Genomic DNA, 72,089 nt, shown 5'->3' on the forward strand with positions numbered 1-72,089 from the left:
ACCAGAATTGGTATTAGTTGGCTGAGGTCACCATTACAGACTGGGTGGCTTAAATAGAAGAAATTGATTTTCTCATAGTTCCAGAGGCTGCAAGTTAAAATAAGTTGTGGCAGGTTGGTTTCTTTTAAGGCTTCTCTCTTTGGCTTATAAATGGGCACCTTCTCTCTATGTCTTCATATGGTCATTCTTCTGCCTCTGTTGCCTGTATCTTGAACTCCTCTTTATATAAGGACAGCAGTCCTATTGGATTATGGCCCACTCATATAACCTCCTCTAACTCTTTACCATTTCCAAATATAGTCACATTCTGATATACTAGGGATTATGGCTTCAACATATAAATTTTGGGGGAATATAATTCAGTCCATTATTACCAGTAACTACAACAATAATCTTGATAAACATTTGCTATTACATAATAAGGATCCTCTTTCCTACAGTTTCAAACAAGATTTACCTCACTTACCTATAAACGTTCAGAAATATTTCAAAGAAATATTCAAAGAAATATTTCTTCAACACACATTAGACTTTTCATACTTATTTATTTTTTAACATTTTCTCCTCCAAGTCCATTGGCCAGATCAAAATTGTGCCTACATTTTGTTTTATCTTACCATAGTACCTCACTTCCAGGTATCAAAACAGATGCTAAACGCTATTGCAACAAAATTAATTGTTCTAATATTTATCAGTTTCTAAAACAATAATATTTTATTACCTCATGCATTTTCTTACAGTCAGATCTGAGAGAAGCTTTTCTGGGTGTTTCTGGCTCAGGATTCTCACAAGGTTGCAGTCAAGCTGTTGACCGGGATGAAGTTATCTCCAGGTTTGACTTTAACAGCACATTCCTCTCCCAAACTTAATCAGACAGTTGCTGGCAGATCTCTGTTTGGGGGAAACTCATCAATGATAATAAGTATTTTAATAAAAATAATTGTAGATAATGTTGATCGAGCATATCATCAAGTGCTTGTGTACTGTCTAATTTTATACTCACAACCTTACCATGTTAATATTATTTCATGCCCATTTTATAGCTAACACTATAAAACGAAGAGATTGTGCATGGTCCCACAAGCAATGGTAAGAACTGATACTTGACAGCAAATAGTTTTAATCGTGGAAAACTTAAAAATTACTTAGAGTACTTCTCTATCCAAAATACCTTGGTGATTCCCACTTTGACTGGGGGGGGGGAGATATAAAGACAAAAGAAGGATAAAGCAACCCCACATAAATTAGGAATATATACAGCAAAATCACTCTAAACCTAATATAATATTCTTGTTAGAAGAATGAGAGATGACCGTGAAAAAAAAAAAAAGATACCATAGAAGAGAATAAAGCTAATAAATTTTTTCTACAACCTATACATCATGATTATATGTTATACATTATCTACAATACACAGTATCCTTGACATTACATATTTCCATAAACATGGTTGTACTCATGTGGTTATTACTTTTTATTAATGTGTACTTATAGAATCTATATGAACTTGTGCCATCTATTCCTACCTAGCAATCGTATTAAAGCATTTTACTCTCTAGAAGACTGGAAATATTGGAAAAAAGAAAAATTAAGCCAAACATTTAAATGCTGAAATTAATGAAAGATTGCTGAGAGAGGATGTATGAGTGTATATATGATAGATAAAAGTGGAAATAAAAGATAAAAGTATTAAAATTATAAGAAATGTTGGCATTGCTCTAGTCCAACCACTTACATAGAATATGAGCTTATTTTTCTCCATAATTATACCATTTTAATGTTAAAATACCTTTGTTCTAAATTATCCTCTTCTGTACATATTATAAAGTTCTCACTTCTTGGAAATCATTAGTTTGACTTATAAATAAACATTTAAAGAATTATTACAAACATATTATAGAGACATCCTATACACCCCATTCCCCTATCATTAACATCTTTAATTAGTAGGATATATTTGTCAAAATTAATGAAGCTTTGTATATATTTTATGTCCAAATGATTGTTTCCCATTTGAAGTTTCTAAGGTACTATGATTTAGCACCTGTTAAAAGGTCCATTTGAGGTGTGACTGAATATGAAATGGGACACGTTTTGCTTTACCATCGATCTGAAGCCCTTCTAAGGGTCAAATGTTTTGGAGGATGTTCTAAATCCTGGTGAAGGTCACAGGGTTTGAATAGGCAGGAAGCCCAGGCAAACATTATTAAAATGCCAGTTATTTCGCTCCCTGAACTAGAAAGCGTGGGATAAAAAAATCAGAGATGCCCAGGTAATTCTATTTCATTTATCTTTTCCATCCTCTTTCTTTGATTTATTAGTCAGTCTTTCTTAGAAACTGCGTCTGCTATTATGTTAACAGTTAGCTTGTTAACTCGGCAATTAAGGGTAGAAAGATATCTCACCTAGTGCTGTCTTACTTTGGACGGTTTCTTGTTGATTTTTTTCCTCCTCTCCCCTACAGCATTTGGCACCAGCTTCTCTGCCCCTTTTCAGATTTGTCATTGTTTTGTGTGTGATTTTTAAATAAACCCTCCCCCCCTCAATTTTTTTTTAGTCTTTTCTTCCTTCTGCCTCTTTATCTAATTAATGTTGTCTGGCATCTCTTTGCATTTCCTTTTTTTTTTTTTTCAGTTTTCTCCCTTTGCGATTCACTTCGAGCACGAAATGTTTCCATCCACCTGAAATTCACAGAAGCTGGAGTAGGAGAAGATTACCTTGTTACTCTTCTTTTCAAGGCCACTACTTCGTCCCTCTTTTAACTTGTTCTAATAGGTCCAACTTTATTTCAAATACTCTGAATATTTCTCTGAAGAGTGTATCAGCCACCTTCTGCCTTCAACTGAATTTTTTCTTTAACACAAAGAGCCAAAGGGCTTTGATTGTCAAGATGCTGTCTGTGCAGATATTCCCTTTTTAAAAAAGTAAAAAATATTCTGGGACCCTCCTTGAAGTTCAACAGAACTTTAAGTTTGAAAAGTGAACCTTGTAGCATCTCCATGGGGAGGGTGTTCCCTTACCCAGGATATCCCCCCAATACACACACACACACACACACACACACACACACACACACACAGCAAGGACAATTCATGTTTGTTTCAGAGTTTGTTTCAAGTCAGATGAACGTGAAGCCGGACATACTTTGCGGCCAGGCCTTGCCATATCTACCCCAGGACCCCCTCAGTAACATCCCTCCTACCCCTTGACCCTGAAAGCTCCCCCCCATCCATACCATTAGAAAATGGCTGGGTTTTCTAACACAACTGGGCTGTCTTCCGGCGGATGGGAGGAGAGGCAAGGTGACCCAGGCCATGGGACAGTTTTCATGTCCCTATTTTTGAAACCAGTTCCCTTCTAGTGTCTGGAGATAGGACTGAATGCTACTTGAAGATCTGTGGACATTTCGTGGCCAAGCTGTAAATAATATATTCCCCCCCCCCTTTTTTTTTAAGATTTAAATAAGTCCTTTACTCCTTAATGCCACTGACCTCAAATTTCCAAAGTTGCTATTTTTCAGGGTTTTCAAGGAAATTACCTCAGAAATAAGAGTCATGTATACCTTTATCATTCTTTTCTAACTATTGATAAGTCCCCTCATCTTTGACTGCTTTTAAAGATTCTATTGAGAAAGCTTCTTAGCTTTATTTGGCTTCATCTTTTTTTTTTTTTTAATGTTCTTTTAATTATATTATGTTAGTCACCATACAGTACATCCCTGGTTTCTGATGTAAAGTTCGATGATTCATTAGTTGCATATAACACCCAGTGCACCATGCAATACGTGCCCTCCTCACTATCCATCACTAGTCTATCCCATTCCCCCACCCCCCACCCCTCTGAAGCCCTCAGTTTGTTTCTCAGAGTCAATAGTCTCTCATGCTTCTTTCCCCCTTCTGATTACCCCCCCGTTTCTTTATCTGGAACATAAGAACTAAGAAGATCGGTAGGGGAAGAAAGGAATATATTCCCTTTTTACTCTGGGGTTGTTCTGCCTGCTCTTTGGCCTCCTCCTGTTGAGGTCTGCTAAACCAAAGACAGAGCCAGGAGTTCTGTATTCGTCAGCTTCTAGAACCTGCCATACAGCGGGAGGGTAGGTGAAGTGACAATCAGCTACACCTTTTCATTAAGACTAAGCTAAGAATGAAGAGGCTGTGCTCACGTCCCTAACTTCATCAGGAATGGAAGGGAATCTCTGCTGTTGTTTTTGTTTTGTTTCTGTTTTCAATTTGTGAGAGAGAGAGAGAAAGAGAAAGAAACACAAGAAGGGGGAGCAGAGGGAGAAGCAGGCTCCCCGCTGAGCAAGGAGCCTGACATGGGACTCATTCCCAGCTGGGATCATGACCCGAGCCAAAGGCAGACACTCAACTGAGTCACCCAGGCATCCCAGGAATGGAAGGGATTCTTAAGCACAGAGGGAAGTTATTCTCCAAAAGACTCAGGGTCCCTGGGATTTTTTTCTTACTCTTCTGAATTCAGGGCCTACAATTCCTGTTCCATTCTTAAGGTATGTGAGATTTCCTGAAGGTTGGGTTGGAAATGCTGGGCCCTTTGATGCCCATGTAAACCATACCCTACTCCACCCGAAGCTGTGTCATGTTCAAGAGCATGAGGGAGCAAGGCATGGGGATGGATTGGTCCAGGTCCCGGGGCTTGGTCTTTACGCCATTTTCTCATTGCTTAAACCTACAAATGTTTGTAAAGTAGAGTGTTTGTGCATATGTTTTTATAATAGCAGTATTATAATAACCACATTTAAAAATGAGAAATCTTCACGATAGAATGAAGGGACTCAGGATGATGGTGGGTGTGCAGGGCCACCATCAAAGTCCTTCCCTAAACCTGTTACCTTCAAGAAGCCGGAGCTGGTTCTCAATAGAGCTGAAGCAGAACTCTTGTTTTCTTTACCCAAGTTCCTGGAATTCCCTGAACTTTCCCCAAAACACATCACAGACAGAAGATACTGTCCTCTATTTAGAAGAAACAGATTTGTGAATAAATATTGCTGGTTAGGAGAAACAGAGACCATCCTTCAGAGGGTGTGGAAATGTGACACCTAGTTCGTTTTCTCTCATTGCATTTGTTTAAGACAAATTTTACTGGGAGTAGGGGATGGAGGAGAATTTTCTGGCTGATCTGAGGAAACACACCCCCAGAGAAAGAGGCTGGGGCTCTGGCGAGCATGGCCTAATGGCCCAGGAATCCTTGGTCTAGGCTCTCTGGGGACATAGGTTCCTGGGGAGCACAAAATAGAGGGTTGCTTCAAACATAGTATTTCGTCCTGGAATCACACAGTTGTTTGGGGGTTTCTGCCTCTGTCTGTGACCTGCATGTTAATGCTTAGAGTTGTATGTTATTAATTAAAGTCAATTCGTTATTCAGTTTCCCCAGCATACCATCTATGATACCAGATTACACTTAGTGATCAAGTCTCTTAAATTTCTGCTTCATTGTGACCATTTCTCAGGCTTTTCCTGCTTTTTTATGCCCTTGACAATTTTGAGGATTGCTGGTCAGGTATGTTGGCATTTTATAGCATGTCTCTCAATTTTAATTTGTCTGATATTTTTCTCATGGTTAAATTTTAGTAGTATATTTGAGGAAGGAAGAATACAAAGTAAAAGGAACCCTTGAGTCCTATTGGTGGGAATGCAAATTGGTGCAGCCACTGTGGAAAACAGTGTGGAGGGTCCTCAAAAAATTAACAGTAGAATTACCACATGATCCAGTAATTCCACTACTGGGTATCTACCCAAAGAAAATGAAAACACTAATTCAAAAAGATATATGTACTCTTATGTTTGTTATAGCATTATTTATAATATCCGAGATATGGAAGCAACCCAAGTTTCAGCCGTAGATGAATAAATAAAGAAGATGTATACACACACACACACACACACACAAACACACAAACACACACATCAACGCAATGGAGTATTACTCTGCCATAAAAAAAATGAAATCTTGCCATTTGCAACAATATGGATGAAGCTAGATAGTATAATGCTAAGTAAAATAAGTCAATTACAAAAAGACAAATATCATATGATTTCACTCATATGTGGAATTTAAGAAAAAAAGCAAACGAACAAAGAAGAAAAGAGACAAACAAAGGAAAAAAAAATAAAAAAACCCAGACTCTCAAATACAAAGAACAAACTGGTGTTTGCCAGAGGGGTTGTGAACGGGGGATGGGGTAAAATAGATAAAAGATCAACACTTATCTTGATGAACACCGAGAAATGTATAGAATTGTTGAATCATTGTACTGTACACCTGAAACAAATATAACACTGTATGTTAATTATACTTGGATAAAGAAAGAAAAAAAGAGAGAGAGATATGGGCAAGGATGAATAAAGAGCTGAAGTGCCACTCTGAACACATCATAACAAAGGCACGTACTGTCATTATTATGGCTTGTCACTGTCGATGTTAACATTAATCACCTAGCTTGGGGTCTTATTGTTTCTCCACCGTAAAGATACCTTTTTCCCCCTCCCTCACCACACCATATTCTTTGAAAGAAAGTCTACGCACAACCCGCACTTAGAGAATTGTTTTCTACCTCCTTACGGGCAGAGTATTTACAGAAATTATTTGGAATTTATCTACATGGAAGAGTTCTCCCCTATTTATCTATTCAATCATTTACTTATATCAATAAAGACTCATGGATATTTCTTTTATACTTTAGGTGATAATCTAATACTGTATTAACCACATCTTTCATTTCATGTATTCTGATGTTTTAACATCGGGGCCTTGCTGACCCTGGAGAGATTGTCCCTCCAAGAGTTAGCCAGTTCCTAGCTGTGGTAAATAACTCACCCCTAAGAGTGCCTAACAAATGCATACCAACCATTCCAGCCCCTGCTCTTGTGACTATATTCTTTACCGGGCTCTTAAATACTAGGCCACCATCCACCCGCCCTAAACCTCCCGGAGAATTAGGGCCAGTTCCTATGTTCTGGAGCCTGCTGAAATCATTCAACTAGCCTGTGACCCTGAATCTCCTTTTCCTTCCTGAAGAAGCCACAGTAAAGACTCCTGATTACAATTTCCACAGTGGCCTCTATGTCCTGACCAACTCGGGTGCTTCCCATGACATGACAGGAGCCTTTATCTCAGGATCTGTGAGTATCTGTGTGTGTGTTTGTAATTCTTGTATCTCTATGATCAATCAACCCTTTAATCAATATATAATGATTTTCTTTCTCTAAAAATTTTGATATAAAGTCTATTGTTTTTCTGATTCTAGGATAGCCACCAACTTTTTTGGTTACGAATTGTAGAGAATATCTCTTCTCCATCCTTTCATTTAACTTATTTGTGCGTTTGGATCTAAAATGACTCTTGTAGACAGCATATGGACAGATCATATTTTTTATCCATTCTTCCAGTCTCTGCCTTTCAACTGGTAAGTTTAATTCATTTACAATGAAGTTTAATTCATTGATAAGTTATACTGTTTACTGGTAAGAAAGGACTAACTTCCTTCTTTTATGGCTTACTGTATTTTTACTAGTGCATTGTTTTGCTTACCTTCACATTTCTTTTCTGCCTATTTTAAAGTTATTTTCTTAGTTATTATCCTGGGGATTATAATTAACATCCTAAATTTCTAACTAATTAAGATGATATGATACCAACTTCTCTTCAATAGCATGCAAAACTGCCCCTACGCAGGTCCATCCTTCCCTTTTGATCAGACATTGTCACCAGAGCTTCCTCTACCTGTTAAAGCATAGTCTCCTTTAGTTCTCCGAACATATTGGTAATACCGGCTCTGATGCATTTGTCAGTTAAGCCCAGTATCCTGGTGCTCTTACAGCCTGTTTCTGTTTCCTGTTTTGTCTTCTTTTGTTTTGTTTCCCTGTACATGAGACATACTATCTTGTTTCTTTACATGTTTCACCTGTATTTTGTGATTGAAAACTGGACATTTTACATTTAACAAATCTGGGTAGTGACTCATCTCCCTCCTCACCAGGACTTGTTTTAAATGTTGTCTGTTTATTTATTTGTTTAGTGAGGTTAATTAGTTTGTTTGTTTAGTGACTTAGCGAGGCTATTTTAGTGAAGGTATTTCCCTACGGTGAGGCTAATATTGCCTCTTAGAGGGCATAGTCTTGGGGATGCTCAGTGTTATCTTAGGATGCCAGCAGTTTTAGAAGGGCTCTCTCCTTAGCTATCTCCTTCCTTGATGGCTCTTTGGCTATCTCCTTCCTTGATCTCTCTGCTAAGTTGTCTGCCTAATTTGCTTTCCACCCAGCTCGTAGGGTCTAATTGCGGCTCTTTGGCTATCTCCTTCCTTGATGGCTCTTTGGCTATCTCCTTCCTTGATGGCTCTTTGGCTATCTCCTTCCTTGATGGCTCTTTGGCTATCTCCTTCCTTGATCTCTCTGCTAAGTTGTCTGCCTAATTTGCTTTCCACCCAGCTCGTAGGGTCTAATTGCGTGCTGATTGCTCTATTGTTTTAACAATGCTCTGTAACATAAATTTCTATAGAGCCTGATCCAATTAAATGGGAGCAGGGGTCTTTTTTGAGGGCAGTCTTTGAGGTTTCTATTAACCTCTGAAGTCTCAGTTTTCTTTCCCATGTTCACTCTGGTGAAAAAATTGGACTATGTTTCAGCTCATTGCTCTTTAACAAGGGAACCATTGTTTGAAAGAGTGTCCTTAACCTTGAACTTTCCTACACTATTTTTTTTTTTTAATCAGTTCTGAAGTCAGAGAGCTTTGGGTTCTTTCTGTTCCTATGGACTGCCTCACCCTAAGAAAAAACAAAACTCTGAGCCACTGCACAGGACGCTGGGTATGGAGGAGGCTTCTGGGATTCTCAGCTTCCCTCTTTCTTTGGAGAACCTCAGCCTTATTAGCAAGCTGATGTGAGGGAGTTTGGGCCCCAGAACTTTCTGCCTGTCACACCTGAGGTGTATTTATATCTTATGCGGGGACTGGGTGGAGGAAGAGAGTACCCAAACTTTTGTCACACTCATCAGTAATTTAACCTCTTCAAGTTTGAACTGAAAAGTGTTGGGGTTAATGTAGAGCATGAAATCAGCCATAATAGCTGGCTCGCTACAATGTAACACGGAGGCCGCTGAGGGCAGGGAAGTTTCGAAGAAGAGTGTCGGCCTTTGGAACGCCGCAGTGGGTTGCCTTCCGGAAACTTTCCTAGCCCAAACAGTCACCCTGTGATCTAAGAGATATAAGCATTGTCCCTTAGGCTATGTTTAGCAGAACTCCTAGAATAGGCCCCAATTAGCCTATTGCATCTTCCCTGTAAACAGATCCTCCACGTTTTCACTAACGCCCCTGGTCACACATCACGTGCTTGAGGAACAGTGGTGAAGGATTTCTGATTATCTTGAAAGAGCAATAAAAGCGGGAGCAAAGAAGAGCAAAGAGTCTTCGTCCGTGAGCATTGACCCTCTTGCCTTCTCTCTTTCACGGCAAAGTTTGGAATCATCTTTTATCCATTGGCACAGGGATTGCTGACCATTCCCGGCAGGAAGAAAATAGAAATGCTCTTATCTTGCCTCTTCCTTGTAATGAAATAATGTATTTTTGTTTGGGAGGTAAGTAAAGAGGGATCCTCATTTTATTGGTTACATCCGACCAGAGTGAAGCTGCTCTGTTTGTTTGTTTTTTTAAACCAGGTGGGAGGCAGAGGGAGAGGGGGGAGAGAATCTCAAGCGGACCTCATGCCCAGCAGAAAGCCTAATACAGGGCTCAATCTCACAACCCTCAGATCATGACTTGAGCCAAAATCATGAGTCAGATGCTTAACTGACTTAGCCACCCAGGTGCCCCCAGAGTAAAGCTTTTTTTATGCTGAGGTGTGGGTGGGGAAGGGAGAGGCAGAGAACTGGTTATAGCTAGAACACCACTGACTTGAACTGTTCTTACCAAGTTTTAGTAGATTTTCTTGAATAAATATTTATTTGATCTATACCCTTAGTATAGTTTCTAGAGACTTTACAAAGATGTTTCTCTATTAATTAGTTACCCTGTTTCACTGGCAGTGGGCACATGGAATTTTCAGACTACATCCCAGAAGTGGAACCACAACCATGGTTCTTAACTGTAGAAAGACGAAAGAAAATTTCTTTGCTTATAGCAGATATTTCCTTTCATGGTAAGGAGATGCTTTAGCGTAGCATTCCCCCAGGGGGGGGAAGTGTGAATGGTAACAGAAAATGTGGCACCCATGCCTTGCCTCTGTTTTTCTCTGGAGGAAAGTACTTGCAGAAAACACATTTTCTTCTTCACATACTTGCCATATGTCTTCTGCTCAACTGAGTTAGTTACAAAACCTCAAGATCCCCAAGTGTAAAGTATTGGGTTATAAATTCGAAGAAATAAGAAAAGTAAAATTTTAGGACAGAAAAATCATACTGATTGAAGCTTCTGCCTCTGCTAGAGTGAGTGGATTTGAACTTGGCATACACGTAAAGAATGCTACAAGACCCAGGTCATAGCCTTGCTCATTTTTGTTCGTTTGCATTCAGTGGTTTGCAGGTAAATTTTGTAGCCTCTTGACCTTCGGTAACAATGGAGGGCAGCATGGGCTAAACAGAAGCACAGGCCCCAAAGGATGTGTTAGGGTGCCTTGGGATGTGAAAATTCAAGCTTAACATTGAACTGTGTGGTTAATTGCAACTGAGTTCTACACGTACTTCAGAAGAAAAGTGATGTTCTAAGTTCCAGTTTTTGGTTGCAAAAATGGACTAGCATTGCAAAGCAGAAAGAGTTACTCACAGATTTTGAATATACAGGAAGGAAAAAGAGGAATTTACATATCATTTTGTGCCCACAGCTAAGACCACTTCCCAAATCCAACTATGGCAGAAATGTCACAAAAGCTGCTCTCTGAGAGGAAAAAATAAGACAAGATGATTCCTCTCCCCTTTAGTTAGAGTAATCCATCATGCCAAATCACATGGGTTTTTTATGGGGTTTCTCTCAACTGAATCAAAGTTCAGTGGTCAAAGATTTTGGATAACTGCCTGGAATTGTGGCTCCCGGGTGAGAAAACAAATCAGGAATGCTTTCCTCTTTCTCTCCTCTTTTTCTCAAATAACACTGAGTTTCTGCTATTGTCTGTCAGCACTACCTGCTGGAACATAGTACAAAAGTTTTTCTGGGGGGCGCCTGCGTGGCACAGCGGTTAAGCGTCTGCCTTCGGCTCAGGGAGTGATCCCGGCGTTATGGGATCGAGCCCCATGTCAGGCTCCTCCGCTATGAGCCTGCTTCTTCCTCTCCTACTCCCCCTGCTTGTGTTCCCTCTCTCGCTGGCTGTCTCTATCTCTGTCAAATAAATAAATAAAATCTTTTAAAAAAAAAAAGTTTTTCTGGGAAAACTGCTCAACAGTCTGAGGATTGGCCTGTATTTTTAATTTGGAGGATATGGAGCTAGTTTAAAGAAAATTTTCTGTGGTCTACGACCTCTGGTATCTTTAAAGACAAAGTCATGAGAAACTTGGCATGGAACTAATTCAACTCAGGGGTCCTGAGACAACCAGATCATCAGTGAGAAAAATACAAAGCTACATTGATTGGTTGCAATGAGATTTAATATTTGCCTTTAAATTTTCCTTAAGAATTTGAATAGTGTGGTAATATTCATATTCAAATGAGTGCATTTTATTATGTAAGTGTCTTTGTTATATCATTGATCTTGGAAAACCCTTGATAAGCCATAGATATAACTTGGATGGTTATAATAAGGGATGGGAAATATGATTGGCATATTCAAGATTTTATAGAGAAAAGTCTCATCAAAAGCTTTAATAAAAATACATATTCCTCAGCTCTAAAATTAAAAAAAAAGAATTATATTCAAGTTTTAAATCACCCATTTGTAGGTTAAATAGTTTCTCTAAATAATGAATATTTTGAAGAAGTACAATTTCATATTATTTAAAGAAAATATAGTCCAGTGAGCTCTGGCAAGAAAAATAATTTACCTGTGAAAATACTCCTATTTCACGATAAAATACTATGCTAAGTATTTAATGCCAACGCCAAGACATTTTAAGCAAATTGTTATTTGGCAGCACCTGGTTATTCTAATCATTATAGAATTGGGTATTAGAAATATCTGATTTCATTTACTTACGTGTTAAAATATTGAACTTTTTGTATTAGAATCAGAAAGTTACGCGGGTAAAGTAAAAAATATGTCACCAAAATGGCTTTATATTTAAATTTTAATACAGATATGTCTGAAAAAATGATAAACTGTCGTTCAGTCAATCAGTTTTTTTTTTTTTTTTAGGATTTTATTTATTTATTTGAGAGAATGAGTGTGAGAGAGAGAGAGAGAGCGTGAGCACACAAGCTGGGGGCAAGGGCAGAGAGAGAGGGAGAAGCAGACTCCCCTCTGAGCAGGGAGCCAATGTGGGACTTGATACCGGGACCCTGAGATCATGACCTGAGCTGAAGGCAGATGCTTAACTGACTGAGCCACCACCCCCACAATCAGGTATTTATGAGGGGCTATATCATCATACCTGCAATGTGATTGTGTGGCTGATTGAATTAATATGAACTAAAAAATGTATCCCCAAATTATGTGTATATCTGTGTTCATGAATATTTATAAATATATACATATATATGAATGCATATAATTATGTTTATATATGTGTGTATTCAGCTCTGAGAAGAGAAGAAAATAAAGATCTAGGAATAAGTGAAAGGAATTGAATGATGAAGGAACATTGTAAAATACTAATCCTAAATTTGTCCTAATCTATTTGCACTATATTCAGAAAAATGTCAAGAAGAATTCATTACAAAAACAATTAAAATTACATGCATTATTTATCTTTGTGGTATCAAGTGTTGTATAATACCAAATTAAACTGTATGAAACATTTTCAACAATAAAATTAAAACTTAGAGTCTAATTAATATGCAACCTCATTGCTTCTGATCTAAGAAGGAAAAAGTGAATGAGATACAGTGTTCTATAATAATGTAGCACATAGTATGACTACTAGAGAATATCAGAATAAAGACATCATCTCCTTATGAACTAATTATAATTTCCGTTAATATTAGCATCACACAAGAGAAAAAAAGACAAACTTAAAATTGAATCATACATATTAAAAACTATCAACTTTGAAGTTTTACAGTTTAATATTCATTATCAACAAGGCCAAAAGTGTGTAAATAACATTGTTTAAACAGAAGAGAGACAAAGCCTGAAAGCAGCTGTATAATTAATAAAAAATAAATCAAATATAACAAATATAATCAAATATAATAAAACTCATGATTTTAGTGGAACTTTGTAACAAACAACTTAATTTCCATAACTGGATTTTTATTGGTGGCTGTTATGTGTAAGAAGTTGGTCAATATCAAATTAGGAAAGAAAATTGTGACTTTTCTCTGATAGCTCAATTTCAAAATACGAATATCATATTTTCAAAGACTGTAAGGCAATGCCTCTTAACCAGCCTTTGTTTTAGAATTATCTTGGGGGTTTTGAAAAATACACACGCTGAGCTGCACCTTAACCTAATAAATCAGATTATCCAGGGTGATAAACTCCATTCTTTTTTTTTTTCTATTTATTTTTTATTATTTTTTTGCTCCCTATTATTATTTTTTTAAAATTTTTTTATTATATTATGTTAGTCACCATACAGTACATCCCTGGTTTCTGATGTAAAGTTCGATGATTCATTAGCTGCACCATTATAACACCCAGTGCACCATGCAATACGTGCCCCCCTTACTACCCATCACCAGTCTATTGATAAACTCCATTCTCAATATTCAAGAAGTCTACCACTCTTTTTTGATTAGGTCTGAATTGAGAACCACCATTCCAAAGATCATTTTTTATTTCCAAGAGGACGTACAAAGCTATCAAGTGAACAAGCCGCTTCTATAGTTAAAAAAATAATCAGAATGTTTACTTTGTGGTTGATGATTTGGATAGCTTTCACCAAAATATTTGGATTATTTTGCTTTTGTGTACTTGAATGATTTCCTCCATGGAGCTAACTTTCCACATACATAATCATTTAAAAATTATGAACATTACAAATTAAGGCATTTTTTTTCATTTTAATTTAATTTAATTTTTTCATCATAAAGTACTCTTTAATCCTCATCTCCTATTTCCCTCATCCTCCCACCCCCTCCTTTGGTGACCATCGGTTTGTTCTCTGTAGTTAGGAGTCCATTTCTTGGTTTGTCTCTCTCTCTCTCTCTCTCTCTCTCTCTCTGATTGTTTTGTTCTTAAATTCCACATATGAATGAGATCCTATGGTATTTGTCTTTCTCTGACTTATTTTGCTTAGCATTATATTCTCTAGATCCATCCATGTTGTTGCAAATGGCAAGATTTCATTCTTTTTTATGGCTGAATAATATTCCATTGCATATATACCACTTCTTCTTCATCCATTCATCAATCATTGGGCACTTGGGCTGCTTCCATAGTTTGGCTATTATAAATAATACTGCTATAAACATAAGGGTGCATGTATCCCTTTGAATGAGTGTTTTTGTACGTTAGGGGTAAATACCCAGTAGTGTGATTCCTGGGTTATAAGATAGTTCTATGTTTTAATTTTTTGAGGAACTTCCATCCTGTTTTCCACAGCGGCTGTACCAATTTTCATTCTTGCCAACAGTGCAAAGGATTCCTTTTTATTCATATCCTCGTCAAATTAAGGTAAGTTAGATTGAAGAAAAAAATTAGATTCATTTAATCGAAGTCTTTATATCCAGGTCAGCATCTGTAGTTCTGCTTTTCCACCAATTATAGAAAATGTTTCATGGTAGTCTTTGTTGAACTCTAAAACTTTCCTTGACACAGTACACTAGGCAACCATTAAGAATATATTGGCATTGACAACTGAGATGGAAATGCCATGTCATCCTAGCTCTATAATTTTCGTCCTCACCCACAGAATGAATTGTGGTGGCGGTATGTTAGTCTCTGAACTATGCTGTCAGAGAAATGTACAATAAAATAATAGTGACTACAGTGCTATCTTTTCCAGGCTCTAAGTGTTTTACCTTCACTTTCTCAATTCATCTTCATAGCACCACTGCAAGCCATTTATCATCATCATCATTATGGAGATAGTAAAACCGAAGCTCAGAGGTGTAAAATAAACAGCTCAAGGTCATTCAATTAGTAAGTGGCAGAAAGGTGATTCAAACCAGAGCCTTTTCTTAAAGTCAGTGATATCCTTCATATAGTTCTAACTTTATGATATAATATAGATTACAGAATGTGAGATTAGCATTTTTAAAGATGTCTGTGAAAATATCTCCAAGGAACAGTGAATATTACACAAAATGTGATTCTACAAAAATGAATATCCTCCTTGAATAGGAAGAAATAGAGCATCTCAAACTCCTGAGAGATTGACAGCTTGTCAGTTACTATCACAAGATATCACACTTCTCTCTACAGAATTTATAAAAATGGTTTTTCATTGGTACTGTGGAGTGGAATCATAGAGCTCTGGCCTTGTCTTTGCCATATGAGTTGCCTATAAACTGATGGATTGATTTTAATTTGACCTTGGCAGCTTTTTGTTACCCTCTGAGATATTAGTCTTGCTCTGTTCCAGACCTTTTCCTTGAACTATGCCTTTGGACACTACCCTTCTTTTAAAGATTTGTCCCTGGGGCCCTAGGCAGGCTGTCAGTCATAACTTTGTTGGCCATGACCGATGTGGTGTGTCAAACCCTTTAGTAATGTTGCCAGTTCTATTTTCTCAGAAAAGATGCCTCTGTTATCTGAAAGAATAATCTGTACTTTAAGTACTTAATTTGATAAAAGGAACCCACTTAATACAAATAAAGCTTTTAGTGCTTAAAATAATAATTACATTCTAGTCTTTTTTTATATAGAAAAACTAGATTTTTGCATATGTGATTAAACATTCTATGTCATTCATCTAAGTATTGTTATATTTACAGTTATTCAGAAATGGATGGTATTTCAGAACTATTAACCATAATCAAACAAACCAATGGTCAAGGAATTAAGAGAGATACTCTTAATTTTTAAGAGATATATTCTCAATTTCATGAAATCTGATGCTATAATATGTTCTGTCTTACTATTCTCACCATTATTTCTATTAACAGTAACATTAAATATTTATATATCTATATAGTAAATTTGATCATTATAATAAAATCCCCATTTCATTTTTCTTTCTGATATTTCTTCTGCTACATCTCTTTCTCCTTCTCTTACTTGCTTCATCATTTCGACAAACTCTATTCAGCTTATAATCCAAAGAAAAACGATTGCTCTAATAGGTATACCAAGAAAATACAGAGGTTTATATTTTTTTCAATAGAAAAAAATATATACTATGGCATTTTGGCTGGTTTTTTGGCAAAGAATATTGTTATGTATGTTGGGAATAAACGAGGTTAAAAGAATTCAACATGTTTTTCTTTCTTGTAAGTATTTTAAGCCGTTGTATTTTTGGTCATTATTTTATAACTTTTTATTATATAAACAATGCCTTTAAACAATTACTGGACACAAAATTATGAAGTGAATATGGAATTAATCTTAGATGATGAATGGATATGATTGTTAAGGTAACTGTATGATTGTAGCAGTTGTTTCACTCTTCATAGATCAAAATTTTTGAATATTATAGTACATTAGTTTTCTCATTAGTTTCCAGCAACTCAGAAAAAACTTACCCTCCATTTTACTTTATTCAAATTACACAACCCCAGTCAAATTCTAGAAAACACGATGTCACTGACAAGTACATATCTCTAATAAATTAATAATTAGTATTAGAGATTATGCAGATGCAGTTATTTTTCCATAATCCAATATTAATATAGTACATAGTTAACTATTCATAAAATAGGAGAGATTGAGATAATATTAGAACAATAGGATCTACACTTCCTCATTGGACAGATTAACTTATACATAATATATTTGTTTCACCATCCTATTTAAAGTTAGCATTGAAACAGAAAAGCTTTTCAATATTTTATACCAAAGGAAGACATCATAATATTTCTATCAGGAGTATATGCACAGCTAGGAAACATGAAGTTTCATATATTTATTCCTAGTGAAATGGACTTGGATTTCTAGCAAGACTTGACACTTCACACAATGAAATAGTAAGTTCATCCTTAGAAAAGAATATAACATTAAAAATGGAGAGATTATTAGAAACAGTGGAGTATAGAAAATATATTTTCTGTCATAAAGATCTTGACAGTAAATGTTGAAGCAGTAGAAATCATAAATAATACTGGTTTTTATGTTACACATCTTGAGAATTTTTTATAGAGCTCAACTGGATTATAATAAGATAACAATAAAACTCTCCCTAAGATACTATATATGTTGTAACTTTTATTTTGTGTGAATAGTAAAACAACTCTTTCTCTGCACACAGTCACACACACGCACATACACACAGACACAGAAGTGCATTTTTGCCAAGCGGGTTTACATTTCACCTATTTTCTTTCCACATTTTGCCAACTCAGAAAGTTTTAAGTGTAATACCCCATCTTTAAGACAGGGAAAATCAGGATAAAAGTACTGGACAAGTTCACTGCCCTTAACTGTAGATCATCACAAATACTATAAAGCATTTCAATTACTTGACATTATAAAGCTGTATATATTTAAATGCTTAAACTATGGGACTTAAAAAAATAAAGAATACAAAATAATACAAAACAGAAATCTACTTTGCTAAATTACTATTGCTGTTTTCAAATTATGGAAAACACCTATGCCTGATCAAAAATTATTTTCCTTTTTAAATTCTGGAATTCTTTTGAGATAATTGTATCTCCTATTTCATGAGAGATCAAGAAATCCAGAGCTACATTTATTCCATTGAATTTTAGGCTATAGTGGTGCACCTATTATTTAATTCATTCATTTAATTCATTAGTTCAAGAAACATATTTCTTCACAGTGGTTAAAACATGGAATATAAGGGGCGCCTGGGTGGCGCAGCGGTTAAGCGTCTGCCTTCGGCTCAGGGCGTGATCCTGGCGTTATGGGATCGAGCCCCACATCAGGCTCCTCCGCTATGAGCCTGCTTCTTCCTCTCCCACTCCCCCTGCTTGTGTTCCCTCTCTCGCTGGCTGTCTCTATCTCTGTCAAATAAATAAATAAAACCTTAAAAAAAAACATGGAATATAAAAAGTCTACTTTATGTCAATTGTTTTATATAAACACGCCCTTCTTGAAATTACATAGAAAGCTTTTAAATTAGAATCATTTTTAAATAAAAAGTAAAGATCCCCACACTTTTTAATAACAAGGATTTTAAACATTCAAGAAATACTCATTAATCACCTACATTTTTGAAGTCATCCTTCTAGAATTTGGTTTTATAGACATGAGCAAAACAACATTCCTGTACCAACAGAAGTTCTATTGTAGGGGATGGCAAGTACCAAAAAAAAAGAGAGAGAGTTTAAAAGGCAGGTGGAAATACATGAATGATGCCAAATAAACATGGAAGAGAATGGTGAAGAGGAAATGTTATTTTCTATAACTTGGTACAAGAGGGCCTCTGCGTGAAAATGTGACATTTAAAGACAGATAGAAGGGAGCAAAGGAGCCAACCGTGTGACTTTCTGGGCAAAGGGTGTCTTAGCCAGGAAATGATGAGGCTCAAATGCCCTGGGGCCAGCAGAGGCATGCTTGATGCCTTGGGTCCATAGTGAGGAGACTAGTGTGATTGGGACAAGAGGAAGAAAGTTCACAGATGACGTCAGAGATTCGGCAGGCAGGCTGGGCAGCATAGGCATCATTATTCTGCGTGCCATGAGGAGCCATGCAGGGTTCGGAGCCGCAGGGTGATAACACTGACTCAGATTTTTAAAGGGTTATCATGGTTTCTGCAAAAAGAGAAAACCTGTAAGTGTAGATTCAGGAAACACGTCAGAAGACTCTTTTTTTGAGTCCAGCTTAGGGGTATGCGGGATCTATCTGGACTTGGAGCTGTGGAGACTGTGACAATGTTTGTATTCAGTGTCTATGCTGAAAAGATTTGGTAATGTGTTGATTAAACAGTGTGAGGGAGGAAAAGCAGTCAGAAATGACTTCAAGGTCAAAATAACCTAAACATTATCTCCCCTCCTACTAGGAAGTTGCTATTAAGGTTGAGAATTACCTATCCTGTCATGATGAGATCTATTGACACACGGGCTGAGTATGTTCTGTTGTATTTTTCAAAGGTAATTGATACCAGATAATTCAGTAGTCATCACTGATAGACTAACAGAAGCATGTGACAATTCTTTATTATTTCAGTGTTTGTGTTAAAAATTTTGAATACCAGTCAACCTGATTTTAGAAAACACAAATGGACTCTGGAAACATTCCTTTATTATTTAAATGGTAACTTACTCTAAAGTTGCTTCTTGAGCTCAGGAAATGTTTGATCAACATGAATCCTGGGAGCTAGAAAATCTTGAACAATATTTTTTGCATGTATATAAATATGTATTTTAGTGTTGAATGCCTAGTGTTCACAAATTCTAGATTTACTGAGGATCTACCATGTGAAAAGCTCTGTGATTAGCAGTGCCATTCCAGTGGAGAAGGAAGAGAAATAATATCTGCCCTGAGGATAAAGAGATTATATAGGTATAGAAAATAAAAGATAAACATTTTAATAATATAATACAATTATATATTATGAATATTGATCAACAAATATAATTTTAAAAATTAGCTAAATGCTGACAGTGGTAGATAGTCTATTGAAAGCAGAGCCTTTTTTCCCCACTGCCATTTCCTCAGCACATAGAGCAGTATCTGATACTCTAAATACCTCAGTAATTATTTGTATAATTAATTAATAATGACATAAGAACATAAAATTAGAGTTTCTTATGTAGTCATGGATGGCTTTCTGGAATCATTGGATTGGACCAAATTTTAAAAAATCTGTCCAAAACATTGTCCCTATAGGACACACGTCCATACTTAAACAAGTAATAATACAAGTGGAACACATTTTATTTGGAAGTTGTATAGAGAATAATAAAAATGATGAGGAAGAGGAGGAGCATGGTCTGAACTGTGACTTTAAGGAATTAAAATATAGCTGAGGAAGGCCCAAACCACAAGAATAACTTGGTGCACGGTATTCTAGGTTCCTTAGAGCAAAGCTGCAACCACGGCAGTCACCTTATTTATTACTTACAAAACTGTGACCTTATTTATTACTTACAAAACTGTGACCTTATTTATTACTTACAAAACTGTGACCTTATTTATTACTTACAAAACTTTCTCTTTCACATGACTGAGCACTCGGTGGAGTGATTAAGCAGAACTTCTCATTGAAAATTTGATACTAAATGACCCTTGACAAAGAAGTAAAAGTTCTTAATAGGGCTGAATGAAAAATGAATTCCAGGGAAACAGGTGCAAAGAAGTAAGAATGTGAAGATATTACTAGAAAACAGTGAGCAATTCATTTTGAGGGAAGTCCGATATCTCCTGGAACATATGAGAAATAAGAACAGAAAGGATCATTGAGGCTACACTTCAGAGAACTTTCAGTGTCTAACAAAGGAGGTTATGCCTTGAATCATAAGCAGGGGTCACAAACTGAAGGGTTTCAAAAAGTGAGAGATGTGAGCAAGGTTGCATTTCTGAAAGTGAGTCTGTTTTGGATGGTTTTGATTGATTATAAAGGCAGATCCTCAAATGCTAGAACAGCAGGGGCCACTGCTCAAATCCATTGCCAATTCATAAAGACCTGAAAGGGTATGGATGGGGGTAGATAAAAGAGAAATTATGATGGTTTAAATTGAAGAGACAAAAAAAAATCCCACAACTGTTAAAGATGACATCGAAGTTTAAGAGTGTTGGTAAAAAATATTGAATAAATATATGAATAAAATAACTGAATAAATATGAATCAAAGTAAGAAAATGAGGACTTCTCAGAGTATCTGTGTCATCTTTCCAATGGAATATGGCTAATTGCCTAAAAGGAAATACATAGAAAGTTTTACTTGGTTTATAAGACTATATCCTTTTGTTAGACCAAGATAGTTTTTAGCAACAAGAATACATTTGAAATGTAGATCATTTTACTCCTCACTCACTTTGGAAATCTAAAGGTCGTATACAATTACCTTTAGAATAACAACCCAAATACTTGGCTGGAGAGATTAATGACAGACCTCCCCAACAATCAAATGGTACAATGGGGAAATAATCATAAGGTCTCAGATGGTCATTAACTTAGTTTGAGAGGAGGTGGCATTAGCCAAGAACCAAAATGTTGGAAGTCAGAGAAATAGAATAGGTACATAAATCCGGGTAGGGAAGAACATATCAAGGACTGACCCCAATTAGCTACATGGCATCCACAGATGTAACAGATTATAACATAGAAGAGGATGAATACGTGCAAGGAGTTAAAAGGTATACAACTTCACTGAAAAAGGATGTTGGGGTGGGGGGAAGTAGAAGGTAGAATGGTTAAAAATAAGTAAAATCTGATTCACAGATTTTCATGCCCTTTGATGGTTTTATAGTTACATAAAGAAGACAAAGTAATAAAATATGCACTGTTTGATACTTTCGACTGACTGCTTGTGTTAAATAGCATGGAGGAAATGATACATACTTCATAGCACCTTGGTGCTGACCCACGTTTGATTCTCATTCACCAAAAACATATCCAACATTTTCCACTTTCCTAGGAAGTTTGTTTAGTTGTTCATTTATAATAAGAGCAACTATCAAAAAGAAAGTGAACCTTATCAGATTTTTATCTGATTTCTAAAACCAGGTCGTTTATGTCTAGAAGTGCTTACTCAAGCCTTTGTCACGGATCACACTGTGTGTTGTGCCTTCCTTGGCAAAAATATAGTACTGAAATTTTGAAATGTAGTAATGAGATTCTGAGGGACATGTGGTAGATCTGATGAAGCAGGTTGGGGGCCAGATTATGGAAAGCCTTGGAGCATAAAGTATTTGGAGTGTTATTCTAATTGTAAACCATTCTTAGATTTCTAAAGTGATTGAGGAATAAAATGATTTGCTTTTCAAATTTATTCTTGTTGCTAAAAACTATCCTGGTCTAACAAAAGTATATCGTCTTCTAAACCGAGTAGAACTTTCTGTGTATTCTCTTTATGGCAATTAACCAGATAACAACACGGTTTCATAGGACTGTCTTATTCTTGTTTTAGATTCATAGTACACTTGTTACAAGGATATACACTCGCACAACATAGTTCTCAATGAATTGGTTGAATGACTTGTAGAGTGATTAAATGAATGAGTGATTTCCAATATCACTTTCTTATGAATTTTGTTGGATCAAAGTTGAAGGCTATAATTAATAACAATATCCTCTGAAATGTTATCAGAATTAAAACAATGCTATCATAAATTGTTATTTCAAATGCGCTTTCAAAAAAACGTGTTTAGCTAGATTCCTAAAACACTCTTGCTGGGAAGGAAGAGTAAATTTCACTGCTCCCAGTTTATAGGGAGGGTAATTAACCCCCCTTGGAAAAGTTCCATGACAGTGTCAGAAGCTGAAATCTGGACAGGCCTAACCACATAGAGCACTTCTTCGCTTCCAATTTAGCTATTATTCACTGAACCATGATTATCCCATGCAATGGAAACATTGAGCTGGACAATACTCTTAAATTTGACTTATTCTGAAAGGCATTTACTTAGACTGCAAATCCTTGAATACAAAGGGGAACTTGAATAACAGACTGGAAGACTGCAAATTGCCTGATAGTTCTGGGGTTGACAGTGATTTGGTTGGCTTTCAGCAGACATTTTTCTTTAAGTCTTACTTCACTGAGCAAGACAATATATGATGATGCTGTTTCACTGACCTTAACCTGCTTCCTGCCATGGGTTTAAATTAGCCAGGATTTTGTCAAAATAGTGCAAATCTCTATGGTATAAGGGCTGAAAAGAATATCCGTACAAAAAATACTAACAATTTGAAGGAAGTTGGCTAAGAAAAGTCCCATGTTTTCAACTTTACTACTTAAAAAGAAGAACAGAAGTGTTTGGGGATATCTTTTGTCCTCACGTGAATAAAGAAATCAAATTAACATGTAAATTTTAATCAGCAAATGGTTATACCACTCTAAGTCCTGTTTAACATGTCATTTTTATGCCAAATTTCAGCTTAAGTATTATGTAGAGATATACTAGTGGTCTAAAATTTACCTTTCAATCACTGGATTTTATTGGATTTAGGAGAGGGCCTGTAGTTCCGCATTTGCAATTATGAGACAGTGCAGAGGGAACAGTCTGTATTGGGGAGGAAGGCATAAAATTCTGCTTTTCATTCTGAAGGTTGTAACTATGTTAATCTCTCACTGTTTCTGTTTCTCTGTCTCTGTGACTTCCTGTCTCTTTCTGTGTCTTTCTCTTAAATTCTCTATTCCCGTTAATTTTGAGTTACCTATAGATAAGTACCCCTTCTAGGAGCACATCTGTAAATACAACATATTTGTCATTTAAAGAAACACATTTTCAAAAAAACACGTAACTATTGTAATGTGTTACTTTGGACTCAGTATATAGAAAATTTTTCTCAGTTAAAAATTGGAGCCATTTTCAAAATTAGACTTCAAACATAGAGTTTATAAATTCCAAGAAACAGCATTTAAGATGAAATTTATTTACAATGAAACCCATTTTATTAAAGATTTGCTATGAGGTTGTCTATTGAAACGTGTATGTAAAAATAAATAAATAAATAAATAAATAAATAAATAAATAAATAATAAGTAAATAAAACTGATACTGTTTCATGGCACGGGGGTGGGGGGGGGTGGAGAAAATAGTCATGTGTACCTAGCCTGGTGATCTAATTGCCCTTATAATGTGACGTTAAAACGTTTAAACCCAACACATATGTGCACTGGTTCAATTTTGATTTGCCTCGTGTGCATTTCCTTGTATGTGGGTGGAAGCCACAGACACATCCTGTTTTTGTTGCCACAGGATATTTTCTCTGGCTAATCCTTGTTGCAAATTGATGTCTTACAAGCACTGCAGTTAGTGTTGAGATCCCACGCCCCTGCTCTGCAACACATGCCATGGTATCTTGAACACTATTGTTATTTATGGAGACGCATTTCAGTTCAGTATTAGAATATGTGGGTCCTACGCATGCTACGGAATTTTTAGACTGCGGATTAACCCCACAGTGGATAAAATTGTTAAAAAGGCTTTCATTCTTTTTCTTATAGTTTAAAATTTCTATAAAATAAAGCAATCATTTAAGATTTTATTTTATTATTATTTTTTAAGATTTTATTTATTTATTTGGGAGAGCGCACGGGCTCTGGCAAAGCCATGGGGGCGGGGAAAGGCAGAGGGCCAGGGAGAAGCAGAGCCCCACTGAGCTCGAAGCCCCACTCTGCTAGATCCCAGACTCTGAGATCATGACCTGAGCCGAAGGCAAACACTTCATCAACTAAGCCACCCAGGCCCCTAAGATTTTAAATAAATTGACAATAGCAGAGGCTTATGTATAGTCTTGAGAATTTACCATAATTTTACATGCAGTTTGTAGGGAAAACATCAGGATTAAGCTCTTTGGGCTTACCTCAAAAAACATTCTCTCAACTCAGTTAAAAAGATACAATTAATGTTTCATCGTTACTTCTTAGTTTGATTATGTGCCTGACTTTCACTGAGATTAAGTTCAAATGAGGTAAAATTTCAAACTGAAACTCCTTAAAGAAAAATCCTGCTTGATTTTAATCTTAAATCTTGTGGTATTTCCCAGATTTACAAAACCAGTATTATTCTTTGACTATCTTCAGTAAATATGAGAACCATCCATAAATGTAATGACAGAGAAAGAGATAATTTGATATCATTTATAGATTCCTTGTTTTTCTATAATTATTTATCTTCTCTATCCCATTATACCCTTTTTAAGATAGATACATGCACCCAGTTTGGAAGGGGGATATCTATAGATATCACATATCATCCCATTAAACAAATTCATATGATATTTAAATATGTAAATACAAAACCAGTATGCTAATACCAGTTATGTCCTTACTTTGTGATTTTTATCAAGCCATCCATTGAATACCTAAAATGTTAGGTAGGCCTTTATGAAAATAATTATTATATAGAGTTTCTGTGTGATATGCAAAGTTGCCTCATATTTATATTGTATTTTATTTATACAATATATCTATCTTATTTTTTTTTAAGATTTTATTTATTTATTTGACAGAGAGAGAGACAGCCAGTGAGAGAGGGAACACAAACAGGGGGAGTGAGAGAGGAAGAAGCAGGCTCCCAGTGGAAGAGCCTGACATGGGACTCGATCCCAGGATTCCGGGATCACGCCCTGAGCCGAAGGCAGACACCCAACAACCCAGCCACCCAAGCGCCCCTACAATATATCTATCTTAACTAGTTTTCTATAAACCATGCTCCTAAAAGGCATTGCCTCATTAAATCACTCTACTAGACATTGGAGGTGATTACTAAATATAAATAGTTTGAGTACTGTGTCGTAGTAACAAAAAAAAGCTCTTTTTGGTACCTTTGTACTGTCTACCATATACTCTTACTCCCATCTATATTACTTGAATGATTATAATGATTATATTCATTATGTTACTTTCTAAAGGTATCCATCCATGTGTTCCCATTTAATATACAACAAATGTAATATTTATCTTGAATGTACTTATCAAAATGTTCTCATCTAATGCTCCTTACTGGTAAAAGTGTTAAGAATGCTGTTGATACAGTATAAAAAGTAAAAGGTGGACAAGCGTGGTGGAGTTTTTTGCAAGGAGGAAGAGGATCTAGAAGGCAACATGATGGTGAAGAGGAAAAAGTTACACCCTACTTGGCCGACCACAGGCCTCTTCCATAAAATGTAATCTTAGTTTGAGGTCAACAGCTCTTGACAATAATCTCTGGTCTAACTTCTCAACCTCGTGTCTTTTCAATGTTATCTCTGTACCCAACATACATTTAATTCCAACTGAATACTATTATTGAAATTCCCATGCCTTTTAAAGCATCCTTGACATTCCCAAAGGCCCTTCCATCCATAGGTTATATTGTTTTCCTCTCCAGCCAGTGAATTTCCAGTTATTCTTTAAGATCCAATTCAAAGGCTGACTCTGTGACATCCTTCTGTATTTTTCCAAGCAGAATCACCAGCCCCTCCTTCTGATCTCTCTTAGTATAATTTATGGAAAATAGTAAAACACTTAATCCCACTGAATTGTAGCTACTGTCTCGTTTTACCAACCAAAACAAGAGCAATTTGGAGTGTGATATTAAATTGAATAACAACCACAGGGGAAGAAAAAAAAAAAACAAAACTCTGGGCATTGTACAACCTTACTTTTAACCAATCAGAGGCAAAGCGTATTTGTAAAAAAAAAAAAAAGAAGAAAAAAAAATTGGTAGGACTTTCCTCTAATACTAATTTTTATCTTACGATTATTTTACAACCTTTTGATAGACAGAGGATTATGTACAAATTGCATTCCTTCTGACTCCCTCTTTTGATGTCATTAGCAACATATTAACTAACTATAATGTTTATGAGTGCCCAGAAGTTTTCAGAAAAGGAGTCTGAAATTTAGTTTCCCGATTACCTGGATTGGAATGTTAAATTAAATGCATTATAATTTTGTGTTGAGTTGTGTATGTGTGTGTGTGGAGGGGTGGATCGAAAGGGTTTGGAGACCATATGTTGATATTCTTTAGATATGTAAGAAACATGCCAGTTTTGTTTCCTATTCCTTTCTAAATGTTTTTAGAGGTTGCCCTGTACACTGGTTGACAGAATCTCGCAATGTTGATGTTTAAGGGCTGTTGATTGCTGGCAGCAAAGAATTCCAACTGTGCTGGCACCCGAGATAGCTTCTCCACATTTTCTTCCAGGATCATCACCTTTGTTCTAAATAGCTCCCTCATAGTGTGAACAGAAGTCATATGTTTTAGATTTTCTGCCTTGGCACCCAAGAAATCAGTATGATTGAGTAAACATATTAAGCTTCCCCTGCATTTCCAGCCTGAACAGATGTTAAGTACAAGCTGATCCACCTACATTCAACCCGAGAGACTCTACATCCACAGACTGTTTCATTTTCCTCTTTCAATTTATATAGAGGCATAGATTCTTGCTGGCGTGTATAAATGTGCCATTTAAGGCAATCAAAAATGGCTCCACATCTCACTTGATTTCCACAATTGTTGCCGTAACGATGGACTACTGAGGAGAGAAACTTAATTTCCCTGGCAGATCTTCCCACGTTGAAGCAACATGTTCATGGAAAGCCAATATGCAGTCATTATAGCACAATTCCTCACAATTTCACAATTCACTAACAGTATGCATTTTCACAATGTAAAGCTGATTTTTCTATAACCAAATAAAACATGAAAAGAGGGCTGGAAGCAATGGGCAATCTAGATCATTAGATGATTGATGTAAAATTAGAGAACATTTGGATTGGAATAGATTGCAAACATCAGTGAGCTCAGAAAACTTGTAAGCTCTATATTTTGAGGAAATATTTTGTTGATGCTCTTGCAGCTTTGGTAGCAACCTACCAATTAAAAAAAAAAAGACTCAAAATAATTTACCTTCTAGTTACTTCTGTTACTATTTGCAATTATTTCACATCACACATTCTTTTCTCCAAAGTTCTCAGCTTGTTCACCAGAACAGAATTTTCAGCTCTAATTCCATGCCTCCATTCATAGTGTTTATCTCACCTACCAGACAAATAATTGGAACCAAGTAATCACAAGCCTAGAATTTTGTATTTGTCATGGTTAGTATTTTAGTGTTGTGAGAATTGTCTAATGAGGGGTTCCTGGATGGCTCAGTAGGTTATGCCTCTGCCTTCAGCTTATGGTCCCAGGGTCCTGAGATCCAGACCCACGTAGGGCTCCCTCCTCAGAAAGGTCTGCTTCTCCCTTTCCCGCTGCTCCTCACCCTCACTTGTGCTGTCAGTCTGTCTCTCTCTCTCTCAAATAAATGAATAAAATCTTTAGAAGAAGAAAAAATTGTCTAATGAAGAGTTATAGTATTTGAATGATAGTCCCTGTGAATAAGTGAAAATATACACAAGTGATACACCAAGTCTATACCATTGTAACTTACAATGTTTTCTATTTCCAAATATTATGATTTTCTTTTAGTAGTAGTGAAAGATAGCATTTATTGAGCACTTAACTCTACATAAACCCTATGAACAACTCTTTAGCTCTCCCAGTTGACGGTGTAAGTACTGTAAACTACATTGTCTCTGAAGCACAGTTGTCTTCAAATGCTCTGTTCTTTATAGCATGGGAAGGTTTAAAAAACGAGGTGAGAGGGAAGGAGAGATATCAGAGTAAAAGTGAGAATAATGCAGTCTTATAAATCATGTAATAATACAGATGGTATTATGGCAGCCTAGGAAAGGGACTGGTGGGCCAGAAGAACCTTTCCATTTAAGTGGCATTAAAACATTGACTGAGTTTTTTAAATGGTATGGTTTTATTAGCCCCCCAGAAAAGGGAAATCTAAACTGAGAGAAGGAAATAGTTGTAAAATTTGACAAAATTATGAAACAAATGATCTGTTCCATTTTAAGGAATATGAAAAAAAGATAATCAGAAAAAAAGTAATAAAATTATTTTTATTGTGGGTGGTTGCTGACTTACAAACTAATTATAAGCGAGTATTAACAAATGTTAGACATATACTGGATGAATTTTCAATGTTTTGGCATATATATGAGACCCTAAGTACTTATTGTCTTTGTGCATTTCCTACTACCACATCATGTGAAGAAATCACTGAATAATGGCAACAGGAATTGAGATGATACTTGATAATGATGCTAGGAAGGAACACAGCCTTGCATTATTGGCCAGGAGACCAGAAAACATTTGTTCTTTCACTAAATAACTAATGCAACATTTTTCTTAATTATTCATTCCTATTTAGTATTCTAAAAATTCATATGATTTTATTAATCCAGAAGATTGAATTGGGTTAAAGGTATTTGTGGGTATTAGACTATTGTAGAAAAATATTTGCTCTAGTCTATGATTCATGAGATGGGCATTACAGATTCAAGATTGATGACATGGACATTGCAATTCAGAGGAGAGGCTTGTGGGTGGTTAACAGAGAAAAAGAATCCTCCCATGGTGTAAAGGCACAGGGAATAAGTGAATATTTCACCTGGATGGTAGATGTAGGAGGGTTACTAATAGTCGGCAGTTGTAGTCAATACCTCTCCATTGTGGTAGCCTTCTTGCGATGCGGCAGGGCCATGCAACAAGTTATAACCAAAGGCCTTTGAGTAGAATAGATGTGTGTTGCTTTGCCGAACACTCCAGCAATCACTTCCTTTGCTAGAAAAACCATAAGACCTTGTGTGGAGATGGTACAATCACGGAAAAAAATGACCTCAATCACTGAAGTATTTCACGGCGCCCAAATATATTGGAGAATATGGATCTTAGGTGATTTTGTAAGAGCAAGAAATAAATGTTTGATGTTTTAAGCCACTTCAATATTAGAGTCAATTGTTACATCTGCAAAGCCTACCTTATCCTGAACAATGCAGTTTATCAGAAAGTAGGAAAAATAGGGAAATAAAACAGTTCTTGTACCATAGGAAATGGCTGTGAAGCAGAACATTATCTAAAACATTCCATCCTTTATATTAGCGAAAATTTGTTGTATTTGCCAATGTTTAGATGCAATGGTGTATCTACATGGATTCAGCTGGGTTAACCAGTACATATTCATTTTCGGTAGATGTATTTTAAGTAATAAGCCCAGCAATGTCATTAAATGAATGGACAAAATGAGCAATGGAACATTTTATACTTCTTATTGAAAAATGAACAAATATTATTTCACTAATGAAGCTACCATTATAATATGACATTAAGACTGAAGAGGTTCTTTTCTACCATTTAAAGGACAAATTCTAGAAAAGACAAGTTCTGTAAACAAAACACTATTGCCATGGCAACACATACTTCAGCTTTTAACCTTTCATCACACAGAAAGGATTTTAAAACATTTTTATATTTTCATAGATTGTAATAACAATACTGACCTCTGAAGTTGGCATTTTCTGGAAGCTAGTAATTGGCAAAGCCTCGGGCCCTCAACTCTTTGACCAATCTACTAGAGAGCTGTACCTAGGTTTCTCATTACTTATAAAAATTCATTTTCTAAGCTCAGAAACTTAAAGACAAAATCAGTCCTACCTGCATTATTTGAATAATGCATATTTTAAAACAAATATTTTACTTAAGTGTCAAATATACCTCTCCTTGAAACAAACAGTTTTTATATGGGCATATGCTACATGTCTGTGTAGGTGTGCACACATGTATATGACTGTATATGTGTGTAGGTAAGTTTCTTATTTTTTAAATTAAAATTACTGTTAAGTCAGAAAGCCCATGATTTGGTATAAAGAGTATCAATGAGATTATATTAGTTGTCTACTGCAATAATAATAAGAGCACAAACTTCTCAGCCAAAATAAGGCAGATTTGTTATTTCCTATTTTCTCTGGGCAGGAGCCTGGGCAGGAGTTAGCTGAGTTTTCCGCATCAGGATCTTACAAGGCTGAAATCAAGGTGTTGGCCAGGACTCTGGTTTCATCTGAAGCTCAACTGGGGCATGTGTCCTTGCCCAAGCTCAAGGGATCCTTGACAGTGTTTAGTGAGTACCTGAAAGCCTACTGGAGTCAAGACCTCAGTTTCCTGTTGACTGTCTGTGGTGACTGCCCTGTTTCTTGGTGTGTGGCCTTTCCATGTGGCAGCTCACAACATGGAAATTTGTTTCTTCAAAGCCAGTAAAGAGTTTCCTAGTAGAGATGGGTTTCAATCTCATGTAATGTCATCCTACACACGTATGCAGTCCCATAGTCATTCATTACTTAATGGTGTGCTTAAGGGAGAGCACAAAGGCGTTATCACCAGAAGGTGGGGACTGTGAGAGCCACACTAAAGTCTTAGACCACAGAGATTTTCACCTTAGCCCACATGATTAGAAGTTATATGAAGACAGTTTTGTGTATTTCACACACACAAAATTTTTTTCTTTGCTTATTTAGCAACATAAATGTAATTATGTTGCTAAATGTAACATAAATATAATTACATGGTAATTAAAACTTTTACAAAATTGTGTCACAATTACTGACTATGTGTTCCTTTTCTTGAAGAAGGATTTATAAAAAGTTCATACACGTTTATAACATATGTATATGTCCAAAATAACTCTATTTTATTAATTCTTACCTTAGGCTAGCTACATTGTTGAGGCAGTGTTGCATAAGGAAAGGAATATGCATAGCAATGACCAAAAAGATCTAGGTTCAGGCCTAGACCAATATTTGATGATGAGTGTAACTCTTTCTAAATATTTAATATGCCAGACTATCAGTTTTACTATCTATATTTTTTGTTTGTTTATTTAGCTACATAAATATAATTAACTGGTATGTGGCAATTAAAAATTTAACAAAATTATGTCACAGTTACTGACTATGTGTTTCTTACTATGTGTTCCTTATTAGTAATACCTGCTTGGTAAATACAAGGTTTGAAAAGTGCCTACTATATAATAGTATATAATATAGTATCTTCTTAAATGATTGATATAATTATCAAAATCAGACCTATTTATACATTCAAGAAGACAAAATTGTCTTCATATAACTTCTAATCATGTGGGCTAAGGTGAAAATCTCTGTGGTCTAAGACTTTAGTGTGGCTCTCACAGTCCCCACCTTCTGGTGATAACGCCTTTGTGCTCTCCCTTAAGCACACCATTAAGTAATGAATGACTATGGGACTATGCATACGTGTGTAGGATGACATTACATGAAATCTGAAAAAATAAATACATACCTACCTACATACATACATACCAAGCTCTTATATACAGAGAACAAATGGATGGTTGCCAGAGGTGGGAGTAGGGGATGGTAGAAATGGGTGAACTCTTCTTGTTTTTATTTAGTTTAAATAAACTGAATTTTAAAAATCTACATGGTATTATATTTCCATCTATTCATTTAAAATGCCAGGTCAGGAGCACCTGGGTGACTCAGTCAGTTAAGCATCTGACTTTGGCTCAGGTCATGATCTTGGGATCCTGGGATTGAGCCCCATGTTAGGCTTCATGCTCAGCAAGGAGTCTGCTTGTCCCCCTGCCCCACCCCCCACTCATGCACGCTCTCTCTCTCAAATAAATACATAAATACAATTTTTACACACATGTATTTAATCATTCAATTTCTTGTATTTTTTCAATTAATTTTTAAAATACCCAGCATATCTATGTGCTTGGCATTATTCTAAGTAGTGTTACAGTAGTGAAAAAAACAAAAATTCATGTCTTCACAGAGCTTATGGTCTAAATTGGGGTGCAGCGGCTAGAGAAATCATGAAGAAAACCATACAAAATATTGGAGATAGTGAATGATGTGGAGAAAAATAAAGCAAGGAGAGAATGCACAATCATTTTTCATTTATTGATCATTTACCCGCACTGGGCATTAGAGACTCTCAAGAAAAATAATAGTACCAAACATTTCCCCTGAAGATACACTGTACCTCAAGATAGTTTCAGTGGTGTTACGGAAGCATAGAAGAGATCCTAAACAATTTTCACAAGCAGCCCAGGAAAAGAAAAATTGTTTTCTGGTTAGACAACATAGAACCTTAGTTCAATAGATTGACACATTTAAACATTATCACACATTTCTACATACATACAAATGGAGATTTTGCTCCCAAATTATATACAAATATCATTTAAATTACCTTGACTTCCAAAAAAAGGATACATGAAAAAGTAGAATGACATTTCTCCTTTTTTTTTTTATATTGCTGAATACATCCCAAAGCATTGATGAGATTTACTATTTCCTTTGTCTTATGCAGATATGGCCTATTGTGTCTAGCCTTATTCTGGGTTTACCCGTAGTGCAGAATTAAAGAGATGCTGACCAGGATGTGGTAGTCAGCAGTGACTATTTACATTCCACTATGATGTGATGTCCACCGTTACATTTTGCAAATTCTTTCTAATTTCAAGGATCTCAATTCAATGAGTGTTAGTGACTCCTGGGGAAGAAAAAAAATGGGCGGCCTTTTTGGAGAACAGTTTGAAAATATGTTTTGTATTTCGAATGTGATTTTTCTTGGTTTATTAATACCTTTTCCAAATTTACCTCAGGAAATAAATTAGAATGAAATAATTATCATAGAGATTTTTTTTATGATAGCGAAAAGTTCAAATAATCTGAATTCTCCCAAATGAGTGTTGGTTATATAAATTGCCTGGGTAGCCCAGTTGGTTAAGTGTCTGCCTTTAGCTCAGATCATGATCCCAGGGTGCTGGGATCAAGCCCCATGTCGGGCTCCCTCTCAGCGGGGAATCTGTTTCTCCCTCTCCCTCTACCCCTCTCCCTTACTCATGCTCTCTCTCTTTCTTGCTCAAATAAATAAATACCGTCTTTAAAAAAAAATCTTTAAACTGTGGTACAATCTTTAATACTGACTTAGCATCTAAAAAGTGTATTAAAAGTGACAATGTCCATTATAGCAATGGTATGGGAATAGGTTTGTAACTGTTAAGTTGAAAAGTTGGATAAATGCTAGAACGAACAGTGTTATATAAATTTAAATTACATATAAACTATAACTATTAAGTAGATAAGAAAGTGTATATGGGTAAATGTTAATTTAAGATGATAGATTGTAGGCTATTTTTAAATACTTTAATTGGCCATTTCTGTTTTTTTTCTGAGTGGAATATATATATTTTAATTACATATATTCTATGTATACAAATATATATATTCCACTTAGAAAATATATACATATGCTGACATAAACTTAACAATTTAATATATTAAAACTATTTCTGTCTTACATAAACTAAATTCTGGGAGGCAATGTCTATTACATATGGTTTTTAATGTATTAGATGGAACATATGAAAGTGCATGGCATAGTTCTGCTTATATTAGATGCTAAATACATGTACTGAAATATGTGTCCAGTAAAATTTGGCAACCTGAAAATAATTCATTATATGATTTGTAGTCATTGGAACTTTTCATACCATGTGAAAGCCATGCCCTAGTCTATTAGAAGTCAACTAATGTCAGTTAGGGAAAAATGCTAAACAATATTAGCAGAATTATTTTTCTACATACTATGCTCAGAAGGGTCATAGCTCAGGAAAGACAGAAAGATTCTGCCACAGCTGTAAAATTATATACAGTGCATCTCATTCATTTGACTTTTTCATACTTAACCAAGTAAGAACTTACAAAATATATTAATTAAAATACAAGTAAAATGTTTTACTCTTGAAAAAGAGAATGTCACCTTTGACATCATTCTAATTCTGGGCAGAATTTCTTTGTTCTTTGGAGTAGATGTGGGAATCTGCTTCAAAATGTGCGCCCTGCTTCACTTGGAACCCCCACCCCCACCCCACCCCCCCACCCCCCCGCGCCCTGCCCCGGGCTCCTTTGTTTAAAGTAATACTGACTACACACCTTGGAAGTTTCAGTTGTCTGGATTATAGTTTACTGGCAGCTCTGTAAACTATGCGGCAGTTTCAAAAATAGGGGGAGTATCATTTAAAATTTCTTCTTGTATCTCTGTTAGATGGGTGCTGGATGGTTAACTTCATAAAACTGCTACTACATCAGTTTTTCTCTGCTTCACTATAGGGGGGATGATCCTCACAGTCTGTCTTCACTAAGTTGGAAGTAGTCATCGAGGACAACTGTTAAACCAAGTTGGAGGTCAGAAGGAGAGATATCCTTATAAGCTCACTCTGTCTTCCATGGGGACCGCTGTGATCTATGTGCTATGGGTCTAACAAATAGGCTTTAAGTGTATAGACAGCTATTTGTGTGGACACTGGGATAACAAATTACAAGCTCCTCATGCTTTACACTCATCTGGCATTTGTTGTGTTCTATGGGCTAAATTGTGTCTTCCCAAAATTCCTATGCACCCGGAAGTAACTGTATTTGAAGATAGGATCTTTTGGAGATAATGACGATTAAATTAGATCCCAAGGGTGGGACCCTGATCTGCCAGGATTAATGCCTTTCTAGGAAGAGCTATCAGAAAGCTCTTTCTCTAGGTGCACGCAAAGAAAAGGTCATGTGAGCACACAGTGAGATGGAGGTTGCTTGCATAGCCAAGAGAACAGGCTTCAGAATGAAACCTGGCTTGACGGCCCCTTGATCTTGGACATTCCAGGCTCCAGAACTGTGAGAAATACATGTATTTTGTTTAAGTCACCCTGTCTATAGTATTCTGTACGGTAGCTTGAGCTAACTAAAACAGTATGGAATGTTTTACAATAGGAATTCCAAATTATATGCTCTTTGCTTGAAGTTCAAAATTCAAGTTCTTTTGATAAGTGAGGGTCCCCTTTTTCAGAGCTTATTTTTTGTATTCCTTATACAATTCTTTTTATTTGCCTTTCTTCACACTCAGCCTATCACTCAGAGTACATTATCTCTAACTGGAAGTTCAGATAAAGCCCTTAACTCAAACTGTATGTAAAATTTTGTACCACATGGCAACATAAAATTGTGAGTGTGAAGATTATTTTACAATCTAAGACAAATTCTCTCTGACAATATCATTATATGTCTACGTCTTTTCAAAGGCACCCCTGCGAAGTGTTATTTGTTCTATGACAAAGCTGGGTTTAGCTGGTTTAGGATATTTGGTGCAGTTTCTTCAAAATTTTAGAAGAAAATATCTGTTAACAATGCCAGAATTTTTGACTTCCTCTATAAGTGTCCTTCAAAAACGTGTGTATATACACACATATATACATATATACATACATCTCCATAACTTCAAAGAAAAATTTGAATGAGAAGAGTTTTGCCACACATTTTAATTTTAGCTATAACAAAATGAGCTCCAAAAATAAGAGCACAGCTTCCTCAAAGTTCGAATGAAATGTAATTAGTTTTTTAAAAAACATTTCATTTGTCAACTTGTAAATAACTGAAAATTAAAAAAGAGGGTTTTTTTTTTATTCCCTTAAATATTAACAAAAAAGAAAGAAAGAGAAAGAAAGAAAGAAAGAAAGAAAGAAAGAAAGAAAGAAAGAAAGAAAGAAAGAAAACTAGAAACAAATGTACCATTAAGAGGTAAGAAATCACAGCTGTCTTTGGGGAAAAAAAAAGATTTTCTGAAGTTTATTATTTAGCACAAATTGCTATTGATTTTTTTCTTCTATATAGATATGTTGTATGAGAGAGAGAATTCTAGATCTGACCACAATTTTATAAGTGTATCTTTATAATTAAAAATGTAATAAAGAATATAAATGTATAAGCAATGTAGATTATTCTGTGTATGTTTGTTTCCAATATGTATATATCTATCCGTAAAGAGGACAGAAGTGAATTGGCAGGAATCATAGTGAGGCTCATTTTTTAAGTGACTCGAAGGAAGTTTTTAGCTATAGAACAAAACCTTTTAAAATTCCCATTTCATGGAGTACCTAGGTGGCTCAGTTGTGTAAGGTTAACATCTGTTTTCAGCTCAGGTCATGAACTTGGGGTCCTGGGCTTGAGTCCCAGGTTGGGCTTTCTGCTCAGTGGAGAGTCTGCTTCTCCCTCTCCCTCTGCTCTCTCTCTCTCAATAAAATGATATGAGCTATCAAGCCATAAAACAACAACAACAAAACATGGAGGAAATTTAAATGCATATTGCTAGGAGAAAGGAGCTGATCTGAAAAAGACTACATACTAGGGTGGCTCAGATGGTTAAGCATCTGCCTTTGGCTCAGGTCATGATCTCAGGGTCCTGGGATCAAGCCCCACATCAGGCTCCTTGCTGAGCGGGGAGCCTGCTTCTCCCTCTCCCTCTGCCTGCTGCTCTGCCTACTTGTCTCTCTCTCTCTGTCAAATAAGTAAATAAAATCTTAAAAACAACAACAACAAAAAACTAAATACTGTATGATTCCAACTGTATGACATTTTGGAAAAGGCAAAACTCTGGAGACAATAAATGATCAGTGGTTGCCAGGGGTTTGAGAGGAGAGAGGAATACATAAATAGGTAGAGCCTGGAAGATTTTATATGGCATTGTTCTGTATATTACTGTAATGGTGGATACATGTGGTTATACATTTTTCAAAGCCAATAGAATGTACAATACAAAGAGTGAACCCTAATGTAAACTACGGACTTTTACTAATAATATTTTACTGCACTTGATCTTAGGCAAAAGGTCAAGAAGCGATTCAGTAATAATATTTTAATACTGGCTCATCAATTCTAACTAGTGTACCACACTAAAGGAAGATCTTAATGATATGGAAAATTGGGGGTGGGGGCAAGAGAAGGAGCTATATGGGCACTTTCTATACTTTCTCCTCAATTCTTCTATATACCTAAAACTTCTAAAAAAAATAAAGTCTATTAATTTAAAAACAAGTAACTAGATAATATAAACTCATTCTTTTTTTCTCCATGTAATCAAGAAATACTTATTGAATGGCTACTGTGTTTTAGGCCCTGTGAAAAGGAATGAAAATACCTCCTTCCTGGATGGTCACATGAAGTTCTCCAGTGGAGAAGAAAAACAAACTACAGAATTCTAAAATTATAATTATTTTTCAAAATGTTGTATTTCAAATCAAATAGTATGTTTTCATTTTAGATCCAGTTCCATTTTTTTTTTGTCAAAGCTAAGCTTATGTTGCAAATTATTATCATAAATTTTAGTAAATATTTTCAAAATGTTATCTTGGCATTATATTTAGTTTGCATAGTAGATATTTTTAAGGCAAGATTTCCAAAATACATTTAGCAATCTGTGTCCCTTCTTATTCTGCATATATTTAAAATTAAGTTACTCTAAGAAAACAAAATGAAGATGGTGTAAATTATTTCATTAGATCAGATTTTCATACCCACGTATTGAAAAACAACACGGGCTATATTTTAATAATACTTAAATGTGTATTTTCAAAGAAATGGGCTTTTTTCAGAATACCATTTTAAAGTATTTTATTTATAGAAACAGATATGGCAGATATAATAAAACAACAAAGCAATTTTGGTTCATTATTCTATTTTTATTTTATTAAAAGCAGCAGTAACTTAAAATATTTAAATGGATTAAGAATTTTACTCAACCTCTGAAGAAAATGCTATGTTTTATATAAGAGAAAACTAAAAGGCTGACAACTTAAAGAGGAAAATGATTCAGCAGTTGTTTAGCTTAAGAAATTTTTACAACCCACATAGAGACATTTTCTAGTGAAAACTGAAAAGGGTAATTAAGTCCTACAGTCTCTAAAATAATACACAAGCCATATTTTTTTAAACTAAGAATTTAGTTCAAAATGCTCTGGTTATATAAATAGAATTATCACTAGAAAGTGATTCTTTACTACCAAATGTAAACTTTATTTTTTTAAAATATATTCTGCAGGAAATCTGTTTACAAACCATTGCATGCATTGAATTTCCAAGGTTAATAGTAAACGGTGTGTGTATGTGCTCATGGGTTATTGCTGATGATAACGAGGCTATTAAGTGGCCACCTGAAAATCCTGGGGTATTTCTTACACATCTGAATGGATAGAGGAGTCAGTAAGAATACTTTCATAACCATACCTCAAGTTAAAAAGAAACTGGAAAAAAAATGCTCTTTATTAATAACAAATTAGTAAGAAACAAATCTATACCTCAGTCTGTTTAGATTTGAGAATGTTTTGCATCAGTTGCCCATTTATATATACCAATTAGGAGACGAATTCCCCTAAATCCTTCAAAACAAAACAAAACAAAACAAAACATAAAGGACCTAACTTCAAATGACATCAACTATAGAATATAGAACAGTCTTTCGGATTATCCTCACCCAGAACTTAACTTATTTTCTGAGGCTACTGTATTATTCAAGCTTATTACAAGAAATCACCAAATTTCTGTATTTTTGTGCATGTATACATCTTTCTTTCCCCGACTAGTTTATGAATCCCTGAACACAGAATGTGTATTACATATGCATTTGTTTTGACTGTTTCTTAATATTTCTAACACTGGAGGCACTAAAACATGTCACTTGAAGAAGAAGAATTAAAAAAAATGAGAGAGAAGGAACTGTGACATGCTGCATGATTTGTTATGTGCCCCGTGGAGTTACTCTAAGTCTTTTGAGTGTGTTCTCCAAGTTATATCCCAGCAAAATTGATAAAATTTAAAGTAATCGATTCAAGATGAGAAAGCTGAAGTACTTCAGAACAGTCGAGGTGTTAAAAGAAGCAGCAGAGTGTTACTCACTGTTCAGCACAATACGGTACGGTTAGGAGAAGTTCTAGTCTCAGCAGAATTTGACACTTAGCAGGTCGAAGGCGGGCTCAGCACGCCCTACCAAGAATCGCTTGACCTCCACGTGTGCGTTCCAGTGGTTGCGTGTGAGGTTTTTTGGGTCATAATTAGCTTGCTCTACTTTCTTAGATTTAGAAACAAGAATAGTTTAAATGCTAAGTATCCGAAGAACAGGATTGTTCATGTTTCTGAAAGTTGTGTAATTTTCTCTGGGAAATGTGAAGATGAAAACTACACTCAATGAGTATTACCAACATTACTATAAAATTTTAGTAAAGGTCCACCTCGATGTGAAAAAGGGTGGGGTTATTTTGGAGGTCTTATTTAAACAGAGTAGGGAGCACTGCTTTCGTGAGCCTTTTACATTGTATTCAGCAGACTCTGCTCCCCTTCTTCCACTTTTGTCAGAATCTCTGTTTCTTTCATCCGCACTACTGCCTTGGCCAGATATAAAAGTTCTTACTACTTTAATGCCATTTTCTCCACACTTCAAATTTTTAATACAAATTTTTTGTTAAGGTTATCTTTGTGGAGTTCCTATAAATGCATAGCAAATTTAAGACAAGAGAAATATACATACACCCAAAATAATGCATCTATTCCTAAAGAAGCAGATTAAACCTTTCTTTCTCGCAAAGTGAAACTGAATTTCATTTACTGGTAATTCTTGATTACTAGTAATTCTTCCGGAGAGATTATATCTGTTCTGTTTTACTATTTAATGGAATCATCTAGCTCTATAATTTAATGTGAGTTGCTTCAATCGCTTTTGCAGATAGATGAGGGACAGATTTTAAATCAGAAATAAATGACTGAAGTATGTCATTGCCTTAATACTATCACTAAACACCCCTTCTATAGAGTGGCACATAGATCTCTAAAATTTTCACTAGTAGTTGAAACAACATAAAAGCCTTATGTAGAGAAAACTAATTACAGTATAAGCAGTATTTATTGGAAGTAATTTCCAAGGAATGAGAATGGCATCATGAAACATTGAAAATTTGAAGGAATTTAGGGGTGTTCATCCAATAGTTTGTGCCAAAGTTACAAAGAGTAATTTAAAATAAACTGTTAAGGCAACGATTTATCACAAAAAATAATGAATTTATTGTCTCCTCACAGGAATCATACAATGACACACAAACACACATCCACACACTCGTATTACACCCACACCAACCACAACCACACACACCGCCACACAAGGTTCAAAGATTATTCTGTAATTTGTTAATGACTAAATGAAAAGGGGAATAGATGATTACATGAAATATTTATATGCCAAGAGTTATCTTTGACTACAGCTCAGACTTTGAAGTACAAAAAATACCACAACAAGCAATATTTCTTATCTGGGTTAATCCAATATCCTCTCAGGAATTAAACAAAACCATTAGATGTCTTCCAATATAGGACATACAAGCACATTTTGGGGCGCCTGGGTGGCTCAGTCGTTAAGCGTCTGCCTTCGGCTCAGGGCGTGATCCTGGCGTTATGGGATCGAGCCCCACATCAGGCTCCTCTGCTATGAGCCTGCTTCTTCCTCTCCCACTCCCCCTGCTTGTGTTCCCTCTCTCGCTGGCTGTCTCTCTCTGTCAAATAAATAAATAAAATCTTTTTTTTTAAAAAAAAGGACATACAAGCACATTTTAGCACCAGCACTACCTACTTGACAAATGCGATTAAATTTTTTTGGAATGACTTGGTTTTTTTCCCTGCCAGTTGATATTAACTATATGATATAATGATTGCTTTATATAAAACAAAATTAGTATTCAGAATGTGCTTTAAATTGTAAAAAATTTGTTTGAATTTTGGTAGCAAGAGTTTTCATATTTTAACAGCTAATAATACAGGTATAGTATTCTTATAAAAAGCTCATTCTATAGATACCTAATCGTCCATGAATGACTTTTTAAGGAACACAAATGCAATTATATGCAATTAAAAGAAAATTGAAATATCAAGGAAAGAGCATACAGTTTGCCGGCAGCACTTTCTATTGTTATCGCAGTTGGATTGTTTAAGATGCGGAATCGAGGTCATTTTCTTAGTCATCTTCATGCTCCACTGACAAAAATCTGTGCTTTCACCTTTTCTCCGAAGTGGGCTGTCTTAGGGATTTTCAGGATGTTTCCTAAACTGTATATGCCTTTTCGTGTTCTCTTAACTTGGTACACACACTAGCAAAACCCCCAAATCTTGGAACAATGCTAATTTCTCAAGCTAACCAGCACGGCATGTAGAACAAAGTAAAAACACGAAAAGATGGACAACGCCGGTTATAAAGATCACTGTCAAGACCAATTTAGTTTTAAAAGAATGAGTAAAAAGAGAAAGATTAGTGTCATCGGCAGCTGCTTACCGAAGCAGGTGGCCAGTGTAATGGATGGCTGATGGTGCTTGTCACACGTGAACTGGGAGAAAAGGAGCTACAGTCAAGGTTATGCCAGTGTTGCCATGAGAAGCCTCTGGTACAGTGAGCATGATTGAAAGAGCCGCACGTGCATGGCACCTTACTCGCAGCTCCCACCTGGCTGTTATTAACACTTGTTCAGAATATTTGTCCAAGTATTTACATTTAGCCCACCTTGTCATTGTTCAGTGTCCTCAAAGAGCAGAAATATAATTATCCAGCTCTGGGGAAAAAAAAAAAGAGGCAGTGATTTTAAATAACTGCATGACACAAGATGGAGCTGTAGAATGCGGAATCGTGCTGTGATTCTGCGGGGAAGCCAAAAAGGGTGAAATCTCTGGGAAAGGAAGCCCCTGAAGAAGAATGGACTTACGGACTTTTCCAAACAAGTTAGCTTGCCTCTGGTTTCATTCGCGAGATATGTTATTGACCTAAATATGTTATATGGGTAAGACACACATTAGGAAGAAAAAAAAACATGTTGGTACATAGATGACATGTGATCAAATGTTGTTAATGAAGTTGGAGCTAAAAATATGAATTTTGTGTTTAATAAATTCACACCACAGTGAAGAAAACAACTTGTTTTCTCTCAAATTGGTTATACTTCAATCTTTTGTATGTGTCCTTTTTGTTGCTGCTGTATGGAAAAGCCTAACTGTTTGATTTTTAACTGCTGATTTGGAAACCTTTCTACTTGTTTGTAAAGGGAAATAAGACAGTAAAGATTTTGCTTCTTCTGGTAAATATCAAAGGATCCAATTCAGCTACAAATTTTCTAAATTTCTATTAATTTTCTTTTACTTTTTACTTATTTTGGCCAAATCTTACTAAAATATGAATAGTTTAAATATTAGTCATATGTATCCTTTCATGAAAATTTGTAGATTAGGAAGCCCTTTCTAGAAGTTTTGTCCCATCAGGCACTATCATTATAATTCATGTAATATGAAGAAAGTACAATGACTTCCTTTAAAAAATTCTGTGAGGAGGAATTAAATGCAAATAAAATCATATTTTGCACTCTTATTTACTTTTGATTTATCACATTGCTACATTTTTATTAGACATACAATATTAATAAGCAAAATAATTGTTTGACTTGGAATTGCATATCTGTCAGCAGAAAAATCATGTAGGTTAGAAAGCATTCTCTTTGCAAAGTTAGAATAATACTAACAGAGAAGTCGCCAGTATATTTGCTAAATGGAAAACAAATCATCAATTGTACTTTTTTAAATAAAAAATACTATTCAAGGCAAGAATGTAACAGATATTTAGAAAAAATATTTTTTTCACAAAATCATTTGAAAGCAATATTCCTTTCCCCCCCTCAAGTTCATGTTTGCTGAATTGAATGTGCTTGTGAAATCTCGTTACTACCAAGTTCAATGTTATATTTTCTATTTTGTGGGTCATGGCACCTGCTCTCCTAAATGATTCTAGAACCTCATCAAAGGATGATAAATTGTAGAACATCTGTGAATAGAAATTGACAAATATATACTACCATTGTGGTAGCAACTACTTTATTAACAGAATAATCTTAACCTTTCTCATCAGAAGCTCATAAGTAGATGCAAAGTAAAATACAGCCTTTCTCCATTGCATCTATTACATTTTACAGCTGTTTAACGTATAATTTTAGGCATAATTAACAAATCCATAAAAACAATATCTAATATAAATTGAACTGAATCTATTTAAAATAAATTTTTTTTAAAGATTTTATTTATTTATTTGACAGAGAGAGAGACAGCCAGCGAGAGAGGGAACACAAGCAGGGGGAGTGGGAGAGGAAGCAGGCTCATAGCGGAGGAGCCTGACGTGGGGCTCGATCCCAGAACTCCGGGATCACGCCCTGAGCCGAAGGCAGACGCTCAACAGCTGTGCCACCCAGGCGCCCCTATTTAAAATAAATATTAACATTAGTGAATATTAATGTGTATGTACAACCTAAATCCAGCAACAAAATTAGGCTAGAGCATGATTCCACCCTTTCTTAACTTTCCTAATGACCTCTTATAATTCTTTTCACCTTCAAAATCTATCCTTTAGAGAACTGATGATTGTTTTCTATCACTATAGATCGGTTTGCATTTTTCCAGAACTTCATATTAATGAAATCTTACAGTATGTTTGCCTTTCACTCAGGATAGTGACTTTAAGTTTCATCCACATGGTAGTCTACATTGACATTTTGTTCATTTTTATAGCTACTTAGTATTTCATTTTATGGATATATCACAATTTTTTAATCTATTTACCCCTTGGCGGATATTGGATTATTTCCCATTTGGGACTATTAGAAAAAAAGCTGGTGTGGACGTTCAAATGTAAGTCTTTATGTGATCATATATTTTCATTTTTCTTGGGGTAGCTTTTCACTTCAGCTGGTGGAACCACAAACTATTCCAGGCCTTGGGTGATATTTTGGGTGAACTCTGAGCTCCTTTCTGTTGGTTCTTTCCCTGGCCTTGGTAGTTGTTAATAAAATTAGGTAGGTACTCAACTGAAGACTTGAAAGGAATCCTCTGAAGGTCTCCAGAACCTTTTCTCTCTGCAGCTCTGTTCTGTCCCGGCCTCTGCCCACCCCTTCCTCTCCCACTCCTCTGAATTTTAGCCTCTGCCTCTTTCAACTCTGCCTATGTAACCTAGGGAGGATTTAGGCTCTAGTTGTTTTTACCGCCCTGTGCCACAGTCCTGAGACTCTTTCCACATGGTAAGCCAGTGTAATTGGAGGGCTCACTTGTTTCTTTTCTTTCAGAAATCACTCCTGTTCTGGAATGTCTGAAAATCACTTTTTTATATATTCATATATTTTTTCCAGTTGTTGCTGTTGTTGTTTGAGGAGAAAGGGTGAGGGGTCAGTTCGGTCTCTGTTATTCTGTCATGGTCAGAAGGATGTATCACCTGTAAACTCTTAAATTAAAAGTCAGCACTGGAAAGTGACATTCTTTCCAGCTTGTAATCTGCCTACCTTAGGAAGTTGGCAAGGCAGAGTTGGACTAGTTTTCACTAGCCATTGCCAAGTTGCCAAGTCCAAAATATTTCATCAATTTCTCCTTGTGTTAGAGTTCTTACAGTCTCCTGAATCCCACTGAAATCCGCGGTCTGCTTCCTCCTGACTTCTCTGTCAAAGGGTCAGGCAATGATTCTCACATGATAATTAGGAAACCATGAACAGAATAATCAATTTCTTCCAGTGCATTGCTATTGCCACCCCTTAACTCAGGCTGTTTCTGCAAGAGTTAATGTCTATTCTCAATCTCCCTAACGATTTCTCAGTTGTTATTTTTTTCTGGCCAAGAGTAGATTTTGGAAAAGAAAGCAGGAGCAATGCTACTTTACCGTCTTGACAGGAAACATAAGCGAGTCCTTTCTCTTTTAACTACACACATTTTATTATCATCTTTGTTCCTGTTGGAGGTAGTCTGTTTTCCAGGAACTTCCCCCAACACCCTTAACTCATTTTGACTAGCATTGATTTAAATTGTTTCATTGTGTGCATGCAATCCTAATGCTCTCACTGTAGGAAAGGATAGTTACAGAGATGAGTGTGAGATGTTTCCAAGCCTCATGGAACTCACAGCCTGGTTTGAGAGACTGGTGCTAATGTTAAAGGGCCAACTGATAAAATGAGAAATGGTAGGAAGCCGTCAGAGCAGAGAGGTGCCATCTTTAAGATGTACCTCTTTTTTTTCTTTTCTCTTCTTTTTTCTTTCTTTCTTTCTTTCTTTTTTAACCAGACGCAGTGTGACTTCAGCCCAAAAGTATCTGCTGAATGGCAATGAAATTTTTTTTTTTTAAAGGAAAGATGTTAGGACCATCTTTCATTCTCAGTGGGTTTTTTTTTTTTTTTAAGATTTTATTTATTTATTTGACACAGAGACAGCCAGTGAGAGAGAGACAAGCAGGGGGAGTGGGAGAGGAAGAAGCAGGCTCCCAGCAGAGGAGCCCGATGTGGGGCTCGATCCCAGAACGCCGGGATCACGCCCTGAGCCGAAGGCAGACACTTAATGACTGAGCCACCCAGGTGCCCTGGCAATGATATTTTAAAACAGTAACCACATTTCCACCACTAGTAAATCATTTTTGTTTTGTTTTATTCTCAGAGATACATTCAATCTCACCTAACTTTTGCCTATAAATGGTACATTTCAGGACTATCAATAATTTTTTGAGGGAAGGCAAAATGTGTGAAATTTATATTATAATTAAATTTACTGCTGGATTTTAATATTTGGAAATTTGGGTTAAGTCTTTTTTTTTTTTTCCTTGAAAAAGTAAACCAATGGAGAAATCAAAGATTTAGGCTGTCATTGATGATTGTAAACTGAATGTCAAATATTTTGATAAGCCTCTAGTTTCCTTAATTTTGGAATAAGTATATCATAGAAAGTTGTGATAGGTTTTGTATACAAATACTAGTTGAAGTGCGTTATCTCATTTTTAGTAAATTTTTAAATTAATTGTTTTAAAATATTAATAATTTTATAAAATGTCTTGATTGATATTGCATGACTGTAAACTGTTCAGAACCCTACTTAAAATTACATTTTACTTTATTTATTTATTCGTTTATTTTCAAGATTTTATTTATTTGAGAGAGAGAGAGAACAAGCAGGGGCAGGGGCAGAGGGAGAGGGAGAAGCAGACTCCCCACTGAGCAGGGAGACTGAAACAGGCTCCACCCCAGGACCCTGAGATTATGACCTGAGCTGAAGGCAGATGCTTAACCAACTGAGCCACTCCAGGACCCCAATTACATTTTACTTTAATATCAATTGAATGTGAGTAAATGATTTGGAATTGGAATGTGCATAACTGTTCAAGTTGTGGGAAAATTGGCATCATTAGAAAAAATGCTGTAGCTTTGATTACTCATATTTCTCTTAACTTATTCAAGTTCATATGCTTTATTATTAACAGAAAAAAAATGATAAGGAGATGAAGTGGGAATGGCATGGAATGGCCCAAAAAGTAATTCGAAAAAGAAATCACACTGACAAATGAAACATTTCAGCATTAACATTTCTTCCACTGAAAACATTTATTGGGTAGAGACTTTAGTAATTTAATAAAATAAATTATAAATATATATTAAGAAACATTTAAAACTATTTCCATTACATGTAATTTGATTTTAATACAAAGTCATCTTGAAATTATGGTAAAAAAATAGAATATAATTTTTATAACATTTGTTAGTAATGATGAAATAGTTCATAGTCTCTCAAAATATTGGATAGCCAACAGAATTCTTTAAAATACTTAGATTTTTAAGATATGTTGCAGCAGGTAAATAATGCCTGGCATTTTAATTTCAAACATTTGCAATTATAGCTTTTCACATCCAACGCAGTAAATTTTAGAAGATTTAGTCCTTATGTTTTTTATTTACCCAGAGGAATTATTAATTCTGTTAAAGAATACTAGATCATTAATAGTTCTTATTAATTAAATAGAAAAAAAGTAATATATTACTTGGTATTTGATTTATTAAACGTTTTTATATAGTTTTAATTCAGCTTACAATATAGCAAATAAGTATAATAAGAAACAGTTACAAATATAGTAAATTTCTGTAATTTCTCTGATGTGACAGGAAATAATTTCATCCTTGTATTCTATCAAAGTGGTTACAGTGTAGACCCAGAAGGAAAACAGAACCCTGGTACAAGCATCTAGGGCCCTCAAAGAATAAAATCTGTAGAACACTTTAAAGATCTATAAAGTGTGAAATAGTGTGCACAGTCTTGAAATGAATTTTCCTGCAAAGATGGCAGAATGAAACTATAACTTCTGCTATTTAAATCCACTGTCCTTTTAGACTCCTCTAGTCTCAGTAGCACAGCAGCAGTCCCTCAAACCTGAAATGCTTTCTTCCCTTTTTGATCGGGTCCACACGAACGCTGCGTTTGGAGACTTCAAGCTGGCATTCACCTTTCCTGAATTTCTTCCTTCAAAGCAGGTCACGGAGCAGTCAAATGGGCAGTGCCAGCGGTAGTACATTGGGGGAGGTGGGCTTCAAAAACTACAAAAGTAATGCCCGTTCTCCCGGCATTTCTCCAGGGACTGGCTAGGATGGTTCTTTTCTGGAACTTGACAGACCTCTGTTCTTTTTTCTCTGCCACTCTTGGAAAATTGAGTCAAAAGTTCCCCTGGGAGCTTTGCTGTGTTTGTAGTCACGGCATTTTATCTCCTGGGACTTCTCCACAGTTACTGATTTTTTATCTAGAGAACAGAACAACCATTGTGCCTATGTTGTGTGTGTGTGTGTGTTAATGAAAATGAAAGTAAAAGCAAAGTCTTAATATGAGAAAAAGCTTTCTGTGATATATAATATATGGGACTCATCTCTCAATGATTCAGTCAACAAACATCTGTTAAATACCTAGTCTGGGGCAAAATGCTGGAGTTCCGAGTGCTGGAGGTAAAGCAGAGAACAAAACGTTGTCCTGTTCTCAGGGAGCTCATCTCATAATTATTTTCAGCACTACTGTTATCGGCATTCATGTTGTACCAATAGATTTAGAGTTTGTGTGTCTGTGTGTGTTTTAAGTAAGCCTATATGAAGAATTCAACTGGAAAAGCAATATGAGAGCATAATAAAAATCAGAACACCAGTTTAGAATTGTACAAACTAAAGAAAAATTTCCACTTCACATTCTGAATACCCTTACACACTTTGATATAAATTGCTTTTTTCACTAAACAATACAGCAAGGAAATGCTCCTACGTCATTAAGAAGCCACTTAAATTCATCGTAGGTGGGTTAGATGCACAGTACTTCAGAGTACTTAGTATTGTCCTTTCGCTTTTACTCTTACAGTTGTGTTGCAATTCCATCCTTGTAGGTCACTTTTGAGACTCTGATATTTTAGATCACAGTCATAGTGGCGAAATTGTAGCCTCAAAGAAAATATCTTTATTTGTAATTTTGATTCATATTGTTATTCTTTCATTTGTTCAATAAAATAATCATGAAACGCTTACTATATACTAGACACTGCTGTAGCCACTGAGGATACAACAAAAAACAATAGACAAGATCCACATTTTCCTGGAGTTTTCATTCTAGTTAGACAAAAAATAATAAGTAAACAAATACAGATATCATTTGTAAAATAGAGATAAATGTTATGGAGAAAAGTAAATGAAGGTGGAGCGGCTATTTTATACAGGTGGTGAGGGAAGTCCTCCCAGAGAGATGACATCGGAGCTTCTGTATCAAGTGAGGAGAGATGGAGCCTTGAGGATGGGTATCTGGGAAAACCGTGCTCTGGAGATAGGAAACCATCAGATGCAAAGGCTCTGAGCCAGGGGTATGTGTTCTACTTGAGGAGGTCATTATAACTGGAGGTGACCTAGAGTAAGGAAGAATGGGGGAAGGTGAAGTGAGAGAGCTAAGGGGGATCAGAACCTATAGGGCCTTGTAAGACACTGTGAGTGGAAAAGAGTAATGTGCTCTGTTTTATATTATTAAATATTGTACTAATTAAATTTCCTACTAACATTGTACAAGAAGTTCCATATATTTGATACATTTATAGTGTTGATTGATTTTATCATTTGATGTTCAACCAGAGAAGTAGAACCAAATGGATATACATGATGTGTGTGTGTGTGTGTGTGTGTGTGTGTAAGAAAGAGAGGATTAGCGATGTGTTGGAACTCTGCAAGCACAACCTGGGGTCCTAAGAAGGTAGATTGAAATTTGTGTCTGTTCTTGGTGCCTCAAACCTTGGTGACAAATATTCCCATAGTGAAAAACAGACCCTTTTACAATTAATAAACACCCACATCTGGCTCAGGAATCAGAAAAACTAAGAATCCGGGGCAAGGGGATCACCTGCAGCTGCAGATGCTGCCTCATGGGGCAAACAAGGTATGTCAGCAAATCAGGAGCAACACGTGCCCACTGGAAAAGGGCTGCTTCATCCCTCCAGCTCCCCTCAAGAATCTCTTTTGGTCCCCCTGAACTGGAAACCCACAAGAAAGAGAAATCAGATAATGTAGTTTAGCTTAGCAATGTTGACACATTACAAAGCCATCAAACCAGTGTTATCCATTCATTAATGTACCCATTTGTTTTTTTTAAACAAATATTTATTAAGCATCTATATTTTATGCCACAATAATAGATTATCATCATAGATGGCGGTTTCAAGATGCAAATGATGAGAAAGGGTTGTCAGCTATTAGTGATCAACCCCTGCGATTTTCCCCCTGGAGCTTATTATAAATCCACATGGCATCTCCCACAGCTTAGGGTCTGCTGAATTGTGTGGTCGAAGCATTAGGGCTACTTCCACCACAGCCTAGACATGTGACAGGGTCTTTTCCTCCTCGGGGCTCTTCTCAAAGCTAGCTGCCTTTCACATCATCTGGTTTCTTAGTAGAGAATTCCTCCTTGTGGAATATGCTGCTTTCAGAATTCAAACTGGCCCTCCAGGCAGTGTGCTTATCTCTCTGGTTAGGAATTGCAAGATGGAAACCTTTCTCTTTAACTTTGGAAAGGTTGTGCCCTTATATACCTGATCACTAGATCCCTAGCAATTTTTTAGATGTCACCTGCCCTTGAATTGTTCTAGAGTTAATTTCCCACTCTCTGAAATTTAGATGTCTTCCAAAGGCCTCCCACATAACCACTTCTGTAAATTCATCGTGGTATAATATCATTAATAAAGGGGATCAATGTCATATTTGGAGGATATTCAGAGTCTAGATCTCTATAGATATGTTATGACAGAGGGCAAAAGAGTTAACATAACCCTGAAACAAAACTAAATGTATATTCCTTCCATGGAATGTAAATAGTTTCCCATCCTTTTTTTTTCTCCCCGGTTGGGGAAAAATAAAAAAGAAAGCATTTGCCAAATCAGTGTCCACATATCATAGATCTGGGTCATACTGATCTTCTCTTCCAAAGATACCATGTCTGATACATCATAAGGAGTTAGAGCTACTAGTTACTACTTGATTGAGTTTATAGTAGTTCACAGCCATCCACCAGTGTCCGTATGGTTTCAACTGGGGCTAGACTGTTCTCTTAGTCTGTTTGGGCTGCTATAACAAAATACCACAAAAAGGGTACATTATAAACAAGAGAAATGTATTTCTTATGTTCTGGAGCCTGGAAAGTCCAAGATGAACGTACCAGCGTGATCGCATTCTGGTGAAGGTCCTCTTTCTGCTATAGCCAGCATCATCTTGCTGTGTCCTTAGGTGGTGGAAGGGGCTAGAGATATCTCTGGAGTTTTTATAAGGACACTAATCCCATTCATGAGAACTCTTTCCTCAGGGTCTCACACCTCCCAAAGGCTCACCTCCTAATGGAGGGTTAGTATTTCAGCATATGAATTTTTGAGGACACAAACAGAGCATAACCCTGTAGAATTAAGTGGAAATGTTTTGTAGGGCTGGTTCTCTACCATTACTTTTTCTTCAGGCTTTTTCTTGGTTTCTCTTACTTTTATATATTTAATAGAGATTTTAAGATCTCTTTGTATACTAACAAAATTCCTACTGTTATTTATTGGGTTTTATCATTACTTTTGGGTTTTGTTCAATTTATAGAAATTGCATCTGTAATATTCATCTCTAACATATCATAGCATGCTTTTATTTTTTTGAGTTTCTAGTTTTTCTCCCACAATAACATTTTCAAGTTTTTGTAGATTTTGCACACCTTCTTTTTTAGTTTCATTACCAGATATTATCTTGCTTGCTACTGTAAATAGCATCTTTTACCACATTATGGCCACACTTTGGTGAGGAACAGTGAATATGATACATATGAAAAAATGAGAAAATGTAACATCATAAAGAAACGACAAGTCGAAAAGAAAAATGTCAACAATGCAATAGAAAAATATGTTTTGTAAGTGCAGGAGTTTTTACCTATTTTGTTTGCCCATATATCCTTAGCACCTACAAGAGGATCTGACACATAGTAGTTGTTCAATAAATAGTTTCTGAAAGAAGGACTAAATTTGCCATTATATGAGCAATGAGTAATTTAAACAATGAATGAAATTCAAGCATATGGGGGTGCCTGGGTGGCTCAGTCATTAAGCGTCTGCCTTCGGCTCAGGGCGTGATCCGGCATTGTGGGATCAAGCCCCACATCGGGCTCCTCCGCTGGAAGCCTGCTTCTTTCTCTCCCACTCCCCCTGCTTGTGTTCCCTCTCTCGCTGGCTGTCTCTCTCTCTCTGTCAAATAAATAAATAAAATCTTTAAAAAGAAAAAGAAAAAAGAAAAAATTCAAGCATATGAAGAGATATTAAAACCCATTTTTATAAGGTAAATGCAAGTTAAACTACAGTTATATAATATTTTTTACCAATGAGATTAGCAAAGATTTTTAAAAAAATGAAAATACATTGGACTATAGGTGATTTTAACAATAAAGAACTCTTCAGCAATAAAGAACTCTCATTTTTGGAAGTGTACATGTGTGCTTTGATTTTATTAGCCAATTAAATATTGGAAACATTTTAGATGTCCAAACATATAGATATATAGGGGACTGGCTTATTAAATGTGATACATCCATCCAGTGGGATATTATTCAACCATTAATGCAAAAAGCATGTGTATGTGTGTGTGCATTTATTATGTACATATACATATGTCCAAAATGAATAGTCTATTAAACTATAGCACAGAACTATATATATATATATAAATATATATACTTAGTTTTCCTTGAATTTTATAAAAATATATAAGTATATATATATTCAGTATAACTTGAATGGTATAAATATAACTGTCAAAAATAAGTAAGATAATTTAATTTTGATATGTCACATATATATTTTTTAATTTTTTATTATGTTATGTTAGCCACCATACAGTACATCATTAGTTTTGGATGTAGTGTTCCATGATTCATTGTTTGTGTATAACACCCAGTGCTCCATGCAATACATGCCCTCCTTAATACCCATCACCGGCCTATCCCAATCGCTCACCCGCCTCACCCCTGAAGCCCTCAGTTTGTTTCCCAGAGTCCATAGTCTCTCATGGTTCATTCCCCCTTCTGTTTACCCACCCTTCATTCTTCCCTTCCTTCTCTTACCGATCTCGCTGCTATTTCTTATGTACCATAAATTAGTGAAACCATATGATAATTGTCTTTCTCTGCTTGACTTATTTCACTTAGCATCATCTCCTCCAGTTCTGTCCATGTTGCTGCAAAAGTTGGGTAATCGTTCTTTCTGATGGCTGAGTAATATTCCATTGTATATTGGACCACATCTTCTTTATTCATTCATGTGTTGAAGGGCATCTCGGTTCCCTCCACAATTCAGCTATTGTGGACAATGCTGCTATGAACATTGGGGTGCATATGGCCCTTCTCTTCACTACATCTGTGTCTTTGGGGTAAATACCCACTATGCAATTGCTGGGTCATAGGGTAGCTCTATTTTTAACTTTTTGAGGGACCTCCACACTGTTTTCCAATGTGGCTATACCAACTTGCATTCCCACCAACAGTGTAAGAGGGTTCCCTTTTCTCCACATCCTCTCCAACATTTGTTATTTCTTGCCTTGTCCATTGTTGTCATTCTAACTGGTGTAAGGTGGTGTCTCAATGTGGTTTTGATTTGAATTTCCTTGATGGCTAATGATTTTGAATATTTTTTTCATGTGTCTGTCAGCCATTTGTATGTCTTTATTGGAAAAGTGTCTGTTCATATCTTCTGCCCAATTTTTGATTTGATTATTTGTTTTTCGTGTATTGAGTTTGAGAAGTTCTTTATAGATCTTGGATACCAGCTTTTTATCTGTAGTTTCATTTGCAAATATCTTCTCCCATTCTGTGGGTTGCCTCTTCGTTCTGATGACTGTTTCCTTTGCTGTGCAGAAACTTTTTATCTTGATGAAGTTTCACAAGTTCATTTTTTCTTTTGTTTTCTCTTGCCTTTGGAGATCTGTCATGAAAGAAGTTGCTGTGGCTGATGTCGAAGAGGTTACAGCCTATGTTGTCCTCTATGAATTTGATGGATTCCTGTCTCACATTGAGGTCTTTCATCCATTTGGAATTTATCTTTGTGGATGGTGTGAGAGAGTGGTCAAGTTTCATTCTTTTGCATATAGCTGTCCAATTTTCCCAGCACCATTTATTGAAGAGACTGTCTTTTTTCCACTGGATGTTTTTTCCTGCTTTGTCAAAGATTAGTTGACCATAGAGCCAAGGGTCCATTTCTGGAGTCTGTATTCTCTTCCATTGGTCTATGTGTCTGTTTTTGTGCCAGTACCATGCTGTCTTGGTGATCACAGCTTTGTAGTATAGCTTGAAATCAGGCAACATGATGCCCCCAGCTTTGTTTTTCCTTTTCAACATTTCCTTGGTGATTTGGGGTCTTTTCTGTTTCCACACAAATTTTAGGCCTGTTTGTTCCAGCTCTTTGAAAAATGTCATTGGTATTTTGATTGGGGTGGCATTGAAAGTATAGATTGCTCCGGGTAGCATAGACATTTTAACTATGTTTATTCTTCTGATCCATGAGCATGGAATGTTTTTCCATCTTTCTGTGTCTTCTTCAATGTCTTTCAAGAGTTATCTGTAGTTTCTAGAATATAGATCCTTTACGTCTCTGGTTAAGTTAATTCCAAGATATAGTATGATTTTTGGTGCTTTGTAAATGGAATCGATTCCCTAATTTCTCTTTCTTCAGTCTCATTGTTCATGTATTGAAATGCAACTGATTTCTGAGCATTGATTTTGTATCCTCCCACATTACTGAATTGCTCTATAAGTTCTAGTAATTTGGGGGTGGAGTCTTTTGGGTTTTCCATATAGATAGAGTATCATGTCATCCGTGAAGAGAGAGAGTTTGACTTCTTTTCCAATTTGAATACCTTTTATTCCTTTTTGTTGTCTGATTGCTGTTGCAAGGACTTCTAGTACTATGTTAAATAATAATGGCAAGAATGAGCATCCTTATCGTGTTCCTGATCTTAAGGGAAAGGCTTTCAGCTTTTCCCCATTGAGAATGATATTCCCTGTAGGCTTTTCATAGATGGTTTTTATGAAATTGAGAAATGTACTCTCTATCCCTACACTCTGAAGGGTTTTAATCAGGAAAGGATGCTGTATTTTGTCAAATGCTTTTTCTGCATCAATTGAAAGGGTCATATGGTTCTTGTCCCTTCTCTTATTAATGTGATCTATCACACTGATTGATTTTTGAATGTTGAACCACCCTTGCATCACAGGGATGAATCCCACTTGGTCATGGTGGGTAATCCTTTTAATGTACTGTTGGATCCTATTAGCTAGGATCTTGTTGAGAATTTTGGCATCCATATTCATCAGGGATATCGGTCTGTAATTCTCCTTTTTGATGGGGTCTTTGCCTGGTTTGGGGATCGAGGTAATACTGGCCTCATAGAATGAGTTTGGTAGTTTTCCTTCTGTTTCTATTTTTTGAAACAGTTTCAGGAGAATAGGTATTATTTCCTCTTTGAATATTTGGTAGAATTCCCCAGGGAATCCGTTAGGCTCTGGACTTTTGTTTTTGGGAAGGTTTTTGATCACTGATTCAATCTCTTCATAATTAATCGGTCTGTTTAAATAATCAATTTCTTCCTGTTTCAGACTTGGTTGTTTATAGGTTTCCAGGAAGGCATCCATTTCTTCCAGATTGTTTAATTTATTGGCATATAGTTGTCGATAATAGTTTCTAATGATTGTTTCTGTTTCCTTGGTATTGGTCTCCCCTTTCATTCATAATTTTATTAATTTGGGTCCTTTCTCTATTCTTTTGAATAAGTCTGGCCAGTGGCTTATCGATCTTATTTATTCTTTCAAAGAACCAACTTCTAGTTTTGTTGATCTGCTCTACTGTGCTCCTGGTTTCTAATTCATTGATCTCTGCTCTAATCTTGATCAACTGCCTTGTCACATAATCTTCTATTAATATAACATTTATTCTTAGTTGTGCTACATGAATTAATGTTGAATTTTATAAAATATTTTCTTTTCTGACTTAGCTGAGTCTACAGTAATTATACGAAAATATACATTTCAACTTGACTTGTTAAAATGCATTTCAATTTAATTTTTAGCTATTAGTCATATCAATTTTCCCATATTTCTTTTTGGTGTGCTTACCAGTAGCCAGATATTCTACAGAGTTCTTTATATGTAATGACTTAATTGATGCAAACAAGAGCAATGATTTTTCCATTATTATCACTTCCATTTTACAGGTGAGGAAGCCAAGGGATGGAATTTGAGAAATGTGCCTAGCTGATAAGTCATTGAATGAGGATTGGAACATGATAGCCCTTGTGCCTAAGCCACCAAGGGTAGCATTTCTGTCACTCTTTTATCTGATTGAATTTGGAACCATCACTTTTTTTTCTGTCTTCCTATTGCTAACCTTGTTGAATTTCCAAGTATCCAAGTGGGACCAGAAGCTGGATCACTTCCCCAAAGCATGGCAGAATTAACAGACTTCAAATTATTTTTCCCCCTGACTTACAAATTATTCAGGAACATGACTTTTTTTGTCCTTTTTTTTCTTTGTCTTGATCTTTACATACAATAGTTTGCCATGAAACAACAGAAGAAAAAGTTGATGCAATCAGATTTCATTTGATTTTTTCTCATTTCATTTTTATGAAAGCTTGTTCCTTAAATGGAGCTTACTAAGTGGAACATGTAGTCAGGATATATCATTATCATTACTCATATCATTACCAGTTATTTGAGACTCCTTTTCTAAATTCGACAAGCTCCTGAATTCAGTTGTATGATGGGCTACTAAATGAATCAAAAACTTTAAGTAATTCACAACTTAAAGTCAAACCAAAAATCATACTAATCTAACATATGTCTACTTAATAAAAAGAAAGAAAAAAAAATTTGTGAGCAAATGTGTTAATTAAATTGTATTAGTAAGCTGAAACCTTAAAAGGAGTTGTAAAATTCTTGTTAAACATAGAAGGAACTAAATATTATTCTCTTACATAAAGAGTTGTTTTTTAATTTTAATATATAGTTGGATAAGTATTGAAAACCACAATTTCACCCAAATTGAAGTTTTCACCTATTTGATTTAAAGATTTTGTCAACAGCAAGTTGTAAAAAATTTTAAATATTATTAAAATACATATGTGTATGAGAGGACCTGACTTCCTGTAAAGTAACTATTCATTTCTGCCAGTGTCTGACATAAACAAACAAAAACTTAAGAGTTCACTTCTGTGTGTTAGTGAATTGAAACATACAAGTCTCACTGGCAAAAAATGTTTATATTTGATCTCAAGTTTTGTCCATATTAAAAAAAAAAAAGGAAAACGACTATCTAAACATATATTCAAAGGAAGGCTGAAAACTTACTTTTCATAAAAATGTATGTAACTCATTTCCATGGGGAAATTATTTATTTTAAGTTATTATTATTAGATATTATTTTTGGATTATTATTTATTATAAATTATTTTTTTAGATAATTCACTTATACTAGTACATGAACCATGATAAATGTTGAGCTGTAGGAATATAGATCTAGATATTGACATGAAGCTATATATCCTGACTATAAATTCCACTTAGTAATCTTTAACATATACTGCATTCAAAATACTGCAGTACCTTAATCTTTTATGTTGCTGTGTTACACACTGATATTTGACAGATTTTCTTTAAAAGGAAGAGTTGTTTGTTAGATTTTATTCCTTCTATAAATCTGATCAGCTATCCATGTCTTATAGAATGACATGAAGGAAGAAAAATAACTCCTATAAGAAAAAAATGGAATTTATTTTTTCATAGGAAGATTTGACATGATAAGTTTTTGTTTGTTTGTTTTTTGTTTTAGTTATAAGAAAATAGTGATGAAAGAAAGAAGAAAAATTCAACATATACTTTTTGGAGGGGGAAAAAAATCCACAAGATTTTCTTCTGTGAGAATTCATGGTAAGAAGTTAAGGCTGACTTCCAAGTTTCTGGCTTCTGTAACTGAGTAGATACGGTTCCATTTACTGAGATAGGAAGGTCTAGATTATGTATTTGAATGGGGTTCATGTCAAAATCAATTTTGATTATGTTACATTTAAAATGTCTATAAAAATCAACCGAAATATGTGAAGAATTATAACAAATTTACCAAATATACTGATAAGGAAAAAATCTTAAAATCAGCAAGACAAAAGGAGTGCTTAACTTACAAGAGAAAACTCATAAGGCTACCTGTAGATTTCTCCATAGAAAGTTGGCAAGCCAGAATGGAGTAGAATGATATATTCAGTATTGAGTGGGGAAAATCTGTAGCCAAGAATACTCTATCCAGCAAGGCTATCATTCAGAATAGAAAGAGTGATTAGGAGTTTCCAAGACAAATAAAAGCTAAAGGAGTTCGTGACCACTGAACCAGCCCTGCAAGAAATATTAAAGGGGACTCCTTGGGTGGAAAACAGAGACCAAAAGTGACAAAGATGGGAAAGGATTGGAGGAAATCTCCAGAAACAATGACAAAATAAGTGATAAAATGACAATGAATACATATGTACCAATAATAACTTTGACTATAAGTGGACTAAATGCTCCAATCAAAAAACATAGAGTGGGAGAATGTATAAAAAAGCAAGACCTATCTATATTCTGCCTGTAAGAGACTCATTTTAGACCAAAAGATACCTGCAGATTGAAAGTGAGGAGATAGAGAAACATTTATCATGCAAATGAATATAAAAAAAAATGGAGTAGCAATACTTATATTGGACAAACTTACTTTAAAACAAATACTATAAAAAGAAGCAAAGAAGGTCACTACATAATCATAAAGGAGACAATTCACCAAGAAGATATAACAACTGTAAATATTTATGCACCTAAGTGCATGGGATCACCTAAATATAAAACAATTAATAACAAAACCGAAGGAACTAATTGATAATAATACAATAATAGTAGGGGACAATAACACCGTATTTATATCAAAGGACAGATCATCTAAACAGAAAATGAACAAGGAGACAGTGGCTTTGAATGACCCCTGGACCAGATGAACTTTACAGAAATATTCATAACATTCCATCAGAAAACAGCAGAATACACATTCTTTGCAAGTGCACATGGAACAGTCTCCAGAATAGATCACATATTAAGTCACAAATCAGGCCTCAACAAGTACACAAAAGATTGGAGTCATACTATGCATCTTTTCTGATCACAACACTATGAAACAAGAAGTCAACACAAGAAAAAATCTGGAAAGACCACAAATACATGGAGGTTAAACAACATGCTACTAAACAATGAATGGGTCAACCAGGATATCAAAGAAGAAATTAAAAAAAAAAACACATGGAAACAAATAAAAATGAAAGCACAGTGGTCCAAAATTTTGGGAATGTAGCAAAAGTGATCTTAAGAGGGAAGTATATAAAAATACAGGCTTACCTCGAGAAGAAACATAAACGGCTTAACTTTATACCTAAAAGAACTAGAAAAAGAACAACAAATTGAGCCTAAAGCCAGCAGAAGGAAGTAAATAATAAAGGTTAGAGCAAAAATAAATGTTAAAGAGAAAAAAAAAAAAAGCAATAGAATAGATTAATGAAACCAGAAGCTGGTTCTTTGAAAAAACCAATAAAGTTAATAAAACTCTAGACAGACTCTTGATAAGAAAAGAGAAAGGACTCACATAAATAAAATCACAAATGAGAGAGAAGCGATCATAACTGACACCACAGAAATACAATTATAAAAGAATATTATCAAAAACAACATGCCAACAAATTAGACAACCTGGAAGAAATGAATGCACTCCTAGAGCATATAAGCTATCAAATCTGGAACACGAAGAAATAGGAAATTTGAACAGACCAATAACCTTCACAGAAATTGAATCAGTAATGAAAAACTTCTACTGAACAGAAGTCCATGACCAGATGGTTTCACAGGCAAATTCTACCAAATATTTAAATAAGAGTTAATACCTATTCTTCTCAAACTATTCCAAAAAATAGAAGAAAAACATTCTGTGAGGCCAGCATTACCCTAACACCAAAACCAGAGAAAGACACCACTAAAAAAGAGAATTTTTAAAAATATTTTTAATTCCACTCTCTGATTTATTATCTCTCAGATAGAATTTTTCTCCACATTAAAAAAATGTAATTAAATAATGCGTCAAATAATATCAACATGTCAAGTCTTAAATGAAATTATTGTTATCATTGGCCTGGAATAAAACATTAAAGAATTTACAGATAAGGCTTTGTCTGAATAGAGAGCTTAATAGAGAGCTGAATAGAGAGCTTAAATATTGACTTGTTTAAACTTCTCTGGACAAAAATTATTAGCAAGGTTGGGTCTACATGTATTTACTATTGAAATAGTGTTTTGTTTTGTTTGTTTTGTTTTGTTTTGTTGTTTTGTTTTGTTTTTATCAGAACACTAGTGCACATTAAGGGGAATTGTAGAAATGTGTGGATGGCATTTTGGTTGTCATAATCATGTAGAGCCCCACTGGAAAGTTGGTAAGAAGGGGCTGGGTGACACGCAATCCTCAGGAAGGTCTTTCACAACGAAGAGTTTTACGGAACGCATGGGGGTTCAAACAACCTACTCAAAATATAAGTCAAAAGGAATTTACCATAAGTAAATATATATTATATATATATACATTATATATATAATAAATATATATTATATATATATATGGTGTAATGAGATCTATCTATCATCTATCTATCTATCTATCTATCTATAGTGTAATGATAGGAATTTATGTCATTAAAATTACAAGTTGCATTTATATATATTCAGGAGATTGTCCATTATTTATTCTACCTGATGCTGTTTGGAAATTTACCACCTTTTACATCCTCATAATTTCCGGTTGATTTCTGTAACCATTCTCTGCTCACTTTTGCCTGTTGGGAGATCTGCCATCAAAATTCTTTTTAAGGTCCTGAGGTTAAATCTCTTTCTCAGATGTGGAGAGATTTCAAGATAGGTGATATGTTCCCGGTGATAATTTGTCACTGCTCTGTTCTCTATCATAATCACTACATTTATAATAAGGCCTATTTCCAAGAATAGCATATTTTCTCATTTTCTATATTTCCTTTGCATGTAATTTGTCTTGACATGATTCCCCTATTTCTCTTTAGCTCATTACTCCTTCCTTCTTACTATATACAAAAATGTCTCATTGAAATTATTTATTCTAAACTTTCATTTTATTCTAGTTTCTACCACTATATCCTTCCTTTTTAAAAATATATTTTCAATGAATTCCTTTTCATCATAAATAGATGAAAGCATATGACTATTTCATTATCATTGTATCTTTTATTTTAGTCATGTACAATAATTAATATGAATACTTATAAATTAGTTCAATTTTATCATTTTTATATATTATGGTATTAATTATTTTGAAATTCTGTTTATAGATAGATGAAATTATCTATACATTTCATTAGAATTTTGTGAAGAGCCTCCCCAAAATGTACTATTAATTGGTCAAGGGTTCTAGTGGGACTTAGAACTATGAAGCTAGAGTGTAAAGATTTTTAGAAACTAGAATATTTCAAAAACTAGCTTATAATGCAATGAGATTTTATTGGATTTTTTAAAAGATTTTATTTATTTATTTTAGATGGAGGGAAGAGAGCATGGAGGTGGGGGGGGCACAGAGGGAAAGGGAGAGAGAGTCTTAAGTAGACTCTGAGCTGAGCACAGAGCCCAATGCTGGGCTTGATCTCATGACCCTGAGATCACTACTTGAGCTGCAACCAAACAGTCAGTCACTTAACCAACTGCACCACCCATGCACCTCGATTATATTGGATTTTTTTAAACTTTTTTTTTTAAAGCAGTTTTAGGTTTACAACAAAATTGAGAGTGAGGCACAGAGATTTTACATAAACTCCTTATTCTCACACATGTATAGCTTCTCCCACTATCAACATACTTTTTTTTTTTTTTAAATAAGAATGAACCTACATTGGCACATCATAATCACCCACAGTCCATAGGTTACCTTAAGGTTCACTCTTGGTATTGTGTATTCTATGGGTTTAGACAAATGTATAATAACATATGTCCATAATTTTCACACAGGATATTTTCACTGACCTAAACAATCCTCTGTGCTGTGTCTGTTCATCTTTCTCTCCCCCATCTTCCCATTTCTGACAACCACTGATCTTTTGTTTGTCACCATAGTTTTGTCCTTTCCTAATGTCATATATCTGGAATCATCTACCAGGTAGTCTTCGCAGAGTGCTTTTCACTTAGTAATATGTACTTAAAATTCTCCCGTGTCTTCTCAATATTTTATCTCTTTTCAGTAGTGAACAATATTTCATTGTTTGGATGGACCACACTTTCTTTATCCATTTACCTACTGAGAAACATTTTGGTTGCTTCCAAGTTTTGACAATGATGAATAAAGCTGCTATAAACAGTCATGTACAAGTTTTTATGTAGAAAAAAGCTTTCGACTTCTTTGGGTAAATACCAAGGAATATGCTTGCTAGATGATGTGGTAAGAGTATGTTTAATTCTGTAAGAAACTTCCCAACTATCCACCAAAGTGGTTGTAACATTTATATCCCCACCAGCAATGTAAGAAAGTTTTTGTTAATTCACATCCTCACCAGAACTTGGTGTTGTCAGTGTTCTGGATTTTGGCCATTCTAATAAGTATGTAGTGGTATCTCATTGTTGTTTTAATTAGCATTTTCTTAATGGTGTATGAGGTATGCTTATTTGCCATCAGCCTATCTTCTTTGTTGAGTTCTCTGTTAAAGTCTGTGGCCTTTTTTTTTTTTTTTTTGCTTGTTTTTTTTATCAAGTTGTTTTCTTACTATTGAGTTTTAAGAGTTCTTTGTATAGTATGGAGGTTCTTCAAAAAATTAAAAATAGAATTACCATATGACCCAAAGAATAGGAAAATATTAATTTGAAAAGATATATGCACCCTTTTATTTATTGCAACATTATTTACAATAGCCAAATTATGGAAGCAATCCAAGTGTCCACTAAGTGCCCATCCATAGATGAATGGATAAAGAAGATGTGGTACACATGGAATATATATATGTGTATATATATAAATAAATGTGAATATTATTCAGACATAAAAAAGAATGATGAAAGCTTGCATATGTAAAACATGGATGGACCTAGAGGGTACAATCCGAAGTGAAATAAGTCAGTCAGAGAAAGGTAAATACCATATGATCTCACTCATATATGGAATTTAAGAAACAAAACAAACAAACAAAAGAAGAAAAAAGAGAGAAGCCAAAACCAACTTATTAACTATAGAAAACAAACTGAGGGTTACCAAAGGGGAGGTGGGTTGGGAAATGGGTGAAATTGGTGAAGGGGATTAAGAGTACATTTATCATGCTGAGCACTGAGTAATGCATAGAATTACTGAATCACTATATTGTACACCTGAAAGTAATAGAGCACTGTATGTTAATTATACTGGAAATAAAATTTTTAAATTGAAAAAAAGAGTTCTCTGTGTACTTTAGATAATAATCCTTTGTTGGATGTGTCTTTTGCAAATATTTTTGCCCAGTCTGTGGCTTGCATTCTGATTCTCTTGATATTGTCTTTTGCAGAGCAGAAATTTTTAATTTTAATGAAGTCAGCTTACCTATTATTTCTTTCATGGGTCACATCTTTGGTATTGTATGTTGGGCAAGATCATCGATTCTACCAAGAGTCAGCCGCCTAACCAACTGAGCCACCCAGGCGCCCCATCATTTGTACAGATTTCTCATAATATTGTCTCACTGCAAATATGAGGAGTAAGAGGAAAAAAAAAAATAGAGTCTATCAAGCTCTTGCAGCACAGTAAACCTTTAATAAATTTGTCTTCTATTTCTATGGTAGGTTATTCTTGACAAATAATTAGCAGCCACTTTTGTGCATTGGTCCATAAGATGTTGAACCCCAGCCCGACTTAAAAGAATGGGCAAGACAGCAACAATCTTTCGGGTGTCATAATGATCACTAAGCACCAAGACTTAATTATTCTCCTTTCTTCATATATTGTACTAATATATACTATTTCTTGAAGTCAAATCTGAATAAATGTAGCAACTTCTAATAGCAGACAGATATTGAAGGACTTAGTTGAATGTCTTAACTAGCTGTCTCAAATATTTATAAACATAGTGTGTATATCCCCTATGTTAAAAATAATTAAAAATAAAAATGTACACATCATGATGCTATTCTTTAAAAGTCAAAAGTATCCCTGTTTTGCTTATGATAAATATTCAATAAATGCTGCATGAATGAAATGAAGGATATAATCAAAATAGTTTAATGATGATGCATCTAATGAGCTTATAAAAATGTCTTAAAATACTCAATAAAATTGGTCATAACTAATCAGGGTTACTATTTCATTTTAAGAGAAACAAAGCAACAATGTCCCATCAATGTAAACAAAGCTTATTCAATATATGTGGCTTAAAGTACTACTGTGACACATTTTTTTGTTGTTTATTCCAATTATACTTTCTGAATGGAGTATAGAGTACAGCACAAGAAGAAATTTTAAGAACACAATAAAATAAAATCTGTAGCAAAATATTGTACCTTTTATCTCTTAAGAGAGTTTTTTTTTTTATAATGATTTTTTATTATATTATGTTAGTCACCATACAGTACATCCCCGGTTTTCGATGTAAGGCTCGATGATTCATTAGTTGTGTAAAGGAGACTTCATTGTACTAACTTCAGTTTTCCACCGGGTGGCTTTTAATATAATCTACATAATTAATGCTTGATAATGTTCTCACTTAACATTTAAGAAATGGAGCATACATGAACATAAATATGCAAAATTCACTAATAATGAAAATTTACCTTTTTCATATATATTATATAAATTAAAATGTCATCAATTACATTTACACAGATTTTAAATTTTTCTAGTTTTACAAAAAGGTGTCTTTCTTTAGCTTTTTGTTAGTTGAGTATATCTATTAATAGTTGCAAGAACTGACAAGTATTTAAAGAAGAATTTATAACATTTAAATGATTATGTGTATTTAATACTGTGGTTTCAGAGTATTTTTCTTCAATAGCTTTGCTAGATTGATTAACAATTGGTGTTATTATGAATGATGTTAATTTTCTTCAGAATGCTTATAAGTATTGTTATTTTAACTTCAATGATTATATATTGTTTTTTTAAAGAAAAAGAAAAGTCAGTGAGTTATTTAAATTAAAAAATAAGGTAGAGCTTTATCAACCTGTAGGGTGACTAAATTTTAAGATTCCATGAGAATCCACAGGCCATATCTTCAAACTGCCTTATAGTATGTTGTAAGAAATGTCATACAAAGTGTTTAATTTTTAAAAAATACACATTTTCTACTAATATATCCTATGTAAAAATATTAGCTATATTCACTATGGGTTATACCAATTCTTTTCTCAGTTACAATAAAAAAAATCTTGAATGAAAGAAACTCACATCATGAATTACCTACAAATACTGACCTAGTTACTTACTGTGTGTGTGGGTAAAGGTGTATATGATATACATAACATGCATATGCATATACATATATATGCATATATAAACATATATTTACATTCTTTTATCAATTTTAATAATAAGAATAGCATAGTAATTGATTACACAAACAACAATCCAAAAAAATCAAGGGATGTTGGAAGACAAAATATAAAATTTTAAGATGAATAGATAAAACTATTTGGTTACTTAAAGAAAAAGTTTAGGGTAACAAGAAATGAAGCTAAACTTGATGAAAGTATTTTTGCTGATATTTAAATTCAAATTTTAATAAGGAACCTTTTTCTGTTTAAGAAAAAGATCTCTACTTTCATGTGTATTTGTATTTATGCCAAATATTTTGTTCTGGTGGCAAATATAGATGACAATATAATCATTAAAGTTGAAACAATTCAAATTAAATAATCTGAACTTATGCCTTCTGTATTCAACACCTTTCCCAAGTTCCTTAAATTAAAATAGCCTAAAGAAATAGAAACGTCAGTGGATTCTTTAAATAAGGAACAGTGTTTTGGATAGGGAGGGAAGAGAGATTCTTTAAAAATATATTGATATTAAGTATGTAATTCAAACTTTAAAATGTTAGTCAATGCTGTTTGCCTTTTCTCTTATGCTCTTTTAAGCATGTGCAAATATACCTTGATGCAGTTCATGCTATTTGTCATTTACTTAAATGTATTTCTTTATATTTCTTTTTGAATGTAGCAGTACATGACATAAATAATTCTACTAAAATTATTTTTCCAATTATCTGTAGATCTGCTGCACTAGCACCAAGGGGAATGACCAGGAAGCTGTCACTAATTTTTTTAAATGTATAAATGATATTAAACTTGAATCTGTTAAATTGTGGCATACATGTCATATATCACTGACATTCTATTACCAAGAGAAGGTTCTCTACTGTTATCACAGTGCCAGCCCTGGGATTTCCTGGTTTGTCTAATCTATCTATTCAACTCTATTTAATAAGTGACAAGACTTTCATGTTGTGATTTTTGCTCAAGGAAAAACAGTAACATTCACAAAAATACAGGCAAAGAATGCATAGCTACTGAAATTTGTTTTTCTATCACTGCTTCTAAATAAACATGGAAGAAAGTAAATGCTCATCTTTGATTCACACCCAGATATATGCATAATAGGAAAAAGTGAATTATCTGATTACCCTTATTTCCTTGGTTCAGCTGAGATTGTAAAAGCACAATAATTTGCCCTCACATATATGTGTGCGTTCTTCTGTATATAGACACATGCACAGAGAGGGTCTTGATAAATCTGCTTATTAGACACACTATGCAAGACACTTCAGTGGGCACTTCAAAGATTGAACCACTGCTATAGTATTTATCCTTTAAGCTTAAGAATATTTATCCTAAAAATTATTTACAGTTACCCCCTCTCATCATAAATATACAATATTACCATATTTTTTTGCCAATTAGATTAACACTAAAATGATTTTCAAAAGTGTACCTAAGGAAATATTTTCTAAGTTAGCAAGAGCATTAATGCTATGTTCAGAAATCAGCTAAAACTAGTGTGCTTGCCAAAATTCTCTCAGAAATATGTAGAAATAAAAGAAATCTTTCAAGGACGTAGCACTTAAAACTTCAATAATACATTCCAATTCAGGGAAAAATAAATAAGAAGATTTACTTGTCATGGAAGAATCTTACTTGTCAAATATTGATTTCTGTATGCCAGTAAGAGATGGAAAATTTATGTGCACAGGTCATGCATGAGAATAGGGATTACAAACATGGTTTGTGCAGTGATTTGTGTGTATTTACACAATTTTGGCCCCGTGTGATCTCTGAGACATAAATTTTATTCATCATTCAAAATATGAGGGCCTTGATCTCATTATTCTTTAACATGTCTTTATTAGTAATGACATCTGTAAACCTTAGAGAAATGCCAAAGACACATTCATGCTATGAAAACAAATTTGCCTTTTATTTTCATTCATATTTTGCATGAGGAGCTGACTTTGGCAATAACATCTAATGACACAGCTTTTGTAACTTATAGGGGCCAAAAAAAGATCTTTGTATATAAGTGTTTTAGAAATGTTAACACTTCATTTGTCTATGAATTATATGGGCTGGAAAGAACATTGTAATTAAGATCAAAGTAATTATTATTACTGTACTTGATTGGGAAGGGGCCTCAAGAGACAACTGATTCTAGATTTGTCTTTATATATCATTAGACTCCAACCTGTCACAACTTCCCTAAGGTGGGGGTGGTGCGAAAACAATAAAATTGCTTAATCACTGAACTGTATCACAAATATATTTGAACAACCTTGAAAAAGCATTTTAGGCACCAGAAACATAAGTAAAAACTATCAACATAATATCTTTATAAAATATGTCCTGTAAAAACCGTATGTTTGTTGGATTGCTTTTTGTTCACATTATATGTACTGGATTGATACCTTATATACAGTAGATATTCAATAAACATATATTGGATTTATAATCATTTCTAGTCATAAAACGAAATTGTCTTATTTTCCTCTGCTCTGGTAAGAAAAGCATTGTACTCAAATTAGGGGAACTCCATTTTAAAAAATGAAAATTGTTGCTCATTGCCCATGAGGTATTAATGACTTCTCGTAGGTGTACAAGGTAGATCTCTGGTAGAGTCTGAGCAGCTGTCTAAGGAATCTGAGAAAATGGTACCTTATTTTATTTGCCTAAATAGTAGATGAGAAAGATCCTAAAAATCCAACATTCAGAAACAGAAAAGAAAAAGGGCAGTATTTATTAGAGACTAATTGAATCACCAATTTATGTATTTATTTTAAAAGATCTACTACTCTTTTTTTTTTTTAACTCTACATCCCATTGTGGGGATCAAACTTATAATTCCAAGATCAAGAGTTTCATGCTCTACCGACTGAGCCAGCCAGGTACCCCTACTACTCATCTATTTTATTATTTTATTTTATTTTATTTTATTTTATTTTATTTTATTTTATTTTATTTTATTTTAAGAGAAAGGGAGAGTGAGAGCATGAGCAAGAGGAGCAGAGGGAGAGGGAGAGAAACAATCTCAAGCAGACTCCACACTGAGCACAGAGCCTGACTTGGGGCTCCATCCCAGGACCCTGAGATCATTACCTGAGTTCAAACCAAGAGTCTGACACTTAACCAACTGAGCCACCCAGATGCTGCAACCTACTACTCTCTTTTTAAAGAAAGTTTAATCCATCTTCCCTTTTTTGTAAGAAGCAGTCTACATACGCAGATCTAAAATTTATGCTCTAAACAGTTCTGAATTAAATGACATTGTTATTGCTCAATGATACCTCGATGCTCCAACTGATTGGTTTTACTGAAAAGGCAAGCACTCTGCTCCCAAAATTCATCATCCTACTGTCTATTCTCAGTATATCAACCAGAATGATCCCTTTGAAATGTTAGTTACATCATCGGTCTCCACACCAAATTTCAGTTGTCCCATTTATCAAATATAACAGCAAAGTTCATTCTCTGGCCTTTGGGTCTGCATGATGCATCCTATCTTTCACCACTCTCATCTCATCTTTACCACCTCTCCCTCCCTTTCTCTACCATTTGTTCTTCATGGAATCTGTCTTACCCTAAGATGGTTGTACCTTCAACTCGATATTTCCCTCCCCTTTATATCTTCCTGGCTAATTCCATTACCTCTAAGACTTTGCTTAATCAATTACATTTTAATACATCTTGCCGTGACCACCCTATAGAAAACTTACTTCCTTTTCCTGGCCAATGATCTCTTATTTCTTTTGTCCTTGTCACCCTGTTTCCTTTTCATAAGTACTCATCATCTTTTAATATTCCATATAAGTTAATTTCCATCATACAGAGGTGTTTATGCCATAGATTGATTTGTATCTATATGTAATGTCCTGGTGATTATTTCATCATACATAGAAAATTGAGGGGAAAATGTACTACAGAATGCAGAGTGATGTGTAAAGTAGTATAAAGAAGACTGAAGTTTTTAAAAATATTTTATTTATTTATTTGTCAGAGAGAGAGCACACAAGCAGGGGGAATGGCAGGCGGAGGGGGAAGCAAGCTCCCCACTGAGCAGGACTCAGTCCCAGGACCCTGGGGTCATAAGCTGACCTGAAGGCACACACTTAACTGACTGAGCCACTTAGGGATCCCAAGAATGAAATTCTCATATTAAAAATAGAATATCAACCACTGATACAGATGTACCATGGAATCTTTTTCACTAAGGTGAAAGGTTGTTGTTTTAGCCACAAGGATTTGGAATGAGATATCAAGGCAACACAATGTACATTTACCTGACTGATAAAGAATTTTGTACTAGAACTGGCGAGCTGCCATAACTCAGATGTGTGACCTGAAATAGGAGAAAAAGGCAAAGTGGCCAGTTAATGACCAGAGAGAAGATTTTATCAGAGACTGAAAAAATGTTTACTATTTTAGAGAATGACAAAATATTTGGTGAAATTTGAGCTTGCAGTCACTTGAACAAATGAACTTCCAGCTCTAAAGGTAAAGGTCAGGAAACAGTGATAATTTTGTGTGCTGAATGAATTTGAACGTCTTTGTAATAAAAGGAAACTATGAGCTCAGAAAATAACTAACCAATTTGTAAACAGGAAGCGAAAGGATAAGAATATGTTCCCAAATTTAGGGACATGTAGTGTTGAAAGGGAATGAGTAGCATGGACCTTATGATGTGCGTTACAAAATAAACTATAAAACTCGGAGAAATTATGATCGTGGGAAGATAAATTAATGAAAATAGTACTTTGTGACCAAATAATATGGTTGCTTAATTAGCTATTAATATCTTACTAAGAATCTTACATGAAGAAGTCTGCAGTATTCTGTTTAAGTGGTGAGAGATTACAAAGATACCCTCTTATTTGGAGAATTTAAAATCTTATGGATAAATTAAAAATTAAAATGTATGCTCTTCATGTACCTGTATTAGTTATAGAAGGATTCAGCCAGCAACTAATGCAATTAACTAGATCAATCATAGATCTTTCAGTTAACAAGTCTGAGGAATTCTTAGTAACGTGTATCATTTCCTGGAGTTACTTTTTAAAACTTTGAAGTTATTGCAATTTGTTTCATCAATATTTTATTGACCTTTTTCACTTATTTAATTACTTAACTATTATTTTTTCTACAATTTTATAATGCCAAATATCAGCACTGTAGATACATTATGAAAGGCAAATTTTAAGTTAATCTGACCTTTTAAAATAGTAATAAAAAATAAGAGTCTTTAAAATAGATTGAAAACTGAGGCTAGGATTTTGAATTTCCATTAAACATTCATATCTTTTTGAAGTAAGGTTGCTGTTGCATGTGAGTGTGGATAAAATCAGTAGTAAGAAGCGAAAGCAGTTAGATTATAAGGTTAAAATGAAAATACTTTATGTAATTATTAATGCTTCTTTAAAGTGAAGCACAAAGAGAAACAAAGGGCTTGAAAAGTCCTACATATCATGAGATAGGGTTTCCATGTAGGATTTTCATTTTTAAGGAAAAAATATTTATCTCTAATGCTCCTTATTAAAAAGAAACCATTGTGCTTTTAGACAAAGGCTTATTAAAAATTCACAGGGATGTTTAAAAAAATGTTAGGGAAAGAAATCAGTTTACTTTATAATCACTCCGTATTTCTCTTTGTACTTTTACAAGTTCTTGAACGATTTTTCGTGGCCTTAAGCAATTTCATTCAGACGCAGGGTAACTTCTACTAAAAATGTGTAGGGGATTATTGAGTAACACATATTCGAATCAACATGGGCATCCTCAAGTGAACTGATTAATGTGTGTTTGAAAAAAATTATTTTCTTAATCACAACTAATTTTTGTAGTTTTGTAGAATTTAATCATCTTCCAAGAGGTCATAAAGCCAGGAGCAGGGAATACTTTCTGCTAATGTAGATAGAAAGCTGTGACTGAGAAGATAATATTTCTCATATATAGCAATGTACTGTGCATTTTATGTTGAGAACAGAGAGGGAATGGATATATCTAAACTCCATGACCAAGTACAGAACATCAGAAAAACAAAAGAAAAAAAGAAAAGGAAAACAAAAGCAAAACCAAAAATAATATCCTGATTTGGAACCAAGGTTGGTGCAGATATAATAAATTGGGACTCGACATAATATTTTCTTAAATAAGGTGATGCTTCTACACATAGGTCTAAAAAGAATAAGGTTAAAAAAAAAAAGACTGCCTCAGACTTATTTTCAACCATTAAGAAGCTTGATATAAGAACAATTTAAATAAACACATTTGCACATTCAAAAGCAGTAAAATATTCTAAATAAATATTTATTGATCATATACTTCATGTATTTAAGAGGTAAGAAAAAAGAAAGAATATTCCTACATCTGAATTATGCCCTTAGAAATCGAATTTTCACTCTAACATCTTCAAGTGGAAAATCGTCCTGGTCTTCAGCAACCTGAAGTGCACAGGCTGTCTGATCTAACCAATCAGGTTAAACTGGCTCAATTAGCAAAAGTAGCCAAGTGATAAGTACCAGTCAAATTGAAGTTCTGCATGTATGTTGAATGTGCACATTTAAATAAAAAGACTCAAAACGTAAAACCAGATATCTGAGAAATTAACATTCAAGAAATTAAATATATTTGTATGTTTAAAAT

This window comes from Ursus maritimus, unplaced genomic scaffold (assembly GCF_017311325.1).
Source record: "Ursus maritimus isolate PB19 unplaced genomic scaffold, ASM1731132v1 scaffold_8, whole genome shotgun sequence".
Classification (NCBI taxonomy): Eukaryota; Metazoa; Chordata; class Mammalia; order Carnivora; family Ursidae; genus Ursus; species Ursus maritimus.